This window comes from Argiope bruennichi, chromosome 1 (genome assembly GCF_947563725.1).
Source record: "Argiope bruennichi chromosome 1, qqArgBrue1.1, whole genome shotgun sequence".
Lineage (NCBI taxonomy): Eukaryota > Metazoa > Arthropoda > Arachnida > Araneae > Araneidae > Argiope > Argiope bruennichi.
Window position 1 is genome coordinate 150,896,768 of NC_079151.1, and position 72,089 is coordinate 150,968,856.

The 72,089-nt window shown below is 39.6% G+C and overlaps 3 protein-coding genes across 3 annotated transcripts; 1 reads left to right on the plus strand and 2 right to left on the minus strand.

Moving 5' to 3' along the window:
• The first annotated feature begins 15,552 nt into the window (after positions 1–15,552).
• LOC129975641 (uncharacterized) lies at positions 15,553–20,392 on the plus strand. Its single transcript, XM_056088735.1, has 3 exons — positions 15,553–15,696; positions 16,789–18,439; positions 20,298–20,392. Exons 1-3 carry the CDS (start codon positions 15,553–15,555, stop codon positions 20,390–20,392), a joined length of 1,890 nt encoding a protein of 629 aa, XP_055944710.1.
• Positions 20,393–41,923: 21,531 nt separating this feature from the next.
• LOC129975654 (uncharacterized) lies at positions 41,924–43,183 on the minus strand. The gene has a single exon (XM_056088760.1). The coding sequence runs from the start codon at positions 43,181–43,183 to the stop codon at positions 41,924–41,926; it is 1,260 nt and encodes a 419-aa protein (XP_055944735.1).
• A 12,021-nt stretch (positions 43,184–55,204) lies between these two features.
• Positions 55,205–57,455, minus strand: LOC129975668 (uncharacterized). Its single transcript, XM_056088785.1, has 2 exons — positions 57,353–57,455; positions 55,205–56,283 (listed from the first exon to the last, which is right to left on the minus strand). The coding sequence occupies exons 1-2, from the start codon at positions 57,453–57,455 to the stop codon at positions 55,205–55,207; spliced, it is 1,182 nt and encodes a 393-aa protein (XP_055944760.1).
• Between the last annotated feature and the right edge of the window lie 14,634 nt (positions 57,456–72,089).

The following is a 72,089-nucleotide window of genomic DNA, read 5'->3' on the forward strand; positions in this document are numbered from 1 at the left end:
AGCGATACAAAGATTTTGCGTCATAAAATCCCAAAATCACTAATGCTTTGAAACAGGAATTTCATAATCTCTAAAAAAAAGTATATAAAATCTTAGAATTTCAATGTGAAAAATTGCACCGTTTAAATTTATAAATGTAAACAGAGCAAAAAAGTGAAACAAGCCTTCCAGACGAAACGGGTCGATTTTCTATTAATGATTCAAAACATAAATGTTTCTAGATTTCATTCTATCTATCTTAAAACCAATGGCTCAGCATCCTTTCGTCATGTTTAAAATTAAAACAACATTCTCATAATCGAAATTATTTTACCTTAACCAACTAGAAAATATAAAGATAGGATAATAGAGCCATATTTACTATTAAATGCATATCAACATCATAGCGAAAATCCAAAAAATAGCTACGACAAAATAAAGAATCTACTTACTTCAAAACGATCAGCAAACAAGAAGTGAGCTTGAAGCAACTACCGTATTCGATATCGAATATAATGTAGTGATTATCAGCCGATATATATTTAGATTTTTCATCCGATTTCTTCAACCGTGTGCAAATTTGCACTCTCTTTCAACAGGGTACCGAGTACACAACGGCACAATCTTCAGGGATATCGTGTGCAAAATTGGAATGTGATTGGCAGAACAATAACATTAGAGAAACAAAACAGCCAATATAGAAATTTCTAGATAAATGTGGTGTACCGCGTCAAAGCAACTCTTCAATGTTATCATCACATCTTATCTCATATCTGCTCCACTCTATTTTTTATTATTATTATTATTTCAAGAGATTTAAAGGTCAATGAATGAAAAGATTGTTGTTGTTGTATGGTTTATTGGTGCAAGAGCCATTTTTGGCTATACTGCGCCAAGCTTACGGTAAAATCAAAACAGACATTTAAACCAAAACGATTTTAAAAGTTAGTGTAAGTAATTAAAACTCCATAAAAATGTCGATACAAATATTATAAAACTATTTTAACGAAAGACAATGATTAATGTATATGCAAAATAATCATGCAATGAAGACTTATTTTACAAAAAATGAAAACCAGACGAAAACGTTGTTAAATACAGTTGATGAAGCGTATAGTGCTTAAAAATTTAAAAATATTTGGATGGTATTTCTCACCCACCAGGTCTTGCAAGTTAAGAGAAGACAAGATGAAAAAATTATGACGATGAGCATTAAAATCAGGACATTCAATTAAAATATGTTTCACACTAAAAGCAATATGACAAGTGGGGCAAATTGGCACCCTTTCACCCAAGATGAGATGACGATGAGTAAAGCGGGTGTGTCCTATACGGAGGCGAGTCAATTTCACATCAACCTCTCGTATAGGGTGAACAGACCATAAACCAACTGTAGGCTTGACGGAATGAAGCTTGTTCTCGGTCTTCAAATCCCATGTTAATTGCCATGTTGAATAAATATGTTTTATGAAAAATCTCTTAATGTCGCAATATGAAAGTTTATGGGACAAAAAAGAATCTGCAGATTTTGCCGCTGAATCCGCTTCTTCAATCCCAGAAATGCCTACGTGACTCGGGATCCAACTAAAAAGGATATGAAAACCTTCATTTTGAAGGAGACGCCAAGTAAATAGGATTCTAATCGCAATCGGATGCATCCGATTGCTATAGTGCGAGAGTGTTTCCAGAGCACTCAAACTATCGGTATAAATAATGAAGTTACGCTGAGAGGAGGGCGAAATGTTTTCCAGAGCACGGAAAATTGCCATCAACTCAGCAGTAAATACAGAAAAGCAATTATGTAAACGATAGCTCAGTGTGTCAGAAGGAAGAATTATACTACATCCAACATGGCCATCTACTTTTGAGCCATCCGTAAAAATTGGTATAAAAGGGGTATACCGACAGCGATGATGCAAAAACAGGCGTTTGAAAATAATTGGATCATTTGACGATTTATTAAATCCTGAGAAGGGATTCATGTAAGAAAATTGTAGTGTATCTCAGAGGGGAAAACAAAATAAATCTACAGTCTTATTTGCAACATTTGAAAGGCCCGAATCATGCAAAAGTTCTTTTGTCCTCGCACTGAATGGAAGAATGTGAGAGGGACGCGCCTCAGATAGTCTGCTAAGACTAACTGGTAGTGTTATATTAGAAATGGGATGACTGGGCAAAGAGTTTTTAAGGAAATAATAACAGGCAGACAATTTTTTACCCCTTAAAAAAAGAAGTAAATGGTAGCAAATAGCGTGAAGGCTCTCAACGGGAGAAGAACGAAATGCTCCGGAACAAATCCTTAAGCCAGAATGGTGAATGGTATCCAAGCGTCGCAGTAAAGAAGCACCATACATCCGTAATCCATGCGATAGAGGATAATGGCTTCGTAAATATGGAGTAGAAATGTCCGATCGGCCGCCAAGATGTTTTGGAGAGGTTTGGTTTGGTTTGGTTGTTTGGTTTTTTTGGCGCAAGAGCCAATCTTGGCCATACTGCGCCAAGCATATGGTTTTACATTTGGCAAGATTAAAATGAATCAGTTATAAAATGTAAAAAAAAGAAGGATAATTAATTAAGAAAACAAGAAAATTTTTGTAGCAATGAGTATATTAAATTTTAAGTAGGAAATGGGTAATGATTCCGTAACAGAAATCAGATGTTACAATTTAAATATATACATATATATATATATATATATATATATATATATATATATATATATATATAAACAATGAACACGTATTAAATGCACGCATAAAAGCCAATAGCCTTTAAAAAGTTTAAAATATTTGGGTGGTATTTCTCACCCACCATGTCTTGCAAATCCAGAGAAGGTGAATGAAAAAAATATTGACGATGAGAATTAAACACTGGACATTCAATTAAAATGTGTTTCACACTAAAATCAATGTTACATGCAGAACAGATCGGTGCTCTCTCACCGAAAAGGAGATGACGATGCGTGAATCGAGTATGCCCTATACGAAGGCGAGTCAACTTGACATCAACCTCTCGTATAGGGATTATAGGCCAGAAATCAATTGTAGGTTTGACAAAATGTAACTTATTGTTAGTTTGCATGTCCCATGCCTTCTGCCAAGTTAAGTGGAAATAATTATTGACGGACTTTCTCGCATCATAATATGGAAGGCTATATGTCAGAAAGGATGTAGCCTGTTTAGCAGCAGAATCTGTCTCCTCATTTCCGGAAATACCCACATGACCAGGAACCCAGCAAAATATGACATTGAATCCTCTATTTTGTAAAATTTGCAACGTAGACATAATCCGAATAGCAGTTGGGTGCATCCCTTTATGACAATGTGAGAGTGCCTCCAAAGCACTCCTACTGTCAGTATAGATAATAAAATCACGCTGAGAAGAAGGCGAGATCTCCTGAAGAGCACAGAAAATTGCCACTAACTCAGCCGTGAATACAGAATGTAGGCGATAGCTCAGGTCGTGTAGGCGATAGCTCAGTGTATCAGATGGAAGTGCGATGCCACAACCGACATGTCCATCCGATTTCGAGCCATCCGTAAAAATTGGAGTGAATGAAGAATACCGACAGCGATGGTAAAGAAAGAGTTGTTGGAAAACCACAGGAGCTGTTGACGATTTGTCAAAACCTGCAAAGGGATTCAGAAAGTGAAAATGCGGGATATCCCAAGGCGTTTGAGTTTGATTGAGTTTTATGGCGCAAGAGCCATGCTTGGCCATGCTGCGCCAATCTAATGGTAGAATTATAAAAAAGTTTATAAAAGATTCATTTATTAAAAAACAAGATCAGCGGTGTAAAGATAAAAACACATGCAAAAGGAGGAAACAAATACAAATAGAGTCGAAACTATGATTCATTAGAAAGCAAAACAGAAGTAATTCATTTAATCTTTTATAGCACAAAAGGAGAAAAAAATGCTAATTACAAGTGAAAAAACTAATAGCTTTTAAAAAATTAAAAATATTTGGGTGGTATCTTTCACCCACCAGGTCTTGTAATGTCAAAGAAGCTGAAGTAAAAAAACGTGCACGATAAGAATTAAAAACAGGACATTCAATTAACACATGATGAACAGTAAAAGAAGCTTTGCAACTGTTGCACTTAGGCGCATTTTCTCCAAATATGAGATGTTTATGGGTGAAGCGCGTATGCCCTATACGGAGACGAGTCAATTTAACATCCATCTCACGTATAGGATGAACAGGCCACAAAGCAATGTCCGTTTTAACAGAATGCAATTTATTTCCGATCTGCAGATCCCATAACTTTTGCCAGGTAGAAGAGAAGTGATGAACAATGGACCTTTTGACATCACAAAAGGGAAGAGCCATGCACAAAAATGTCGATGCAGATTTAGCAGCCAAGTCTGCTCTCTCATTTCCCAAGATGCCGACATGACTCGGAATCCAACAGAAAATTATTTGAAACCCATCATTCTGCAGCAATCTCAACGTAAACAAAATTTTAATAGCAATCGGATGTGTCCGATTGTCGTAATGCGAAAGTGTCTCCAAAGCACTCATACTATCGGTGTAGATAATAAATTTACGCTGAGTAGAGGGTGAAATTTTCTGTAGAGCACAGAAAATTGCCACCAACTCAGCAGTAAAAACAGAGCAACAATTATGAAGACGGTGGCTCAGTGTATCAGATGGAAATATTATGCCACAGCCGACATGACCATCTGATTTCGAGCCATCCGTGAAAATTGGATGAAAGGAAGAATACTGATTGCGATGGTAGAAGAAAATCTGTTGGAAAACCACAGGAGCAGTTGAGAATTTATCGAATCCAATGAAAGGATTCAAGTAAAAAAACTGTGGGATATCCCAGGGTGGGATACTATAGACATCAACAGCTTTAACACGAATCGTGTTGAAGTCCGAGTCATGAAGGAGCAATTTGGCTCTCTCACAAAATGGAAGGATGTGAGAAGGGCGGGCATTATAAAGTCGACGAAGACCTACTGGCAATGACATTTCGCTCAAAGGATGTTTCGGAACAGATTTCGTTCGAAAATAAAATGTGGCAGACAATTTCTGTCGCCTTAAAGAAAGGGGTAGTTGGTGACATATAATATATAGGCTTTCAACTGGAGATGTCCGGAACGCACCAGAGCAAATGCGCAATGCTGAATGATGGACGGTATCCAATCGCCGCAAAACAGATGAGCGGGCGGAACCATATACCATACATCCATAATCTATCCGGGAGAGAATTATTGCCTGATAAATACGGAGAAGGGAGGTTCGATCGGCACCCCAAGATGTTTTTGAGAGAACTTTCAAAATATTCAATGATTTCTCACACTTCTTCCGCAAATATAATATATGCGGAAGGAAGGTGAGTTTCCGATCGAGAATCACTCCCAAAAACCGTACTTCATTCACCACAGGAATTTGAATATTCTTAACTCGAATACAAGGATCAAGGTGAATGTTTCTTTTCCGACAGAAGTGAATGCAGCTGCTTTTCTCTGGGGAGATAGTGTGGCCATTGTTATTGCACCAAACTACCACTCTATTTACTGCGTTTTGCAATTGTCGCTCTATTAGTGCCATGTTACTACCTTGGCATGAGATCTGCAGATCGTCAACATAAAGGGTTCCATTTACAGATGAAGGCAAATTATTTAAAATTTGGCTAAGATGAATATTAAAAAGTGTGCCACTGAGGACACTTCCTTGTGGAACTCCCTCAGCTTGAATAAAATTATTAGAATAAGAGTTACCGACTCGAACTCGAAAAGAACGTTGTGTTAAAAAATTTTGTAAGAATATAGGCAAGTTACCTCTAAAACCTAAATTAAAATGTGTGGAAAGTATGCCATAGCGCCAGGCACGGTCATACGCTTTCTCTATGTCAAAAAATATTGAAACATGGTGGTTCCTCCTAACAAATGCGTTGCGAATTTGGGTTTCCAATAATATGAGGTTGTCAAAAGTAGAGCGACCTCTACGGAAACCACTCTGCAACGGGGAGATGCATCCTTGTTTCTCTAATTCGAAAATTAGACGCTTGTTGACCATACGCTCGAAGGTCTTACAAAGGCAATTTGTAAGAGCAATCGGCCTGTAGTTCAGAGGGACAGATGGTTCTTTGCCAGGTTTTAAGATGGGAATCACAACAGCTTCTCGCCATTGTGAAGGGTATTTCTGCTCAGTCCATATTCTGTTAAATAATATCAACAGATTGGAAAGGGAAATGGTATTCAAATGGCGAAGCATGTTATACGTGATTCCATCTGGTCCAGGGCAGGTATCATGAACCTGAGACAAAGCCATGTTTAGTTCATACATCCTGAATTTACAGTTATAGGGAATGGCACTTCGGGCATTGAAGCGCAAAGGCAACCGTTCCTCTCGATTCTTAATTGCCAAAAAATCAGGGCTGTAAGAATCGGTTGCGGAAACTTGCGCAAACGCTTGGCCAAGTGTGTTAGCAATGTCTAATGGGCTCGAATACATCGTATTACCGGTTTTTAAAACAGGAATAGAAGTTTCTTTATAGATCCCATTAGCAGCTTTTACCTTCTTCCATAAAAGTTTACTGGAGGTAGAAGATGTAATGGTTGAAACAAATTTAGTCCATGCTTCCCTCTGACTGCGGCGCCGAATGCGGCGAGCTAGCGCTTTCTCTCTTTTAAAAGCAATCAAGTTCTCAGTCGTCGGGTACCTTCTAAATAGATTCCAGAGTTTTTTCTGTTTATTATGACTGTCGCGACAGGCTTCATTCCACCACGGTCTACGAAATTTTCTTAGACGTGGGGAAGTTTTTGGAATGGTGGCGTTAGCGGCGTTCATTATCGTATCAATGACATTTTGTAAGGCTTTCGAAATGTCTGCATTACTGACCATGGCCTCATTGATAACTGCTAGTTCGGAAAATGTATTCCAGTCTGCCCGCTGGAATAGGAAACGCGGAGGACAAATAGTCACACCGCCGCTATCAGCGTGGGAGATTATTAGGGGAAAGTGATCGCTATTGTGCAGATCATCCCCAACTGTCAAATTCAACAACGGTAGCAGTTCAGGAGTGCATATAGCTAGGTCAAGACAATGGAAGCTACGTGTGGTCGCATGGAAGCACGTTTGCTCATCATTATTGAGCAGACAGAGACAGTTATTAGCAATAAACTGTTCGATCTGCTGCCCTCGAGAGTTTGTACTATCCGAGCCCCAAAGAATACTATGTCCATTGAAATCGCCGAGTATAATAAATGGCTTAGGAAGCTGTCTCACTAAGGTATCAAGATCCAGTTGACGTATAATATCATGAGGCGGAAGATAAATACAGCAGACTGTGACCAAAGACCTGCACAGCCACAGCCTGAAGAGCGGTATGCAAATTGAGAGGTGTGCTTGGATAAAGGTTTGATGTGAAGATGCAGACACCCCCAGAACCATGAGATCCAGTGCCTGCATCTTTCCGGACACAGCTATATCAGCGTAATTTGATGGCAATGGTAGGCGTCAAGAGGGTCTCTTGAACACCAAAACCGATGGGATGAAACTGGTTAAAAAGTGACTTGATATCCTGAAGTTTGGAACGAAGGCCGCGACAATTCCACGAGAGGAAGGTACCCATTAAGATCGTTTTTTTGAAGGAGAGTAATTAAAAGCCTTAGTTGGAGTTGCCTCAGATTCGCAACTCATCTCAAGTTCATCTTCATCCTCTGAGGGGTGCAATTTAAAATCGGGGCTACTTATTTTGTCCCCAAAGATGGTCGTTAAATCTTTGTGGACAATACCTTTTGCCGCCAGTCCAAGGGCGACTGAATTTCGTGAGGAGGATTTTTTTAGTTTCAATGGGAGATCTACTTGTGATAGGCCACGTTTAGCTAGCTTTAATGTCTGCGAGTTCTTTAGTTTTTTCTTTGGACCTTTTCTTGAAATCGATGGTTCTGTTTTATGAATTTCTGGAATACTTTTAGTGGATTTATCAGTATCTGAATCCGATGTTTTTTCGGGAGGGTTAATCTTAACTGTTTGTTTCACACAATTTTGGCATTTGCAGTTTGTGCAAAAGTTTTTTTGTACAACAGAAGCATAGCTGACACCAGGAGTAGGTGTTTGAGTTAGAATCCTACGTCTGGCTTCGGGGTATGATAAATTTTCCTTTATTTTGACAGTTGTGACCTGTTTCTCCAGTTTCCAACGTGGGCAAGTTCGAGCATAAGAGGGATGGTCTCCGCCGCAGTTCACGCACTTTTCTTGTGCCGTGCACTGCTGGCTGTCATGCCCTTTTTCAGCACAGCGGGCACAAGTAAGTGTCCCGCGGCAATTAACTTTCGAATGGCCAAAGCGCTGGCACTGGAAGCATCTTAATGGGTATGGTATATAGTGGCGAACAGGTAATTTGATATAACCTGCATATATATATTCTGGTAATTTTGGATTGTGAAATGTCAGTGTATAATGCTTGGTTGGGAGGAGTTGCCCATCACGACGGATCTTTATTTGGTTGACTTGAGACACACCTTGTTTCTTTAACTCAGCAGATATTTCTTCTAAAGGAACATTAAATAGTTCTCCGCAGGTTATGACACCCTTGGAGAAGTTAAGAGACGAGTGAGAACTCACACTAACAGGCATGTGTGCAAGCGCTTTCAATTTTAGAAGGTGGTTCGATTGTTTTTTGGATTCTGTTTCTACCAATAAATCTCCAGAACGCATTTTTTAATAGATTTTACCTCACCGATGGTCGCAGATATTGCCTTTTCAACAAGAAATGGGGATACAGTATGAAAAGTTTCTTTTTCCGATAGTCGTTTTATCACAAAATATTTGTCAAAGTAATCAAGATTAAAAGAAGATTTAAGTACTTTTTGCCCACTGAAGGGAGATTTCCGGGAGGAGCCCATGCGATATTGATAACAATTCAGGTCCGACGGCACCGCCCACCACGGAGCCCAACAAGGGAAGGCAGCCACCGGCTCTGGCCATTCCCAGCCTCGGCGCTTACCTTGATGCTAGCCGGAACCTATACGCTCGGAGTTACCCCCGGGGACAGTGACCACCCTTAACGCCAAGCCCAAGGAGTAACCCCTTCGCTTGATCCCTAGCAGACTAGCCACTCAGGTGACTAGCTACCAGCCGATTGATGCACAGGGGACCACAGTGCACCACCCGTCTTTCAAGTGGGTCGCCACGCACGGCCAACACGTGGAGTCTTGGCTGTCCATGAGAAGCAAGAAGCAAACAGAGCGGCGACAGCTTCTCATGGAGAGCTCCCTCGCTTGCCGTCGAGGGAAGGAAAAAAATTAAGCAGACAGCAGTAGGCGTAGGGGAGTGGAAACATAAAGGGAGTAAAGATCCCTGGGAACCTCGGGATTGGGACACCCGTACTCACCTTTAGTAGGTGAGCCCCTGAGGGGAGGATATACCAAGGCGGAAGGCAAAATGACTCAGCTGTTTTGATTGTGACGTTTGAAAGGTCCGAGTCCTGCAAGAGTAATTTTACTCTCTCATTGAATGGTATGATATGAGAGGGACGGGCATCGTATAGTCTACGAAGGCCAAAAGGAAGATTCATATTACAAATGGGGTGATTAGGGATAGACTTTGTCCGATAATAATATAAAATAGATAAATTCTGTCGTCGTAAGTGAAGAGGTAGTTCGGGGCAAGTAACATATAGACTCTCTACTGGTGATGTACGGAAAGCTCCGGAGCAGATTCTTAGAGCAGAGTGGTGGATAGTATCCAGTTGCCTCAAAACTGTAGGGCGTGTAGAGCCATAAACCATACAACCGTAATCAATACGGGAAAGGATTACTGCCTGGTAGATACGGAGTAGGGAGGTTCGATCGGCACCCCAAGATGTTTTTGCCAGAACCTTTAAAATATTTAATGATTTTTCACACTTCTTCCGCAAATATAAGATATGCGGTAGGAAGGTAAGTTTCCGATCGAATATCACTCCTAAAATTCGTATTTCGTTTACCACAGGAATTGGAATATTCTGAATATGAATACACGGATCAAGATGAAGATTTCGTTTTCGGCAAAAATGTACACACCGGCTCTTCTCCGGAGAGATCGTATGCCCGTTTTCCTTACACCAAGAGTCCAATTTGTTTACAGCGGCTTGTAACTGCCTTTCAATTAGATTCATATTGCTGCCTTGGCACGAGACCTGCAGATCGTCAACATAAAGACTAGCATGCACAGATGAAGGTAAATGGGTTAAAATTTGACTAAGATGAATAATGAAGAGTGTGACACTGAGGACACTCCCTCAGCTTGAATAAAATGATTTGAATAAAAGTTACCTATACGAACTCTAAAAGTGCGATGTGATAAAAAGTTTTGTAAAAATATGGGTAGGTTTCCCCTAAAACCAAAATTATAAAGTGTTAAAAGTATGCCGTAGCGCCATGTGCGGTCGTATGCCTTCTCAATATCGAAGAATATGGAGACAAGGTGGTTCCTCTTAACAAAAGCATTGCGGATCTGGGTTTCCAGTAAAATGAGGTTGTCAGAAGTAGACCGACCTCTACGGAAACCACTCTGCAAAGGGGGAATACATCCTTGTTTCTCCAATTCGTATACGAGACGAGCATTAACCATTCGCTCAAAGGTTTTGCAAAGACAACTAGTCAGCGCAATTGGCCGGTAGTTCAGAGGGTTTGATGGGTCTTTGCCAGATTTTAAGACGGGAATCACAAAAGCTTCCTGCCATTGTGAAGGATACTTGTGCTCAGTCCAGATTCTGTTATATAAGAGTAATAAACTGGAAAGAGAATTTGCATTCAAATGGCGGAGCATGCTATATGTGATCCCATCTGGTCCAGGACTTGTATCATGGGCTTGAGACAAAGCCGATTCCAGTGCCGACATCTTAAATTCGCAGTTGTATGGAAATGTTTCCTGGGTATTAAAGCCTAAATGTACCCGTTCCGCGCGATTCTTAACTGATAAAAAATCAAAACTGTAAGAATCGGTTGCGGAAACTTCTGCAAAGGCTTTGCCTAAAATATTGGCAACATCTAATGGAGCGGAGTAGGACACATTCCCTGTATTTAAAATAGGGAAGGAATAATCTCTATAAATTCCATTAGCTGCTTTTACTTTTTTCCACAAACGTTTACTAGAAATATAGGATGTGATAGATGATACAAAGCTAATCCAAGATTCCCTCTGACTACGACGGCGAATACGACGAGCAAGGGCTTTGGCTCTTTTAAAAGCGACAAAGTTCTCTGACGTTGGGTAGCGTCTAAATTTGCTCCAAAGTCTCTTTTGGTTCTTGTAGCTGTCGCGGCAGGCTTCGTTCCACCACGGTCTACGAAATTTTCTTAGCCGTGGGGAAGTTTTCGGAATAGTGATATTAGCGGCATTCATTATCGTGTCAACGACACGATAATGACGGCTAATAATGTAGACATTCTGACGGATCAATAATGTAGACATTTCTGTACGGCTTCCGAAATGTCTACATTATTGATCATGGTTTCATTGATAACAGCATGATGGGAGAATGTAGTCCAGTTTGCCCGTTGGAATTGAAAACGCGGAGGACAAAAAGTCGCCCCACCGTTATCAGCATGGGAGATTATTAAGGGGAAGTGATCGCTATTGTGCAGATCATTTCCTACCGTCAAATTCAACAACGGTTGTAGTTCAGGAGAACATATGGCTAAATCGAGACAATGGAAGCTACGTGTCGGTTCATAGAAGTAAGTCTTCTCGTCATTATTGAGCAGACAGAGACAGTTATTTGTAATAAACTGTTCGATCTGCCGCCCACGAGAGTTTCCACTATTTGAACCCCACAACGTACTATGGCCGTTGAAATCAGGATAAATGGCGGATAAATGGCGGATAAGCAGGATAAATGGCGTAGGGAGCTGGTCCACTAATGTGTCTAGATCTTGCTGACGTATTATATCATGAGGCGGTAATTAAATGCAACAGACTGTGACCAAAGATCGTATATGGACCTGCACAGCCACAGCCTGAATAGACGTATGCAAATTGAGAGGTGTGCTCGGATAAAGGTTTGATGTAAAGATGCAGACACCTCCGGAACCATGAGATCCTATGCCTGCATCTTTCCGAACACAGCTATATCCGCGTAATTTGATGGGAATGTTTGGTGTCAAAAGGGTTTCTTGAACACCAATGCAAGCAGGATGAAATTTGTTAACAATGGACTGTATGTCAAGAAGTTTCGAGCGAATGCCGCCACAATTCCAAGAGATGAAAGTACCCATTAATTGATTTTTTTGAAGGGGAATGAACTGATGCAGTTGTTGGAGTTGCCAGGTCTTCGCAACTCATTTCCAGCTCCGATTCATCCTCTGAAGGATGCAATTTAATATCTGGGCTATGGCTAGCGCCACCAAAGATGGACGCCAGATCCTTATGGGCAATTCCCTTTGTCGCTAGCCCTAAAGCAACGGAGTTTTTGGATGCCGATTTTTTCAATTTCACAGGGAGATCTTTTGTTGTAAGACCACGTTTTGCAAGCTTCAATTTCAAAGTCTTATTTGATTTAGTCTTTTGTTTATTTGTTTCTGGTTTTGAAGTTTCAGGAGCACTAGCTGTAGATTGTTCTGTGTCTGAATCTAATGGTTTGTCTTGGGGTTTCATTTGTGTTTTATGTTTAACGCAATTTGAACACGAACAGTTCGTACAGAAGGGTTTTTCCAAAGCTGCGGCATACCTTAAGCTTTGAGTTGGCGTTTGAACTAAGATCTTTCGTCTTGCTTCGGGATACGGAATGCCTTCTTTTACTTTTAGTTCAGTGATCTGTTTCTCCAGAACCCACCTTTTGCATTCTCTCGAAAAGGATGAGTGTGCGCCATCGCAGTTCACGCACTTTTCCTGTGCTGTACACTGCTGGCTCTCGTGGCCTTTCTCAGCACAGCGGGCGCATGTGGCAGTCCCGCGGCAATTAGCTTTCGAGTGGCCGAAACGTTGACACTGAAAACACCTGAGTGGATTTGGAATATAGTGCCTAACTGGTAATTTAATGTACCCAGCGTAGATAAACTCCGGCAATTTAGGAGAGTGAAAAGTTAATATAAGATGCTTGGTATCAAGGAGTTGTCCATCCCGCCGGATAGTTATGCGGCGTACATGCGTTACTCCTTGACTCCGTAATTCATGTGTTATTTCCTCTAGCGGTACGTTAAACAATTCCTCACAGGTAATTACACCTTTAGAGTAATTTAACGACACATGGGGTTGAACAGTGATAGGAATTGTTGCTAGTGCTTTTAACTTGATGATTTGTTGGGCTTGTTTCTTAGAAGCAACTTCCACAAGCAAGTCTCCAGAACGCATTTTGCGAATACATAAAACTTCACCGATCGTTGCTGATATCGCCTTTTGAACGAGGAAGGGAGAAACCTAGTTAAACGATTCATTTTTTTCCGATACTCTTTTAATTATAAAATATGTGTCAAAGTTTTGCTGACTAGGTATAAATTTAATTGTTTTCTGTCGCCCACTGAAGGGAGATTTTCGTGAGGAGCCCATACGATATTAAAGATGATTCGGGCCCGACGGCACAGCCCACCATGGAGCCCAACAAGGGAAGGCAGCCACCGGCTCTGGCCATTCCCAGCCTCGGCACTTACCTTAGTGCTAGCCGGAACCTATACGCTCGGAGTTACCCCCGGGGACAGTGACCACCCTTAACGCCAAGCCCAAGGAGTAACCCCTTCGCTTGATTCCTAGCAGACTAGCCACTAAGGTGACTAGCTACAAGCCGATTGATGCACAGGGGACCACAGTGCACCACCCGTCTTTCTAGTGGGTTGCCACGCACGGCCAACACGTGGGGTTTTGGCTGTCCATGAGAAGCAAGAAGGAAACAGAGCGGCGACAGCTTCTCATGGAGAGCCCCCTCGCTTACCGTCGAGGGAAGGAAAGACACAGCAGACAGCAGAAGGTGGAGAGGAGAGCGAACTGAAAGGGAGTAAAGATCCCTGGGTACCTCGGGATTGGGACACCCGTACTCACCTAAAGAAGGTGAGCCCCTGAGGGGAGATGTTTTGGAGAGAACCTTTAAAATATTTAAAGATTTCTCGCATTTATTCCGCAGGTTTGAGATATGTGGAAGAAAGGAGAGTTTTTGATCAAACATTTCACCCAGAAATCGTATTTCATGCACAACTGAGATGGGCGTATTTCGTATTTGAATGACAGGATCTAAATGGATATTTCTTTTCCTGCAGAAATGGATTCACCGGCTCTTCTCCGGAGAGATAGTATGCCCGTTGTTATCACACCAAGCCATCACTTTATTAACGGCATTTTGCAATTTTTCTCTCGATTAAATTCCTATTGCTGCCTTGACATGAGATCTGCAAATCGTCAACATAAATTGATCCCTGAATACTTGAAGGTAAATCAGATAAAACTTGGCTAATATGAACAACAAAAAGTGTAACACTGTGGACACTTCCATGCCGATTGGATTGGATTGTGAATTTTAGTGGCGCCAAAGCCAAACCTGCCATATTGCGCCAGACATACGGTTAAAATTTAAAGACCGTGTTTTTATGTAAAATTATATAAAAGTAGAAATTGATAGATAAAATTACATGGCAATGTGTCTTAACATAGTGAACAAGATATAAAAAGTGGTAACATAATAAAATGTTAAATAATAAGATAAAAATCAATTTCTTTTAAAAATTTAAAAATATTTTTTTGGTGATGCTCCCCCACAAGCATTTGCATGTCCACTGTTGAAGCATTAAAAAATCTTAGACGATGATGTTTAAAATTAGTACACTCAACTAAAAGGTGAAGAACCGTTAAAATCATTTTGCATCTCGTGCAGAATGGAGCTCAATCGCCGAATAAAAGATGTTTATGTGTAAGACGTGTGTGGCCAATGCGGAGTCTAGATAATTTAACATCTAGCTCTCTCACTGGTAAACAAGGCCAGGATGAAATGAAAGGTTTTATATTGTGAAGTTTGTTATTTATTTGAACATTCCATGACTCCTGATAGAGTGAGTAAAAATGACGTTGAATTGCCTTTTCTGCATCACTGAATGGGGTGTCTCTCTGAAGAAGTAAAGACGCACTCTTTGCAGCATTATCCGCGAGTTCATTGCCAAAGATTCCGACATGACTCGGAATCCAACAAAATAGTATCTCAAACCCCCTGATTTGGAGAATCCTTAGAAGATCCAGAATTTCCAAGGCAACCGGATGAATCTGATTTTGAGTATTAGAAAGTACTTTCAATGAGCTCATGCTGTCAGTATACATACAAAATTTACGATCAGAAGAGAGTGAAATCCTCTTAAGAGCATAAAAAATTGCTGATAATTCAGCAGATAGAACAGAAAGCAATGTATCTAGACGATAACTGAATGTATCGGTATCAAAAACAATACCGCAACCAACATGATCGTCTATCTTTGAACCATCCGTAAAAACCTTTAGGTGATCTAGATACCGACAGCGATGAGAATTAAACAGGTTCTGGTAGATAATAGGGGCAGTATTCTGCTTCTCGAAACTAGAGAAGGGATTTAAAAAGGAAAACTGAGAAATTTTCCAAGGGGGGAAGGAAAAGAGATCAGAGGACTGTATCACCTTATCATGGAGCTTGGAATCGTGAAGGAGAGATTTAGCTCTCTCGCAAAAGGGGAAAATGTGGGAAGGTCGAGCATTATGAAGTCTCCGAAGACTCACCGGAAATGTCATAGAGGACAAGGGGTGCTTCGGAATAGACAAAGCTCGAAGGTAGTACTGGACAGACAGTTTTTTACGTCGTAAATCGGGTGGTAGTTGATGACAAAGAACATAAAGACTATGCATTGGTGAGGTTCGAAATGCTCCAGAACAAATTCTCAAAGTAGAATGGTGTGCAGTATCAAGTCTACGCAAGACAGTAGGACGCGCAGAGCCATACACCATACATCCGTACGTCGTAGTCAGAGGGAATCTTGGATAAATTTTGTGTCATCAATCACATCATGAACTTCCATTAAACTTTTGTGGAAAAAGATAAAACCCGCAAATGGGATTTACAGCGAATCTTCTATTCCAGTTTTAAAAACAGGAAACACGGTGCATTCCGCCCCCTTAGATGTAGTTAATATCCTCGGTCATGCATTTGCACAAGTTTCCGCAACAGATTCATATAATCCTAATATTATGGCAATTAAGAATCGCGCGGAACGGATGCCTTTGCGTTTTAATGACCGAAGTACCTCTCTTACAACTGTGATTTTCTTTTGTATGAATTGGAAGTGGCTTTATCTAAAACCCACAATACCAGTCCCGGTCCAGATGGAATCACATATACCATGCTTCGCCATTTGAATTCACCTTCCCTTTCCAATCTGTTATTTCTATTTAACAGAATTTGGACTGAACAAAAGTTCCCTGCACAATGGCACGAAGCTATTGTGATTCCAATCCTTAAACCTGGCAAATATCCATCCGTCCCTCTGAACTACCGACCAATTGCACTGACGAATTGTCTTTGCAAAACCTTTGAGCGAATGGTTAATACCCGGCTTGTATTTCAATTAGAAGAACAGGGTTGCATTTCCCCGTGGCAGAGTGGATTCCGTAGAGGTAGGTCAACTTTCGACAATCTAGTCTTTCTGGAAACCCAAATTCGAAATGCCTTTGTTAGAAGAAATCACCTTGTCTCTATATTTGTGCACATTGAAAAAGCTTATGATCGCACATGGAGACATGGCATACTTTCTACTTTTTTTACCTTCGGTTATAAGAAGTAATTTACCAATATTTTTAAAAAACTTTTTATCTCATAGAACGTTTTGTGTTCGCATGAGTAATTTTTATTCTGATAATTTTATCCAGGCTGAGGGTGTCCCGCAAGGAAGCGTCCTCAGTGTCACACTATTCATCCTTCATCTTAGTCAGATTTTAAATATCTTGCCACCATCTGTTCATGGAAGTTTATATGTTGATGACCTTCAAATTTCCTGTCAAGGTAAGAACATGTCGTTAGTTGAGCGACAGCTGAAAAATGCAGTTAACAAGTTGGTAACGTGGTGCGATAATAATGGACACACTATATCTGCCGATAAAAGTCGGTGCATCCATTTCTGCAGGAAAAGAAATATTCACCTTGATCCGAACATTCATATCCGAAATGTTCCTATTCCTGTTTCTAAAGAATTACGTCTTTTGGGAGTGATTTTCGATCACAAGCTCACCTTCCTCCCACATGTTTTACACTTGAAGAAGAAATGTGAACAATCTCTGAACATTTTAAAAGTGCTCTCCAAGACATCGTGGGGAGCCGATCGAACCTCCCTTCATCGTATTTATGAGATAGTCATTCTTTATCGTCTAGATTATGGATGCATGGTGTATGGATCTGCTCGCCCTAGTGTTTTATACAGGCTGGATAACATCCATCACAGCGCTGTACGAATCTCTTCAGGTGCCTTTAGAACTTCACCAGTAGAAAGTCTGTATAATATTTGTCACCAGCGACCTCTTGATTTAAGACGGAAAAAAATATCTATATTATATTTTGTCCGAGTGCAGACTGTGCCGAATCATCCTTTGTGTAAAATTGATCTTCCGGCTAGTCTTCGAAGAATTTATGAATCTCGACCCTATCATATTCTTCCATTTTGTGAGAGAGCCAAAATGCTTTTGCATGACTTGGACCTTAACAATGTTAATATCAAATCTGTTGATTACTTTTGCATTCCTGCTTGGGATGTTCCACAATTTTCATTCTTGAATCCATTTTATAAATTTGATAAATCTGTGACTTCACCTGTGGTTTTCCAACAATTATTTTCTAGCCATCGCTGTTTGTATTCTTCCCACCTACCATTTTTTACAGATGGCTCAAAATCGGAGGAATATGTTGGTTGTGGTATTGTCACTCCGTCTCATACTTTGAGCTATCGGCTTCATAAATATAACTCTGTGTATACCGCTGAGTTAGTGGCCATTTCCTGTGCTCTTCAGGAAATATCACCTGCTACTCAGCATAATGTAATTATTTATACATACAGCATGAGCGCTTTAGAAACTCTGTCACACTACAACAATCGAATGCACCCCGAGGCTTTCAAAATTTTATACTGTTTACAAAAACTTCAGAAAAAGGGTTGTAATATTACCTTTTGTTGGGTGCCGAGTCATGTAGGCATTTCTGGCAACGAAGCGGCAGACTCTGCTGCGAAATCTGCTTCTTCTTTTTTGACACAAGAACTTCCCTACTGTGATATCAAGAAAATTCTTGTTAGCTGTCTTGATACCACGTGGCAGGAAAAATGGGGTAAACAAATTCATAATAAAGTGCATACCCTTAAACCTTCCATTGATGTCTGGCCTGTTATTCCTGTACGACAGTTCGATGTGAAACTGACTCGTCTCCGTATAGGACATACTCGCTTTACTCACCGTCATCTTCTTTTTGGCGAAAGACCACCAGTCTGTCCTCGATGTCATGTTGATTTTAGCATTGCACATATTTTGGTGCAATGTAGTTCATTTAATAATCATCGTTATTATTATTTTAATTCGCTCTCTGTAAATATGCGAGACTTGGAGGACGAAAAACACCACCCGAATATTTTTAACTTTTTAAAATCCATTTCTTTTTATAATAGGATTTAGTAGTTTTCACTTTCTTTCCTTGTTTTTGAATGTTTTTATGATTTTGCATTTTATATTGTGGTATTTAAGACGTCATTTTTATCTCTGTACAATTGTTTTGTATATTTTAATAAAATATGTATCTTTTAGTTTTATAATATACCATTTGTTTGGCGCAGAATAGCCAAATATGGCTCTTGCGCCAATAAACAACCACCACCACCACAACAACCATACATCCGTAATCCATACGAGATAAAGTCATTGCTTCGTAAATTCGGAGCTAGGAAGTGCGATCTGCTCCCCAAGTGGTTTTAGAAAGTACTTTAAGAATGTTTAATGATCTGTCACACTTCTTCCGCAGATGCAAGACATGCGGAAGGAAAGTGAGCTTACGGTCAAATATTTTTCTCAGAAATTTTATTTCATTGACCACAGGTATTCCATTATTCCCAATATGGAGTGAAGGATCCAAATGAATGGCTCGTTTTCTGCAAAAGTGTATGCATTGGCTTTTCTCAGGAAAAATAGTATGTCCGTTTTCATCACACCATCCCACCAGTTTGTTAACTGCAACTGGCGCTCTATTAAGCGCATGTTGCTTCCTTGGCAGGAGATCTGAAGATCGTCAATATAAAGAGTAGCCTGAATGGATGGGGGCAAAACATTAAGAATTTGACTAAAATGACAGATAAAAAGTGTAACACTGAGGATACTTCCCTGTGGAACACCCTCAACTTGAATAAAAGGATCGGAATATGATTTACCGACCCGAACACGAAATGTGCGTAACGATAAAAAGTTTTTTAAAAACATGGGCAAATTTCCTTTTAATCCAAACTTTGCAAGCGTAGAGAGAATACCGAACCACCAGGTGAGGTCATAGGCCTTTTCTATGTCGAAGAAGATAGAGACCAGATGATTCCGACGGACAAATGCATTGCGGATTTGAGTTTCGAGTAAAACAATATTATCAAAAGTCGAGAGTCCTGGGAGAAAACCACTCTGCAGCCACGGGATGCATTCTTTCCTCTCCAGTTCAAATATAAGACGTGCGTTAACCATGCGCTCAAGTGTCTTGCATAGATAACTTGTGAGTGCAATAGGTCTATAGTGCAGGGGGTTAGAGGAGTCCTTGCCGGGTGTGAGGATTGGAATCACAATAGCTTCATGCCATTGGGATGGAAACTTCTGTTCAATCCAAATCCGATTAAATAAAATTAACAGAGTGGAAAGAAAAGTGGCAGACAAATGGCGAAGCATGTTATATGTGATTCCATCTTGACCTGGACTGGTATCATGAGTTCGACAACGCCGTTTGTAGTTCGTGCATTTTAAATTACGAATTGTACGAAAGGGATTTTCGAGTAGAAAAACACAACGGGTTTTGTTGTGCACGATTTTTAATTTCTACAAAAGAAGGCTTATATGATTTGACAGCCGAAACCTGTGCAAATGCATATCCGAGAGCATTGGCAACATCTAATGGGGAAGATACCATTCCATTTTCCGTCTCAAGAACAGGAATAGAAAATTCTTCATAAATTCTATTTGCCGCCTTAACCTTCTTCCAGAGTAGTTTCGAAGAAGTAAAGGCTGTGATGGAAGAAATGAAATTAATCCAAGCCTCTCTTTGGCTTTGCCTACGAATACGACGAGCATTAGCTCTAGCACATTTAAAAGCAATTAAATTATCTGTTGTGGTTTATCTTCGGAAGATATTCTACCGCTTTTTTTGTTCTCAGTGACTGTCGCGGCAAGCTTCATTCCACCTCGGTCTAGGGAATTTCCTCGAACGTGGGGAGTTTTTGGGGATGGTATTGTTCGCAGCATCAATTAAGCAGTAAACTACATTTTGTACTGCCTCTGTGATATCAGTCTTTTTGACCATATTCTCAGAAATTATTGCCTGTTGCGTAAACGCGGTCCAATCAGCTCGGTGGAATAGGAAACGCGGAGGACAAGAAGTGACACCGCCTCTATCAACATAGGAGACCATTAAGGGGAAGTGATCACCATCATAGAGATCATTCCCAACTGTAAAACTCAGCAACGGAAAGAGATCGGGAGAGCAAATAGCCAGATCCAGACTGTGAAATGTACTTGTCGGTTCATGGAAATAGGTTTTCTCGTCATGATTGAGCAGACAGAGAGAGTTATCAGAGATAAACTGTTCAGTCTGCCACCCACGAGAATTTGTATTTTCCGAACCTCACAAAATACTATGAGCATTAAAATCGCCAAGAATCAAGAACGGCTTGAGTAGTTGGTCCACTAAACTATTAAGTTCGTTTTGGTTAATGATAGCATGTGGTGGCAAATATAAACTACAAACTGTGACAAGGGTCTGTATATGGATTTGAACAGCCACAGCTTGTAAGGAAGTTTGTAAATTTAAATGAGAACTCGGATAGAAGTTAGAAGTTAAGATGCAAACACCACCAGAATAATTAGTTCTGGTGTTAGCATCTTTCCGAGCACAGTTATAGCCACGGATTTTCACAACAATGTCATGTTTCAGGAATGTTTCCTGAAAAGCAAAACAAGCAGGATTGAGATGATTAAGAATATGTTTTATGTCAACAACTTTGGGCCGAAGACCACAACAGTTCCAAGAAATGAAAGTTCCCTTTAAGAGACAGTTGAATTAGGTTTATTACGGCAAGTCTTATGAAGAGTTGGCGAAACATTGCAACTCATTTGTAATTCATCCTCCTCGCCAGACGGATGGATCGAAATTGAATCGGGACTTTTAGGTGAGCCAAAGATGGACGTTAAGTCCTTATGGACATTACCTTTCGTCGCAAGTCCCAAAGCGACAGAACTTTGTGTTTCAGATTTTTTTAACTTCGTTCTTAGTTCTTTTGGCGAGAGTCCCCGTTTTGACAGCTTTAGCTTTAGTGCTGTTTGAGAATTGGAGTTTGATTTCGATTTCGATGGGACTGGTTTGCTAGTTTCTGGTGCACTGGATGGTGAACTTTTAATCTCAGAGTCGGAAGAGTTTTTGACAGTTGTAGTTAGGGAGTTATATTTCACACAGTTTGTGCATTTACAGTTTGCACAGAAGGGTGTTTTTACAACGGAAGCATAACTCACACCAGGTTTGGGTGTTTGAGCTACTACTTTTTGTCTTGCTTCAGAATAAGAAATGGATTCTTTAAATTTTATTGAAGTTATTTTCTTTTCAAATTTCCTTCGTTCGCAGACTCGAGAAAACGATGCATGACAACCTGCACAGTTCACGCACCTTTCGGGGGCGTTACAATGTTGGCTATCATGGTCTTTTCCCGAACGTTAGCGTCCCGCGGCAATTAACCTTCGAGTGGCCGAAACGCTGGCATTTAAAGCATCTCAAAGGATTTGGGGTGTACTGCCGAACAGGTAGTTTAATATATCCAGCATATATGAATTCTGGAATTGTTGGTCAATGGAATGTAAGGATGTAATGCTTTGTGGGAAGGAGTTGTTCATCCCGCCTAATAGTAGTTTGGTGTACATGGGTTACTCCTTGGGGTTTCAGTTCCGCAGTGATCTCTTCAAGGGGAACCTTGAACAGTTCGCCACATGTGATTACACCTTTGGAAAAATTTAACTATGTATGAGAGATAGCGGTTACAGGGATGTTAGCTAAAGCTGTAATTTTCAATATTTGCTGTGCTTGCTTTTTACTGGAGACTTCTATCATCAAGTCACCAGAACGCATTTTACGTATGGCAGAGACATCACCAATTGTTGCAGTGATTGTCTTCTGCACTAGAAAAGGCGATACAGAATTAAAAGTTTCGTTTTTTTCAGTGATTCCTTTTAGTATAAAATAGCTGTCAAATTGTGGAAGATTAGTAATGATATTAGGTAGTTTGCGATGCCCACTGAAGGGAGATTTCTTAGGAGGAGCCATATGATATTACGAAAGATTCGGGCCCGACGGCACCGCCCACCACGGAGCCCAACAAGGAAAGGCAGCCACCGGCTCTGGCCATTCCCAGCCTCGGCACTTACCTTAGTGCTAATCGGTTACCTATAAGCTCGGTTGGTTGGTTGGTTGATTTTTCTGGCACAAAAGCCAAATCTGGCCATGCTGCGCCACGAAAATGGTAAAAATTAAATTCAATGATATTAAAAAGCTATTTAAATTAGGTAAAAGTATGATCTTAAAATTGAACCAAATATATTAAAACGACACTTTAAAAATTTAAACTACAATTGTATTAAACAAATGTTGTATCCGACAAATGTTTTAAAAATTGTAAATGAAACCTAAATAAAATTAAACAAATCAATCGTTTGTAAAAATGTAAAAATATTAGGGTGAGGTCTGCCACCCACTATCTCACGGATGTCTATGGAAAGTGAATTAAAAAACAGTAATCGTTGATTATTAAAAACAGGACAATCAATTAGAATGTGATGTACACTTAAAATTGTATGGCATGTCGTGCATTTTGGACATAGTTCTCCAAATAAAAGGTGTTTATGGCTGAAGCGTGTATGACCAATGCGGAGTCGAGTTAATTTAACATCGAGCCCATGCATTGGGATGGTAGGCCAGAAACGAATCATTGGCTCGAGCGAATGCAGCTTGTTGGAAGTCTGCTGATCCCAAGATCATTGCCATAACATGCAGACATGGCCTGCAAAAAACGTCTTTGCATCGCTACGTGGAAGCTCTTGGTAAAGAAGAGAGCTTGCCGCTTTTGCTGCAGCATCAGCCTTCTCATTTCCCGGTATTCCGATATGACTACCTATACGCTCGGAGTTACCCCCGGGGACAGTGATCACCCTTAACGCCAAGCCCAAGGAGTAACCCTTTCGCTTGATCCCTAACACACTAGCCACTAAGGTGACTAGCTACCAGCCGATTGATGCATAGGGGACCACAGTGCAGCACCCGTCTTTCAAATGGGTCGCCACGCACGCCCAACACGTGGGAATTTGGCTGTTCAAGAGAAGCAAGAAGCAAACAGAGCGGCGACAGCTTCTCATGCAGAGGTCCCTCGCTTGCCGTCGAGTTAAGGAAAAAAACAACAGAAAGCAGAAGGCGTAGGGGAGAATAAACAGAAAGGGAGTATAGATCCCTGGGACCCTCGGGATTGGGACATCCGTACTCACCTATAGTAGTTAGGCCCCTGAGGGGCAGTTTCTGCGGAAGTCCCTCAGCTTGAATAAAAGAATCAGAATAAAAGTTGCCTACACGTACTCTGAAAGTCCGATGTGATAAAAAGTTCTGCAAGAATATGGGAAGATTTCCCCTAAAACCAAATTTAAAAAGTGTCGAAAGTATGCCATAGCGCCATGCTCGGTCGTATGCCTTCTCAATATCAAAAAATATGGAGACAAGGGGATTCCTCCTAACAAATGTGTTGCGTATCTCAACATAAATAGTTCCATTAATAGATGGAGGCAAATGATTTAAAATTTGGCTCAGATGAACTATAAAAAGTGTAACGCTGAGGACACTTCGTTGCAGAACTCCCTCAGCTTGAATAAAATGATTAGAGTAAAAGTTGCCAATTCGGACATGAAAAGTACGTCTTGATAAAAAGTTTTGTAAAAATATGGGTAAGTTACCCCTAAAACCTAGATTAAAAAGTGTTGAAAGTATGCCGTAGCGCCATGTACGGTAATATGCCTTCTCAATGTCGAAAAATATGGAAACTAGGTGGTTCCTCCTCACAAAGGCATTGCGTATTTGGGTTTCCAGTAATACGAGGTTATCAAATGTAGATCTACCTCTACGGAAACCACTCTGCAACGGGGAGATGCATCCCTGTTTCTCCAGTTCATATACAAGCTGTGTATTCACCATGCGCTCAAAGGTCTTACAAAGGCAACTCGTCAGAGCAATTGGTGTGTAGTTCATAGGATTTGATGATTCCTTATCAGGTTTTAAGATTGGGATCACAATAGCTTCACGCCATTGTGAAGGATACTTCCGTTCAAGCCATATTCTGTTAAATAATACTAGCAGATTCGAAAGGGAATTTGTATTCATATGGCTGAGCATAATATATGTGATTCCATCTGGCCCTGTACTGGTATCATGGGCTTGAGATAAGGCAATTTGCAGTTTAAAAATCCGGAATTCACAGTTATAGGGGAAAGATGATCGGTCATTTAAACGCAGATGCATCGGTTCAGCGGAATTCTTAACTGCTAGAAAAGTAGGATTATACGCATCTGATGCGGAGACCTGTGCCAAAGCTTGACCGAGAGCATTGGCCACGTCAAATGGATCGGAATGTGTCTCATTTCCTGTATTTAAAACAGGAATAGAGGTTTCCTAATATATTCCACTAGCAGCCTTAACTTTCTTCCATAAATGGTTACTAGATGTGGAGGATGTGATAGATGATACGAATTTAATCCAAGATTCCCTCTGACTACGGCGACGAATTCAACGAGCAAGGACTTTGTCTCGTTTAACCATTAACTGGGGACGTGCTGTCTGTGAGACTGCTAGAGATGGATTTTCTGTCACTCCTATTCTATTTTAAGCTCAATTGAATGGATTGACCCTGTAGCTTCCTGTTTTGTGACCTACAATACACATGCACTTTTTCAACCAGTAGTAGGTTTCAGTAGATGCTTTTTAAAATAATTCAGTTATTTCTTCGAGCGCGGTCTTGAAGACCGCATCTCCCTGTTAGTGTCCCGGTGATGAACAAGGCTTAGCAGAGGGCGCTAAAACATGGGCCCCGAAATATCATCCAGTTTACTGATATTATGAAGGAGTTCTCCAGACACTTTTAAATGAAACAGAAAGTGATTTTAGTGATAAGGATAATTGTATAGAAAAGTTTATCGATGAAAGTTCGCATTCAACTGATTTGGTATGTATGTTCAAACATAATTCATTTTTCTAGTGATAATGTATTTTGAATAATTTATAAAATATATTAATATACCAAGAGATAAATATAAAGAATTTATAGATTGATTTTTGTACTAGTTCTTAACCTGTATATTTAAAATGCCCTAGGAAACCTTGCTATGAAAGTCACATAAGCTGATAAAAAAAGGGCCAATTTTATACATTGTCATATTTTTTTTACTTTTCATATAATTGTTGAATTTTACATTATATTGTCTTCTATATACCTTCATATACTGTAAAAATAAATAGGATTTAAAAAGTAAAAAGTAATATGCTTTTTCAAGAATATTATTTATTGTAACATGTAATTTGAGAAGAAAATGCATGTTCCAACGCATTTGCTTTTTTCAATGACAATATATTTTGAAAAATGTCTAAAACATATCTATATATGAAGAAAAATATCTGCAAAATATATTGGCAGTTTTTCATACTAATACATTCATTAAAAAATTTAACTTGGGTCTAAATGAAATGCGGTCTCGTAGACCACACCTCCTCAGTTAAGTCCTAAAATTTCACCTCCCCAGTTAAGGGCTAAAAGCAACAAGAATTTCTGTTGTAGGGTACCTTCGAAAGATGTTCTATAATTTTTTTGTTGTTGTTTATGACTATCACGGCAAGCCACCACGGTCTACGAAATTTTCTTAGACGTGGGGAAGTCTACGGGATAGTGGCATTTGCGGCGCTTATTATTCTGTCAATGACATGTTGTACTGCTTCTGTGATGTCACAAGTACTGGCCATAGTTTCTGGGATATCTGCTAATTGCGTGAACACATCCCAGTCTTCCCACTTGAATTAGAACCTTGGTGGACAAGTAGTCGCACCAGCTCCATCAACATGGGAGACAATAACTGGGAAGTGATCACTGCCGTAAAGATTATTGCTAACTGTTAGAGTGAGAAATGGCAACAGTTCAGGTGTGCATATGGCCAGATCAACACTATGGAAGCTACGTGGTTCTGTGGAAGTAAGTTTTCTCTTGACTGTTGAGCAGGCAAAGATAGTTGTTAGTAATAAACTGCTCAATCTGTCGTCCAGGAGAGTTTGTACTATCCGAACCCCACAAAAAACTATGTCCATTGAAGTCGCCCAATAAAATGAAAGGTGAAGGAAGCTGGTCTACTAAGTTATCTAGTTCTTGCTGACATATGACATCATGAGGCGGTAAGTAAATACAGCAGACTGTGACCAATGTTCGTATGTGAACTTGTACTTCCACAGCCTGTAAAGTAGTATGTAAAGCAAGAGGTGTGCTAGGTATGTTATGGTATGGTATAGTTAAGGTTCTCTGGCACAAGGTCCAATTTAGGACAAGCTGCGCCATCCACAAGGATATTTAAATAGTTCCATCATAAAAGTGTAAAATGTGTAAATAAAACAAGGATACATTGTAAAACGTCAAAAGTTTAGAAAGTCTATGATTTATAATGATTTGGCACAAGAATAAAAATAAAACTCAAATTTTAAATGCTATGAAAGAAACCAATGGCTTTTAAAAAGTCAAAAAGTTTTAAGTGAGGTTTCTCACCCACTAGGTCCTGTAAATTTAAAATAGGCGAATGAAAGTGAGTTAAACGATCAGAAGTAAAATTAGGACATTGAGTAAGAATATGTGCAATAGAATTGACTACTCCACAGTTCGTACAATGAGGAGCTCGTTCACCAAACAGCAAATGTCTATGCGTATACCTTGTGTGTCCGATTCGTAGACGAATTAATTTTACATCTGCGCATCGGTTTGGTAAAACTGACCACATATTTATTTTTGGTTGGATGGCATGTAGTTTGTTATCAACCTGTGTGTCCCAAACTTCTTGCCACTTTTCATCGATGTATCGTTTGATATAACTTGATACATCACAAAAGGGAACACGGAAATTGAAAGGTTCTGAAGCTCATTTTGCAGCCATCTGCAAGCTCATTGCCATGGATTCCAACGTGACTCGGTACCCAGTAGAAATTTATTTCGAAGTCTCTGTTAGCCAGTATTGATAGTTGCTAAATGATTTGTGCAACAATTGGATGACAAGAAGAATCAAAATTTTGTAATTGTTGCAAAACGCTCATGTTGTCTGTGTATAAGCAAAATTTACGACAGTCAGATGAAGAAATATTTTGCAGTGCACATAAAATAGCAGTTACTTCTGCCGTATACACTGAGCAGTAATTGGAGAAAGTATAATTATAAGGAGTGTTATCTAAAATAACACCGAAACCAACATGATTAATCGTTTTCGAACCATCCGTAAAGATTGCTTTATAGTTGTTATACTGGGCACGATGCTCAAGGAATATTCGCTGAAGCGAGTGTGCATCAATATGAGATTTTTTGAAACCAATGGGTTTATATGAGAAATGCATGGTGTATTCCAGGGAGAAAAGCAGAAACGGTCAATAGACAATATGCTCACTTCAGAAAGTTATGTGTCTGAAATGAAGGATTTCATGCGTTCATAAAATGGACAGATAGCCGTTGGACGAGCATTATATATTCGCTCTAAAATTTGACTGAGAGTGGTGTAAATTAAAGGATGCTTAGGTGTGGATGAAATTTTAAAATAATATTGCAATGACAATTTCTGGCGACACAGAGATAATGGAAGTTGATGGCACATCACATATACGCTTTGCACTGGGGATGTGCGGAAGGCTCCAGAGAAAATCCTCAGAGCAGAATGATGGATTGTATCAAGTTTCTTCAAAGCAGTATTGCTGGTAGAGCCATATACTAAACAACCGTAATCTATACGAGATAGAATCAGAGCTTCATATACTCGGAGTAATGATGTCCTATCAGCCCCCCAAGATGTGTTGGAGAGAACCTTTAGAATATTTAGCATTTTTTCACATTTCTTTCGTAGAAAGGAGATGTGAGAATGGAAAGAAAGCTTTCGGTCGAAAATTACCCCGAGAAAACGTACTTCTGGTACAACAGGAAAAACTCTATTGCGTATATAAATTTCTGGTTCAGGGAGAAGACTGCGTTTTCTGCAAAAGTGCACGCAACAATTTTTACTTGATGAAACTATGTATCCATTCTGATCACACCATTTCACAAGACTATTCACAGCAGTCTGCAACTGCCTTTCAATCAGTCTTATGTTTGATCCCTGGCAAGAAATATGCAAATCATCAACGTATAATGTGCCTAAAACTGATGAAGGAAGCATTAAAAGAATTTTAGAAATGTGGATGATAAAAAGGGTAACGCTTAATACACTACCCTGAAGAACGCCTTCCATTTGAATAAAAGAGTCAAATAATGCTGATCCAACACGGACTTTAAAAACACGACAAGATAAAAAAATTTTTAATAAAAGGTGGTAATTGACCACGAAACCCAAACTCATAGAGGGTTCGAAGTATCCCATAACGCCAAGTCTGGTCATACGCCTTTTCAATACCTATGAATATGGAAACCAAATGATTTCTCCGCACAAATGCATTACGGATTTCTGTTACCAACTGTAAAATGTTATCAAGGGTAGATCTACCTTTGCGAAATCCACTTTGATGTAATGGTATGAAGAGGTGTGCTAGGATACAAATTTGAAGTAAAGATACAAACACCACCCGAATTACGAGATCCAGTGTCTGTATCTCTCCGCACACAATTATAGCCTCCTAATTTAAATGGAATGTTAGGCTTCAAGTAGGTCTCTTGAACACTGAAGCAAACAGGATGAAATTTGTTAAAAATAGATTTGATGTCTTGAATTTTGGACCGAATGCCGAGACAATTCCAAGAAAGGAAGGTATTCATTAAGAAATTCTATTTGCAGGAGGGAAAGTATTGGCACTGCTCTGTGTTGCTGAAATATAGCAATTCATCCCAAATTCCTCCTCATCCTCAGAAGGATGGAGTTTGAGATCAGGACTGTTTTGTATGCCTCCAAAAATGGATGCCAAGTCTTTATGAGCTATCCCTTGACAAGCAAATCCCAAAGCTACACAGTTTTTAGAAGCAGTTTTCTTCAATTTCGAAGATAGGTCTGACTTTGATAGTGCGCTCTTTGCAAGCCTTAATTTTAGAGATTTGTCAGGTTTTGATTTCCTTTGCTTTATCTGGCTTTCCAGAGTCAGAAATAATGTTTATTAATTCTTCTGTGTCAAAATCCGACGATTTTTGAGGTTTCATCTGCTTTCCCTTCTTAGTACAGTTTCCACAACTGCAGTTTTCACAAAAACTTTTCTGGACCACGGATGCGTAGCTTACACCAGGTAACGGTGTCTGTGCAAGTACTTTCTTTCGTGCTTCGGGATATGAGATTTCCTCTTTAATTTTTGTAGTGGTGATTTGTTTTTCAAGTTTCCAGAGTGGACATAACCGAGAGAAAGAAGTATGCTCACCTTTGCAGTTTAAGCACGTCTCTGGTGCAGAACATTGTTGGCTTTCATGCCCTTTTACAGAGCAACGGGCGCAAGTAACAGTTCCGCGGCAATTAGCTTTAGAGTGCCCAACACGCTGGCACTTGAAACATCTAAGTGGGTGTGTGATATATGGGTGCACAGGTAGCTTGATATAACCTGCATATATGAAATCTAGCAGTTTTGGCGACTTAAAAGTGAGGATGTGAGGCTTAGTTTCAAGTATTTGTCCTTCTCGCCGGGTGGTAATGCGGCGAACTTTTATTACACCTTGTGGTTTTAACTCCTCTTGAATGTAGTCTAAATGGAGGTTAAATATTTCACCGCAAGTAATGACGCCTTGAGATGTGTTTAATGATGTGTGGGGGCTGATATTAACAGGAATCGTGAAAAGGGCTTTCACTTTTTGAATATTCTGGGCTTGCTTTCGAGTACTGACCTCAACAAGTAAGTAACCATGTCTCATTATTTTAACAGATGCAACTTCCCCAACTGTTGCAGAGATATATTTCTGCACTAGAAAAGGAGATACTGTATCAAATAATTCGTTTTCATTAGATATACGTTTAATTATAAAATATCAGTCGAAATGTTGTTCAGAATTGGCAGTAATATGTACATTATGACACCCACTAAAGGGACCACGTTTGGAAGAGCCCACACGATATGACAAATGATTCGGGTCCGACGGCACCGCCCACTACGGAGCCCATCAAGGGAAGGCAATTACCGGCTCTGGTCATACCCAGCCTCGGCATCCACCCTAGTGCTAATCGGTACCTATACGCTGGGAGCTACCCCAGGGACAGTGACCACCCTTAACGCCAAGCTCAAGGAGTAGCCCCTTCGCTTGATCCCTAGCAGACTAGCCACTCAGGTGACTAGGTACCAGCCGATTGAGACACCGGGGACCACAGTGCACCATCCGTCTAATGGGTCGCCACGCACGGCAAATACGTGGGGTTTTGGAGCTGTCCATGAGAAGCAAGAAGCAAACAGAGCGGCGGCAGGTTCTCATGGAAAGCTCCCTCGTCTACCCTCGAGGGAAAGAAGAAAAAAGGCGACAGCAGAAGGTGCAGAGGAGAATAAATTAAAAGGGAGTAAAGATTCCTGGGTACCTCGGGATTGGGACACCCGTACTCACCTATAGTAGGTGAGCCCCTGAGGTAGCGAATAAACTGGAATGCTTTCTCGCAACTTGCAAATATTACAGAGACAATGGTCAGAACTGTGGACATCTCGGATTTGATGTTGTCGTTGTTGTTTTGGCTTTTTTTGGGACAAGGGCCATATCTGGTCATGCTGCGCCAAGCATATGGTTTAAAATCATACTACATAAAAAATTGCTTCATCAGTTAAAATATAAAACAGTTTAGCCTCGGTAAAAGAAGGTAAAAATTGGAAAATTGAATAGATTAGAATGAATATCTAAAATTTAGTACTTTAAAATGAGCAATGATGGTTTAAAAGGTGAAATAAAAAGTGAAAGTCACAAACTTATTTTTAGTTGTCAAACAAATTGAAAAGACAAAAAATGAATTAAATGTACGTGAAAAGGCGAATAACCTTTAAGAATTGGAAAATATTTTGGTGGTACGTCTCCCCCACCAACTCTGTTAAAGTTAAAGATGACGATTTAAAAAAACGAATTCTATGTGAGCTAAATGAGCAATATTCTATTAAAATGTGTTTAATACTAAAAGCGACCCGACATGTGGGACATATCGGTGCACTGTCTCCAAAAATAAGATACTTATGCGTAAAACGTGAGTGCCCTATACCGAGACGAGTCAACTTAACATCGAGCTCTGGTATAGGAATCGTGGGCCATAAACCAATGGATGGTTTGACTGAATGCACCTTATTCTCAGTCTTCAGATCCCATTTTCCTTGCAATATTGATAGCAGGCGGGAAAAAATGGCTGTTTTAAAGTCACTATATAGGATGCTTTGACACAGCGAATTGGAAGCATGTTTTGCAACGACATCTGCTGCTTCATTTCCAACAATGCCCACGTGACTTGGTACCCAGCTAAATATAATATTAAATCCCTTTTCCTTAAGAGATCGTAAAAGAGATAATACCTCAATGGCAATCGGATGCATTCGAATATGGTAGTTGGATAATGTCTCCAATGCACTCATGTTATCAGTATAGATTATGAAATTACCCTGAGTTTTTGGCCATATCTTCTCAAGAGCACAGAAAATTGCAGTCAACTCAGTAGTAAACACTGAGCAACAATTGTGCAAACGATAGCTCAGTGTCTCAGATGGAAGTATTATGCCACTACTGACATGTCCATCCGATTTCGAACCATCTGTAAAAATTGGTGCAAAAGAAGAACATTGACAGCGATGATAGTGGAAAAGCTGCTGTAAAACAATTGGTGCAGTTATGTCTTTATTGAAACCAGAAAACGGGTTCAAAACGGTAAATTTTGGAACATTCCAAGGAGAGAATTGGAGAGAAGGAACTGAATTAATAGTAATATCATTAAGTTCCAAATCATTCAGAAGCATTTTCATTCTCTCACAAAAAGGGCGTATGTGAAAGGGACGCGCATCATAGAGTCTCCACAGTCCAGCCGATAGTGTCATTTCACCCAGTGGATTATTCAAGTTAGTTTGTGCTTGTGGGAAATATAAAGTAGATATTTTTTTACGCCTTAAGTCCAGTGGTAACTAGTGGCAGATATTATAGAGGCTTTCTATGGGTGATGTTCAAAAGGCACCCGAGCAAATTCTCAAAGCCGAATGGTAGATGGTGTCTAGACGTCGTGAAATGCTAGAGCGAGCAGATTCATACAATATACATCCATAGTCAATGCGAGAAAGGATAACAGCCTGGTAAACACAGAGGAGGGAGGTTCTATCTGCACCCCAAGTTGTTTTGGAGAGAACCTTCAGAATGTTTAAGGTTTTCTCACATTTCTTTCTCAAAAACTGAATATGTGGAAGGAAAGTTAGTTTACGATCAAAGAAAATCCGTAACCCCTCAGGGGCTCACCTACTATAGGTGAGTACGGGTGTCCCAATCCCGAGGTTCCCAGGGATCTTTACTCCCTTTAAATTTATTCTCCTCTGCGCATTCTGCTGTCGCCTTTTTTTTTTCTTTCCCTCGACGGCAAGCGAGGGAGCTCTCCATGAGAAGCTGTCGCCGCTCTGTTTGCTTCTTGCTTCTCATGGATAGCCATAAACCCCACGTGTTTGCCGTGCGTGGCGACCCATTAGACGGGTGGTACATTTCGGTCCCCGGTGTATCAATCGGCTGGTATCCCAGTCATTTGTTTGGTCTGCTCAAGGGGATCAAGCGAAGGGGTCATCTTCTGGGGCTCTGCGTTAAGGGTGGTAGACGTTCCTGGAAGTGGCTCTTAGCGTATAGGTCCTAGCTAGCACCAAGGTAAGCGCCGAGGCTGGAAAGATCTAGAGCCGGTGGCTGCCTTCCCTTGTTGGGCTCTGTGGTGGGCGGTGCCGTTGAGACCCGACTTTCTTTCCCTCTTGTATGGGTCCTTCTAACTGCACCATAGTCACTACTGATACAAAATTTTTCATCATGTCAACAATGGATACGTTTCATAAAATCTCACCTTTTATAGTTCACAAGCTCATTTTATCTCGTATTGGAGAAGTAAAGAATGTAAAAAAACTGAAATCTTGGGACTTACTCATTGAAGTATCTAATCCTACCGAAGCAGCAACTCTAAGCAAATTAACAGCTTTAGGAAATATTAAAGTCAACGTTTCTGTACATAGGAATCTGAACTTTTCACTCGGAGTAATTTCCGAACGCGGTCTCAAAAACCATACAGAATCTGAACTTGTAAATGAATTGTCTGATCAAAAAGTTTGTGGAGCTCGTCGTATTCACATCAAACGTGATGGTAAATTAATTCCTACACAACATGTCGTTCTAACTTTTTCCACTACAGAATTACCAAAGTCAATAAAGACAGGTTATTTAAGATGCCCTATCAAACCCTATATTCCTAATCCGGTCAGATGCTTTAAGTGTCAAAGATTCGGACACTCGCAACAAGCTTGCAGAGGTACAAAAATATGTGCCAAATGCTCCGTTCCTGGACATGATTCTTCAGAATGTATCTCAGAAGAAATTAAATGTAGGAATTGTGAAGGTGCTCACCCAACCTTTTCAAGATCTTGTCCTAAATGGGCCTTGGAAAAAGAAATTCTAACTCTTAAAATGAAGAGAAATATTTCGCTTGCAGAAGCCAGAAAAATAATTACCGAACGTACTCCCAAACCAGGAATTACATATTCATTGGTTATTAAACAATGTACACATTGAGGACATATTCCAAACCCAAATAATACAGAAACCGGAATTTCATTCCATTCAAATGCATCAAGGACACCTGTACCGTCTAACTCATCACAATCCATAAAAGCGCCACCTATCCCAATGAAAATTCCTTCCGATACTTCTCCTTTAAAACATGCGTCATCCTCTCCAACACAAAAACAAGCAAATAAAGCAAAAGGTAGGTAGGTAGGTATGGTTTATTGGCACAAGAGCCATGTGAGGCCATACTGCGCCAGTCATATGGTTTAATTTAAGAGAACATTAATATGAACTGAATCAATCAATTATAAATTAATACCAACTAAGATAAACTGTATATAGTATAAGCGATGTAGCAATCAACTAATAAAATTTTAAAATTTATGAATCGCAGGAAGAAAATAATTATGAAACTGTAAAAGTGTGATACTAATGATACGACTAAATAAAAATGCAGTAACAGACGATAAAAGGTTGAAAGGCAATTAGATGCAAGTAAAAAGGTGAATTGCTTTTAAAAATGTAAAAATATTTGGGTGGTATTTCTCACCCACCAAGTCGGTTAGAGTTACAGATGATGTATTGAAAAAGCTGACACGATGGGAATGGTAGGCAGGACATTCAATTAAAACATGCTTAATACTTAAATCAACATGACACGTCTGACACATTGGTGCCCTTTCGCCAAAGATCAGATGTTTGTGAGTATAGCGCGTATGTCCTATACGGAGGCGTGTTAGCTTGACATCTACTTCACGGATAGGAAGAGGTGGCCACATAGCAATGGACGGCACAAGAGAGTGCAATTTATTGTGGGTCAATAAATCCCACGTTTCTTGCCAAGTAATCAAACCACGACACGCCAATAGTCTCTTGATATCACAGTATGGGAGTTCTTGGTTTAGGAAGAAGGATGCAGATTTAGCTAAAGAATCCGCCATCTCATTCCCAGAGATACCAACATGACTTGGCACCCAGCTGAAAAGGACATTAAAACCATCGATCTTCAAATGACTCAAAGTAAACAGAATGCTATTAGCAATCGGGTGCATCTTATTGTGGTAGTGAGAAAGAGTTTCTAATCCACTCATGCTATCGGTATAAATAATAAAATTCCGTTGAGCCAAGGAGGAAATTTCCTGGAGAGCATAAAAAATAGCTACTAGCTCAGCAGTGAATACAGAACAGTACTCATGTATACGATAGCTCAGAACACCAGATGGGAGAACAATGCCACAACCAACATGATCAACTGATTTGGAACCGTCAGTGAATATTGGTGTAAATGAAGAATAGCGACAGCGATGATAGTTAAATAGCTGTTGAAAAACAACTGGAGCAGTTGAATTTTTGTCGAATTCTGAGACGGGATTCAGAAAGGAAAATTTTGGGATTTCCCAGGGTGGAAAGGAAGAGAAATCATGCGGTTTTATGGAAACATCATTAATATCTAAATCATGGATAATTGCTTTGATCCTCTCAGTGAATGGGAGAATGTGAGAGGATCGGGCATCATAGAGTCTTCGAAGACCAACTGGTAAAGTTGTTTGGGAAATGGGATGATTTGACAGAGACTTTGTTCGAAAATGATAAAGGGCAGATAGCTTCTTTCGTCTTAGATAAAGAGGTAGTTGGTAACAAATAGCATACAGGCTCTCTACTGGGGAACTTCGAAATGCCCCTGAGCAGATCCTTAAAGCAGAATGGTGAATGGTATCCAAATGCCGTAAAACAGACGCACGGGCTGAACCGTATATCATACCAGCGTAGTCTAATCGAGAGAGAATTAATGCTTGGTAAATACGGAGTAGGGAGGTTCGATCAGCTCCCCAAGATGTTCTGGATAGTACCTTCAAAATATTCAAGGACTTCTCGCACTTCTTCCTCAGGTATAAGATATGAGGAAGGAAAGTCAGTTTATGATCGAAAACCACTCCCAAAAATCGTATCTCGTTCACAACAGGAATAGAAACATTCTCAATGCAAATATTCGGATCTGGATGAATCCCTCTCTTCCTGCAAAAATGTAAACAGTGACTCTTCTCAGGAGAGATAGCATATCCATTGCCCTTGCACCATGCCACTACTTTATTCACTGCATTTTGTAATTGCCTCTCAATTAGGCTCATGTTACTACCTTAATAAGAAATCTGCAGATCATCCACGTACAGACTACAAGATACAGAAGAAGGCAAATGACTAAGGATTTGGCTGAGATGAAGGATAAAAAGTGTAACACTTAGGACACTTCCCTGTGGGACTCCCTCAGTTTCAATAAAATGATCAGAATAAAAGTTTCCTAAACGAACTCTAAAAGTACGATGCGATAAAAAATTCTGTAAAACAATTGGCAGGTTGCCCCTAAAACCAAAGTTGAAAAGTGTTGAAAGTATGCTATAGCGCCACACACGGTCATATGCTTTCTCAATATCAAAGAAAATGGAGACAAGGTGGTTTCTCCTGACAAATGCGTTCCGAATTTGGGTTTCCAATAAAATGAGATTATCAAAAGTTGATCTGCCTCTACGGGAACCACTCTGCAACGGAGAGAAGCATACTTTTTTTTCCAATTCGTATACGAGTCGAACATTGACCATGCGCTCAAAAGTCTTGCAAAGGCAGCTCGTCAGAGCAATTGGCCTGTAATGCAGAGGGTTGGAGGAATCCTTACCGGGTTTTAGGATTGGAATCACAATAGCTTCGCGCCATTGTGAAGGGAACTTCTTCTCAGTCCAAATTCTGTTGAATAACTCTAACAGATTAGAAAGGGAAGTGATATTCAAATGGCGAAGCATTTTATAGGTGATTCCATCTGGCCCTGGGCTAGTATCATTGGCTTGACACAAAGCCATTTCCAGTTCCGACATCTTAAATTCACAATTATTGCTAGGTTTCTTCAAGCATTAAAACGCAAATGCAACTGTTCCGCGCGATTCTTAATTACCAGGAAATCAGGACTATAAGAATCTATTGCTGACACTTGTGCGAATGCTTGGCCGAGAGCATTGACAACTTCTAATGGGGCAGAATACATCACATTTCAGGTTTTTAAAACAGGAATGGAAGATTGGTTATAAATCCCATTAGCAGCTTTTACCTTCCTCCACAAAGTTTTACTGGGAGTATAATATTTCAGAGAAGAAACAAAGGATATCCAGGATTCCCTCTGGCTTTGACGGCGTATGCGACGAGCAAGGGCTTTGGCACGTTTAAAAGCAGCGAGATTTTCCGTTGTTGGATACCTTCTAAATATGTTCCAAAACTTTTTCTGATTTTTATAACTGTCACGGCAAGTTTCATTCCGCCACGGTCTACGAAATTTCCTTAGACGTGGGGAAGATTTTGGTATAGTTACATTTGCGGCGTTCATTATAATATCAACGACATGTTGCACTGCTTCCGAAATGTCAGGAGTTTTGACCATAGTCTCTGTGATATCTGCTCGTTTCGAGAAAGCAGTCCAATCTGCCCGCTGGAATAGGAAACGTGGAGGACATAAAGTCGCACCACCGCTATCAGCTTGGGAGACTATTATAGGATAATGATCACTATTATAGGGATCATTCCCGACTGTAAAATTAAAGAATGGAAGAAGCTCAGGAGAACAAATGGCCAAGTCCAGACTATGGAAAGTGCGTGTTGGTTCGTAGAAGTATGTTTCCTCATCCTTATTGAGCAGACAGAGACAGTTATTAGAAATAAACTGTTCGATTTGTCGCCCTTGAGAGTTCGTTCTGTCCGAACCCCACAAAGTACTATGCCCGTTGAAATCGCCAAGTATGATAAATGGCTTAGGAAGTTTATTCACTAAGTTGTCAAGATCTTGGAGACGTATGATATCATGAGGTGGTAAATATATACAGCAGACTGTGACCAAAGTTCGAGTGTGAACTTGCACAGCCACAGCCTGTAGTGAAGTGTGTAGAATAAGTGGTGTTGATGTTGATTGAAATTTATTGACGCAAGAGCCATGTTTTGGCTAAAACTGCGCCAGACATACGATTAAAATATTTTCCATAACAATTTAAAAGCGTTATAAGAATTAAGTTGATCTGACCAATGTTTTTAAATTCCACATGTAAATTTAAAAAGTAAAACAAAAACTGGAGCAGAGACGATTTAAAAGGCAATAAAAACTAAATAGAATTATAAAAACCAATGGTTTTTAAGAAGCGAAAAATATTTTTGTGGGGATATTCACCCACTAAGTCTAGAAGTGTTAATGATAATGACGAAGAAAACAAATGATTGCGATGATGATTAAAGGAGGGACATTGTATTAAAATGTGTAAAACAGTGAAGTCTACACGGCATGTCGGACATTTCGGTGCTTCATCTCCAAACAACAAATGTTTATGGGTAAAACGGGTGTGCCCTATGCGAAGACGAGTCAGTTTTACATCAATCTCTCGCATAGGTAGAGCAGGCCACAAATTAACAGAAGTTTTTATTGAATGAAGCTTATTATGGACCTGTGTATCCCAGTCATTCTGCCATAACTGATTAATAAAATAAGAGAATGCTCTCTTCGCATCCGTATATACAAGAGATTGTTGCAGAAACAAAGAAGCTTCTTTTGCAGTTTTATCCGCCAACTCATTTCCAAAGACACCAACATGGCTAGAAACCCAACAGAAAATTATATTAAAACCATTATTATTAAGCGCATGTAGAGAGGATAAAATATCAACAGCAACCGGGTGAATTCGGTTGCTAAAATTAGAAAGGGTTTTCAAGGCACTCATGCTATCAGAGTATATACAAAATTTACGCTGGGTAGAAACTCTAATCTGCTGAAGTGCACAAAAAATGGCTGTTAATTCAGCAGTAAAGACTGAACAAGAGTTATGCAGGCGATGACTGTGAATAGTAGATCCAAAAACTATTCCACAGCCAACATGTTCATCTGCTTTTGAACCATCGGTGTAAATAGGTGTGTAGGAATGATAATGGTTGCGATGAGAATTAAAAATTTGCTGAAAAACAATCGGAGCTGTTGTGGATTTGTCAAAGCCAGAAAAAGGATTCAAGAAGGAAAAAACTGGTATATCCCAAGGTGGAAAAACCGAAGGGTCAGAAGTTTGTAAAGTAACGTTGCTCAGGTTCGATTCGTGTACAATGCCTTTGATTCTCTCACTGAAAGGTAGTATGTGAGAAGGGCGAGCTTCATAAAGTCTGCGGAGGGAAGCAGGAAATTGAATATGAGAACTCGGATGTTGTGGGACACAAAGTGTTCGAAAATAGTATTGAATAGAGATTTTCTTTCTGCGTAATTCGAGCGGTAACTGATGGCATAAAACATAAAGGCTCTTCACAGGTGAAGTGCGGAAAGCACCAGAGCAAATTCTTAGAGCTGCATGATGAATAGTATCTAACCTGTGTAAAACAGAAGATCTGGCAGAACCATAAACCATACATGCATAATCCATCCGAGATAAAATAACAGCATTGTAGATACGAAGAAGGGATGCGCGATCAGCACCCCAAGATGTACAGGAAAGCACCTTAAGGATATTTAATGACTTTTCACACTTCTTCCGTAATTGCAAGATATGCGGGAGGAAAGTGAGTTTCCTGTCGAAAACCACTCCCAAAAACCGCACTTCGTCAACAACAGGAATAATAATATTTCTTATTGACAGGATAGGGTCAAGATGAATGCTCCTTTTTCTACAGAAATGGACACACTTGCTCTCTTCAGCTGAAAGTTTATGTCCATTGTCATCGCACCAACTCAACAATTTGTTGATAGCATTTTGTAATTGCCGTTCAATTAAGTGCATGTTACTCCCTTGACAAGATATCTGCAAATCATCGACATATAAAGTTCCGTTGACAGATGGTGGCAAAATATTTAAAATTTCACTAAAATGCAGGATAAAAAGTGTTACGCTGAGGACACTTCCTTGCGGAACACCCTCAGCCTGAATAAAAGCATCAGAATAAAAATTTCCCAATCGTACTCGAAACGTACGAGTCGACAAGAAACGTTCAATAAAAATTGGGAGGTTTCCTTTAAAACCCAAGTCGAAAAGTGTTTTTAAAATTCCATAACGCCAAGTACGGTCATATGCCTTTTTTATGTCAAAGAAAATGGAGACAAGGTGATTTCTACGGACAAACGCGTTACGAATTTGGGTTTCTATTTGAACAATGTTATCAATAGTTGAACGTCCTTTACGAAAACCACTTTGTTGGGGCGGAATGCAAGCTTTCTTCTCCAATTCAAAGACAAGTCGGGCATTGACCATACGCTCAAGTGTCTTACAAAGGACACTAGTTAGAGCAATCGGTCTGTAATTCAGAGGGTTAGCAGGGTCTTTGCCCGGTTTCAGGATGGGAATCACAAAAGCTTCTTGCCACTGGTATGGGAAATTTTGCTCACTCCAAACTCTGTTAAACAGATATAGGAGATTGGAGAGCGATACCTCATCTAAGTGTACGAAGCATATTATAAGTGATACCATCTGGGCCAGGGCTAGTATCATGAGCTTGAGATAAAGCTGAAATTAATTCAATCATCTTGAACTCACAGTTGTACGGAACAGGTTTTCGAGTATGAAATTTCAAAGACTGTTTTTCCGCGCGATTCTTAGTTGCTATGAATGAAGAACTATAGCAATCAATAGAGGAATTTTGTGCAAATGTCTGCCCAAAAATATTAACGATATCCAATGGAGCAGAGTGAGTCGTACTTCCAGTTTTAAGAACAGGAAAAGAAAATTCCTGATAGACTCCATTTGCTGCCTTTACCTTCTTCCACAACTGTTTACTTGTAGTACAAGATGTAATCGAAGATACATATTTTCTCCAGGAATCCCTCTGACTTTGACGACGAATGCGACGAGCAATGGCTTTGGCACGTTTGAATGCGACGAGATTTTCTGTGGTGGGGTACCTTCGGAAGATGTTCCACAGCTTTTTCTGCTGTTTGTGGCTGTCACGACAGGCTTCGTTCCACCAGGGTTTTCGGAATTTCCGTAAGCGTGGTGAAGTTTTAGGAATTGTTTTTTCAGCGGCACTAATTAAACATTTAATGACGTTTCGTACTGCTTCCGTGACGCATGTAGTATTGACCATAGACTTTGTAATTTTTGCCAATTGTCTGAAAGTCTCCCAATCCGCTCGCTGGAATAGATAACGCTGTGGCAGACAGGTTCCACAGCCTCTATCAGCATGAGAGACAATTACAGGAAAATGATCACTATTATGAAGATCATCCCCAACTTTCAAATTCAAAAATGGTAATAGCTCGGGGGAACATATGGCCAAATCGAGATTATGGAAGGTACGTGTGGGTTCATGGAAATACGTTTTATCATCCTTATTGAGCAGACAGAGACAGTTATCAGTTAAAAACTCTTCAATCTGTCGCCCACGAATGTTTGTATTTCCTGAACCCCACAAGGAACTATGTGCATTGAAATCTCCAATGATCAAAAATGGTGTTGGAAGCTGGTCCACCAAGTTGTTAAGTGCTTGTAAGTTAATGACATCATGAGGTGGTAAGTAGATACTACAGACTGTAACCAGTGTTCTGATATGAACTTGTACAGCCACAGCCTGTAGAGGTGTATGTAAATTTAACGGTGTGCTTGGGTATAGATTTGATGTCAAAATACAGACACCTCCAGAATTGTGCACTCCGGTGCCTGCATCTTTCCGAACACAATTATAGCCTCGTAGTTTTAATGGAATGTTGGGTGTCAAGAAGGTCTCTTGAACACCAAAACAAACAGGATGAAAGGTGTTGATAATGGTCTTCATGTCCTGAAGTTTGGACCGAATGCCGCGACAATTCCACGAAAGGAAGGTACCCATTAAGAGAGATGTGTCACAGAATTATAAGGAGCAACAGTAGGAGTTGCAGAAACGTCGCAACTCATATCAAAATCATCCTCATCTTCCGATGGGTGCAGTTTAAGGTCGGGACTATTACGTTTACCACCGAATACGGACGTCAAGTCCTTATGTGCTAAACCTTGTGCCGCTAGTCCCAAAGCGACAGAATTTTTTCTAATAGATTTCTTCAGTTTCGCAGATAGATCTTTCTGCGTTTGGCCAAGCTTTGCAAGTTTTAATTTCATTGACTTTTGAGGTCTAGATTTGGTTTGAGGTTTTACTTGTTTGTCAGTGTCAGAAGCACTGTTTATGGATTGTTCTGTATCCGATTCAGAGGTTTTCTTTCCTGCTTTGACAGATTTCGTACAACTGGGACATGTACAATTTGCACAAAAAGATTTTTGGACAGCAGACGCATAACTTACACCAGGCGTAGGCGTTTGTATTGCGTTTTTCCGCCTAGCCTCAGGATATGAGATGTTTTCCTTGATTTTAATTGTTGTTATTTTCTTTTCTAAAATCCAACGTTCACACGATCGAGAGAAGGATGTATGATTTCCCCCGCAGTTCACGCACTTTTCTTGTGCGGTACACTGCTGGCTATCATGTTCTTTTCCTGCACAGAGGGCGCAAGTGAGGGTCCCGCGGCAGTTCGCCTTCGAGTGGCCAAAACGCTGGCAATTAAAACACCTCAGGGGATTAGGTATGTATGGTCTGACAGGTCGCCTTATATATCCCACATATATAAATTCAGGTAATTTTGGCGACTTAAAAGTTAAGATATGGTGTTTTGTCTCAATTATATTGCCGTCTCTCCGGATGGTAATGCGGCGGACATCTGTGACACCTTGAGACTTCAATTCCTTTGTAATTAGGTCTACAGGAAGATTCAGTATTTCACCACAAGTTATGACACCCTTAGATATATTTAGCGAGTGGTGAGGGCTGACACTGACAGGTATTGTAGATAACGCTTTCAATTTTTGAATTTGCTGGGCTTGCTTTCGGGAATTTACCTCGACAAGCAAGTCACCAGAACGCATCTTGCGAATAGATGTAATGTCACCAACAGTTGCAGCGATAGCCTTTTGCACTAAAAATGGCGAAACGGTTTCAAACGTTTCATTATTTTCGGAAATACGTTTGATGACGAAAAACTTATCAAAATGGTTTTCAAAATTGACTTGTTGAGGAATAATGTGACGCCCACTAAAGGGACCTTTCTTGGGAGGAGCCATATGATATTGAAGGAGATTCGGGCCCGACGGCACCGCCCACCACGGAGCCCTACAAGGGAAGGCAATTACCGGCTCTGGTCTTTTCCAGCCTCGGCATACACCTCAGTGCTAGCCGGAACCTATACGCTGGGAGTTACCCCCGGGGACAGTGACCACCCTTAACGCCAAGCCCAAGGAGTAACCCCTTCGCTTGATCCCTAGCAGACTAGCCACTCGGGTGACCATCTACCAGCCGATTGATGCACAGGGGACCACAGTGCATCACCCGTCTTTCAAATGGGTCGCCACGCACGGCCAACACGTGGGACATTAGCTGTCCATGAGAAGCAAGAAGCAAACAGAGTGGCGACAGCTTCTCATGGAGAGCTCCCTCGCTTGCCGTCGAGGGAAAGAAAAAACAAAGGTGACAGCAGAAGGCGCAGAGGAGAGTAAACCTAAAGGGAGTAAAGATCCCTGGGTACCTCGGGATTGGGACACCCGTACTCACCTATAGTAGGTGAGCCCCTGAGGGGGTAGAATAAGTGGTGTGCTTGGGTGCAAATTCGAAGTAAAGATACAGACGCCTCCCGAACTATGATGTCCAGTGTCTGCATCTTTTCGCACACAGTTAAAAACAAGCTATTTTATGGGAATGCTGGGCGTCAAGAAAGTTTCTTGAACACCGAAACAGATTGGATGAAATTTGTTAATAATGAACTTGATATCATAAAGTTTAGATCTTATGCCGCGACAATTCCATGAAAGGAAGGTGCCCATTAAGAAAGTGTTTTAATTTTTGAAATAGTAGGGTCAGTGGCCTGAATAGGAGTGACTTCGCAAGTCATTGAAAAGTCATTATCATCCTCATCAGATGGATGTAGGGCGATGAGATCGGGACTTCTAGGTAAGCCACCAAAGATGCTTAGTAAGTCCTTTTGGACTATGCCATTTCTTGCCAGTCCCAGAACTACAGAACTCTTAACATGAGATTTTTTAAGGGTCGATGTCAGTTGTTTTGCTGATAGACCACGTTTAGAAAGCTTTAGCTGGAGTGATTTCTGCATTTTTGATATTAATTTGGGCTTTTGGGATACATGTGTTTCAGTTGGATTGTTTATTGATGGTTCGGTGTCGGAGTCGCATGACTTTTCACTGTGAGTTGCTTGGGAAGTAAATTTAGAACAGTTTGTACATGTACAGTTTTTGCAAAATGTATTCTGAACAACTGAGGCATAGCTTTTCCCAGGTGACGGTGTTATAGCGAGAATTTTCCGTCTCGCTTCAAAGTACGAAATTTGCTCTTCCGTTTTGAGCGTTATTATTTCTTTTTCCATTTGCCAACGTGGACATGATCGTGAAAAGGAGGTGTGGGCGCCGTCGCAGTTAACACACTTTTCCTGTGCGCTACACTGCTGGCTGTCATGTCCCTTCTCTGCACAACGGGAGCAAGTGAGTGTCCCGCGGCAGGCCATTTTAGAGTGCCCAAAACGTTGGCACTGGAAACAACGCAAAGGATTCGGAATGAAAGGTCGGACCGCCAATTTCAAGTAACCCACTTTAACCGATTCCGGTAAAGATGGGATTTTAAATGTAAGAACAAGGTGTTTCGTGGGGAGGAGCTGCCCATCTTGTCGTATTGAAATACGACGTACATGTATAACTCCTTCAGGCTGAAAATCTTTCACAATTTCTTCAATTGTTGAATTGAATAACTCTCCACATGTTATTACACCTTTCGAGTTATTAAGTGAGTTATGGGCACTTACAGTGATTGGTATTGTGGCTAAAGCTTTCAGTTTTATGATTTTATTAGCTTGCTGTTTAGATGAAACTTCAACGAGCAAGTCTCCAGAGCGGAGTTTCCGAATTGAAGCGGCTTCACCAAGTGTACTATTGATGGCTTTTTCAACCAAAAACGGTGAAACAGAATGAAATGTTTCTTTGTCTTCCTATATTCTTTTAATGACAAAAAAATGATCAAAGTATTTGTCTTTGTTGAAATGAAAAATTTGTTTTGTTTCTTTTTGTTGCCCACTGAAGGGAGATTTCCGGGAGGAGCCCATACGATATTGATGGTGATTCGGGCCCGACGGCACCGCCCACCATGGAGCCCAACAAGTTAAGGCAATTACCGGCTCTGGTCGTTTCCAGCCTCGGCATACACCTTAGTGCTAGCCGGAACCTATACGCTGGGAGTCACCCCCGGGGACAGTGACCACCCTTAACGCCAAGCCCAAGGAGTGACCCCTTCGCTTGATCCCTAGCAGACTAACAACTTAGGTTGATAGCTACCGGCCGATTGATACACCGGGGACCACAGTACACCACCCGTCTAATGGGTCGCCAAGCACGGCAAACTCGTGGGGGTATTTGCTGTCCATGAGAAGCAGGAAGCAAACAGAGCGGCGACAGCTTCTCATGGAGAGCTCCCTCGCCTACCCTCGAGGGAAAGAAAAAAAAGGAGACAGCAGAAGGCGCAGTGGAGAGTAAACATAAAGTTAGTAAAGATCCCTGAGTTTTGAGTTTGAGTTTGAGTTTGATGTTTATGGCACAAGAGCCAGGTTTGGCTATACTATGCCAAGCATATGGTAAAATGATATAAAAAGCTTTAAAAATTTTAATCTAGATGTTAAAATTTTTGTCAAAAGAAATATCAATTATAAAAATATAAATCTTCAGAAAGTATACTAAAGAACTATAAAATTAGATAAGATGTAAGAACCCAATTTCTTTTAAAAATTTAAAAATGTTCTTGTGTGGATATTCTCCTACCAAGTCCCCCTCAGGGGCTCACCTTCTATAGGTGAGTACGGGTGTCCCAATCCCGAGGTACCCAGGGATCTTTTACTCCCTTTAGGTTTACTCTCCTCTGCGCCTTCTGCTGTCGCCTTTTTTTATCTTTCCCTCGACGGCAAGCGAGGGAGCTCTCCATGAGAAGCTGTCGCCGCTCTGTTTGCTTCTTGCTTCTCATGGACAGCCAAAACCCTACGCGTTGGCCGTGCGTGGCGACCCATTTGAAAGACGGGTGGTGCACTGTGGTCCCCTGAGCATCAATCGGCTGGTACCTAGTCACCTGAGTGGCTAGTCTGCTAGGGATCAAGCGAAGGGGTTACTCCTTGGGCTTGGCGTTAAGGGTGGTCACTGTCCCCGGGGGTAACTCCTAGCGTATAGGTAACCGATTAGCACTGAGGTAAGTGCCGAGGCTGGGAATGGCCAGAGCCGGTGGCTGCCTTCCCTTGTTGGGCTCCGTGGTGGGCGGTACCGTCGGACCTGAATCTTATTCGATATCGCATGTTCTCCTCCCGGAAATCTCCCTTCAGTGGGCATCGTAAACTACCTAATATCACTACTAACCTTCTACAATTTGACCGATATTTTATAATAAAACGAATCAGTGATAAAAACGAAAATTTTAATTCTGTATCACCTTTTCTAGTGCAGAAAGCAATCACTGCAACAATTGGTGAAGTCGCTGCAATACGGAAAATGCGTTCTGGTGACTTGCTGATCGAAGTTTCTACGAAAAAACAAGCACAGCAAGTAATGAAAATGAAAGCTATAGCTCACATCCCTGTAACCGCTGCCTCTCACACATCTTTAAATTTTCCAAGGGTGTAATAACATGTGGTGAATTGTTGAATGTTCCCCTTGAAGAAATCACTGCGGAATTGAAACCCCAAGGAGTGACTCACGTACGCCAAATTTCCATTAGGCGGGATGAACAACTCCTTCCCACAAAGCATTATATCCTTACATTTCATAGACCAACAATCCCAGAATTCATATATGCTGGATACATTAAACTACAGGTCCGACAGTACATCCCAAACCCCTTGAGATGTTTTAAATGCCAGCGTGTCGGCCATTCGAAGATTAATTGCCGCGGGACTCTAACATGCGCCCGCTGTGCAGGAAAAGACCACGATAGTGAACAGTGTAACGCCCCCGAAAAATGCGTGAACTGTGGAGGCTGTCATACATCGTTTTCTCGAGTCTGCGAACGCTGGAAAGTTGAAAAACAAATAACCTCCATTAAATTTAAAGAATCTATTTCGTATCCTGAAGCAAGAAAAAAAGTATTAGCTCAAACACCCAAACCTGGTGTGAGTTATGCTACCGTTGCCAAAACACCTTTCTGTGTCAACTGTAAATGTACAAATTGTGTAAAATACAACCCTCAAACTACAACTATTGAAAAATCTTCCGATTCTGAGGTAGAAAATACAGCATCCAGTACACCTGAAACTAACAAACCATTTCGATCTAAACCAAACTCTAATTCGCAAAGATCACTTAAGCTAAAGCTTTCAAAACGGGGACTCTCGCCAAAAGATTTAAGATCAAAGCTAAAAAATCTACAGCACAAAATTCCGTCGCTTTGGGACTTGCGACGAAAGGTAATGTCCATAAGGACTTAACGTCCATTTTTGGCGCACCTAAAAGTCCCGATTCCATTTCCCTCCATCCGTCAGGACGAGGAGGATGAATTACAAATGAGTTGCGATGTTTCGCCAACTCTTCATAACACTTGCCATTATAAACTTGATACTTCTGTTACTTGATGGGAACTTTCATCACTTGGAACTGTCGTGGTCTTCGGTCCAAAGTTCTTGGAATCAAGCATATTATTAATCGGCTCCATCCTGCTTGTTTTGCTTTTCAAGAAACATTCCTGAAACATGACATTGCTGTGAAAATCCGTGGCTACAACTGTGCTCGGAAAGATGCTAACACTGGAAATAATACTTCCGGGGGTGTTTGCATCTTAACGTCCAACCTGTACCCGAGCTCTCATTTAAATTTACACACCTCTCTACAAGCTGTGGCTGTTCAAGTCCATATACGAACCCTTGTCACAGTTTGTAGCATTTATTTGCCGCCACACACTGTCATCAATCAACATGAACTTAATAGTTTAGTGGACCAATTACCCAAACCTTTCTTGCTTCTTGGCGATTTTAATGCTCATAGTACTTTGTGGGGTTCGGAAAGCACAAATTCTCGTGGGCGACAGATTGAACAGTTTATCACTGATAACTCTCTCTGTCTGCTCAATAATGACGAGAAAACCTATTTCCACGAACCCACACGTACATTTCACAGTCTAGATCTGGCTATTTGCTCTCCCGATCTCTTTCCGTTACTCAACTTTATGGTTGGAAGTGATCTCTATGATAGTGATCACTTCCCCTTAATGGTCTCCTATGCTGATAGAGGTGGAGCGACTTCTTGTCCCCCACGTTTCCTATTCAAGCGGGCAGACTGGACTGCTTTCATGCACCTGGCAAGAATTTCGGAAGATATGATCAGAACGACTGATATTTCAGAGGCAGTACAAAATGTAGTTGACTGCTTAATTGATGCTGCGAACAATTCCATTCCCAAAAGCTCCCCACGTTCGAGGAAATTCCCGAGACCGTGGTGGAATGAAGCTTGCCGCGACAGTCACCGCGAACAAAAAAAGCGGTGGAATATCTTCAGAAGATATCCCACAACAGATAATTTAATTGCTTTTAAACGTGCTAGAGCTAATGCTCGTCGTATCCGTAGAAAAACCCAGAGAGAATCTTGGATTCATTTCATCTCTTCCATCACAACCTTTACTTCTTCGAAACTACTCTGGAAGAAGGTTAAAGCGGCTAATGGTATTTACAAAGAGTTTTCTATTCCTGTGCTGGAGACAGAAAATGGAAGTGTATCTTCCCCATTAGATGTCGCCAATGCTCTTGGATATGCATTTGAACAGGTTTCTTCTGATAATTCATATAAGCCTTCATTTGTAGAAATTAAGAATCGCGCACAACAGAAAAAGTTGTGTTTTTCTACTCGAAAATCCTTTCCATACAATTCGGAATTTAAATTGCACGAATTGCTAACGGCTTTATCGAAGACTCATGATACCAGTCCTGGTCCAGATGGAATCACATATAACATGCTTCGCCATTTGTCTGCCACTTCTCTTTCCAATCTGTTAATTTTATTTAATCGTATTTGGATTGAACAGAAGTTCCCATCACAATGGCATGAAGCTATTGTGATTCCAATACTGAAACCCGGTAAGGACTCCTCTAACCCTCTGCACTATAGGCCTATCGCACTCACAAGTTGTCTATGCAAGACACTTGAGCGCATGGTTAATGCCCGTCTTGTATTTGAACTGGAAAGGAAAGAATGCATCCCGTTGCTTCAAAGTGGTTTTCGCAGAGGAAAGTCGACATTTGATAATATTGTGTTACTTGAAACTCAAATTCGCAATGCATTTGTCCGTCGAAATCATCTGGTCTCTGTCTTCTTCGACATTGAAAAGGCCTATGACCGTACCTGGCGGTTTGGTATTCTCTCTGCACTTGCGAAATTTGGATTTAAGGGAAATTTGCCCATGTTTTTAAAACATTTTTTATCGTTGCGCACATTTCGTGTTCGGGTCGGTAAATCATATTCCGATCCTTTTATTCAAGCTGAGGGTGTTCCACAAGGAAGTATCCTCAGTGTTACACTTTTTATCAGTTTATTTCAGTCAAATTCTTAATGTTTTACCCTCATCTATTCAAGATACGTTACATGTTGACGATCTTCAGATCTCCTGCAAAGGAAGCAACATGCGCTTAATAGAGCGCCAATTGCAGTTAACAAACTGGTAGGATGGTGCGGTAAATACCATTTCTCCTGAAAAAAGTCAATGCAGTCACTTTTGTAGAAGACAGGCCATTCATTTGGATCCTTCAATCCATATTGGGAATGTTGAAATACCTGTGGTCAATGAAATAAAATTTCTAGGAATAATATTTGACCGTATGCTCACTTTCCTTCCGCATATTCTACATCTGCGGAAGAAGTGTGACAGGTCATTAAATATTCTTAAAGTTCTTTCCAGAACCACTTGGGGAGCAGATCGCACTTCCTTGCTCCGAATTTACGAATCATTGACTTTATCCCGTATTGATTACGGATGTATGGTGTATGGCTCTGCGCGTTCTACGGTCCTACGTAGACTAGACACTGTACACCATTCAGCTTTGCGAATTTGCTCTGGTGCATTTCGAACCTCACCAATGCAAAGTCTTTATGCTCTCTGCCATCAGTTACCACTTGGTTTAAGACGAAAAAAAGTATCTGCCCAGTACTACCTTCGAGCTTTATCTATTCCGAAGCACCCCTTGTCCTCTATGACATTTCCGGTTAGTCTTCGAAGACTTCATAATGCTCGTCCTTCCCACATTCTCCCATTTTTCGAGAGAGCTAAATCTCTTCTTCGTGATTCCGAGCTCCATGATAAGATGATACAGACTGCTGATCTCTTTTCCTTTCCCCCATGGAATATGCCTCAGTTTTCCTTTCTAAATCCCTTCTCTAATTTTGAGAAGCAGAATACTGCCCCTATTGTCTACCAGAATCTCTTTAATTCTCATCACTGTCAGTATCTAGATTACTTAAAAGTTTTTACGGATGGTTCAAAGTCAGATGGTCATGTTGGTTGCGGAATTGTTTTCGATACTGATATATTCAGTTACCGCCTAGACACATCTCTTTCAGTTCTATCTGCTGAATTATTGGCAATTTTTTATGCTCTTCAGAGGATTTCACTCTCTTCTGAGCGAAAATTTTGTATCTATACCGACAGTATGAGCTCATTGAAAATACTTTCCAGTATACAAAATCGGATTCATCCAGTTGCCGTGGAAATCCTAGATCTTCTAAGGATTCTCGAAAACAGGGGGTTTGAGATACTATTTTGCTGGATTCCGAGTCATGTCGGAATCACTGGTAATGAGCTCGCGGATAATGCTGCAAAGAGTTCGTCTTTGCTTATACAGAGAGACATCCCATTTAATGATGCGAAAAATGCAATCCAACGTCATTTTTACTCACTCTGGCAGGATTCATGGAACAATCAAATTAATAACAAACTTCACACGATAAAACCTTTTATTTCTTTCTGGCCTTGTTTACCAGTGCGAGAGCTAGACGTTAAATTATCTAGACTCCGCATTGGCCACACACGTCTTACACATAAACATCTTTTATTCGGCGATAGAGCCCCATTTTGCACGAGATGCAAAGTAATTTTAACGGTTCATCACCTTTTGGTTGAATGTCCTGATTTTAAACATCACCGTCTAAGATTTTTTCATGCTTCAACAGTGGACATGCAAATGCTAGTGGGGGAACGTCCCCATAAAAATCTTTTTAAATTTTTAAAAGCAGTTGGTTTTTATCATCTTATTTAATATTTCTTCTTACTGTCATTTTTTACACCTTGTTGATAATGTTACGAGACATTGCAATGTAATTTTGTCAATTAGTTTCCACTTTTACATATTTTTATATAAGACAAGTATTTAATATTTTAACCATAGGTCTGGCGCAGTATGGCCAGATATGGCTCTTGCGCCATAAAACACCACAAAACCAAACCAAACCATCTCCTACCAAGTCACGGATGTTCAAGTGCAATGTTCCGAAATGATGCAGCCGGTGGCTATTAAAAACAGGACATTCGGTTAAAATGTGAACGATGGTAAAATCGACTTGATATGATGTCCAAGTTGGACATCGTTCACCTAACAAAAGGTGTTTATGGGTGAAACGGGTGTGCCCAATGCGAAGTCGTGTCAGTTTGACATCAAGTTCACTCACTGGGACAATTGGCCATAATGTAATGCGTGATTTAATGAAATGCAATTTATTAGATATTTGGAGGTCCTACGATTCTTGAAATAATGAATGAATATGATGAGAAAGATACTTCTTCGCATCAAGATAGGGAAGCGGTCGTTGTATATATAATGATGCTTCCTTAGCTGCAACATCTGCTTTCTCATTTCCATTTATGCCAACGTGGCTAGGTAGCCAGCAAAATATTATGTCAAAGCTTTTAGATTGTAGAGTTCGTAGAAGACATAAACTATGAATAACTATTGGATGCGTTATATTATGATGATGACCAAGAGCTTCAAGAGCGCTCATACTATCGGAATAAATACAAAATTTTTGTTCCTGAAGAGTGGAAATTTTTTCTAGGGCAAACAAAATTGCCATCAATTTGGCCGTTAAAACAGAGTGAGTGTTGTCCAATCGTATACTTAAAATATTTTCAGAAAATACGATACCACATCCCACATAATGAGCAGTTTTTGATCCATCCGTAAAGACAGCGGTGTAATCTGAAAACTTATATCGGTGATAATTAAAAATCTGTTGGAAAATGGAAGGTGAAACTGTAGATTTATCAAAAGTAGAAAATGGATTATGAAATGAAATTTGTGGAATATCCCAAGGTGGGAGGGATATAAAATTTATCGGATGGATTTGGACATTACAAAGATCTGAGTTGGCAAGTAATTGTTTCATCCTCTCGCAAAAAAGAGGGATATTAGAGGGACGAGCATTGTATAATCGACCAATGCCAACAGGAATATTCATGTCCCGCATAGGATGAGTAGTATGACATTGCAGTCTCAAAAAAATATTGGACGCACAACTTTTTGCGACGTAGATTTAGCGGCAGTTGGTGACAAACTACATATAAGCTGTGCACAGGCGAAGTTCGAAACGCTCCAGAACAGATCCTGAGAGCAGTATGGTGCACAGTATCTAATTGCTTTAGAACACTAGTGCGTGCAGAACCATACACTTCGCACCCATAGTCAATACGGGAGAGTACCACAGATTGATAGATGCGAAGTAAAGATGTTCGGTCTGCTCCCCATGACGTAGTTGAAAGAACCTTCAAAATATTCAGCGATTTCTCAAACTTCTTCCGTAGATAACGGATATGAGGAAGGAAAGTGAGTTTACGATAAAATATCAATCCTAAAAAGCGAACCTCATCAACAACTGCTATTCTGATTCCCCGGATGTTAATTACAGGGTCTAGATGAAGGTTTCGTTTCCTACAGAAATGGATACAACAGCTCTTTTCAGGGGAGAGTGTGTGCCCATTTTCATCGCACTAGTCTATTAGCTTGTCAACAGCTTTCTGAAGTTGTCGTTCTATTAAGGCCATACTAGATCCCTGACAAGAGATCTGTAGGTCATCAACATACAATGTGCCAGAGACAGATGATGGTATGACTTGGAGAATTTGACTCAAATGAAGGATAAAAAGGGTGACACTCAATACACTTCCCTGAGGAACACCCTCCTGTTGGATAAAAGAATTAGATAACGTTTGGTTTATGCGAACACGAAAATTACGAGTTTGTAAGACATTTTGAGTAAAAAGAGGTAGGTTACCCCTAAACCCCATATCAAATAAAATTTTAAGAATACCATAGCGCCAAGTACGGTCATAAGCCTTTTTAATGTCAAAAAATATCGAAACAAGATGGTTTCGGCGGACAAATGCATTGCGTATTTCAGATTCAAGGTGAATAAGATTATCAACTGTGGATCGACCTCGACGAAATCCGCTTTGAAAGGGTGAAATACAACCATTTTTCTCTATTTCATACATGAGCCGTGAATTGACCATACGCTCGAATGTTTTGCATAAGCAACTAGTCAAAGCGATCGGTGTATAGCTCAGAGGATCTACTGGATCTTTCCCTGGCTTAAGGATCGGAATCACAATCGCCTCTCGCCACTGATCTGGAAACACTTGCTCACTCCAGATTCTGTTAAAGAGATGAAGGAGATAAAAGAGAGAGGATTCATCCAGATGGCGGAGCATGCTGTATGTTATTCCATCAACACCTGGGCTAGTATCACGTGTCCGGGAGAGAGAATTCTTTAGTTCATACATCCGGAACTTGCAGTTGTATAAAAAGCAACCGCGAGTTTCAAATTTTAATTTTAATTGTTCTGCCTGTCTCTTTTTTGTGAGAAAAACTGGATTACAGAAAGCAGAACTGGAAATATCAGCAAACGTTTGACCCATTATATTCGCAATTTCCAATGGAGAAGAGTAAGAAAGCGACCCAACGCTTAATACAGGAAAAGTAAAATCCTTATATATGCCATTGGCCGCCCGGACTTTCCGCCACACTTGGGCGCTGGATGTAGTAGAAGTAATTGAGGAAACGTATCTTATCCATGAAGCTCTCTGGCTGAGACGTCGGATGCGACGCGCATTTGCTCTTGCCTTTTTAAATGCAATGAGGTTTTCAGTTGTAGGGTATCTACGAAAGATCCCCCATAATCTCTTTTGGTCCCTATAAGCTTCACGACAAGCGTCGTTCCACCACGGTTTGTGATATTTTTGTGGAAAAGACGAGCGTTTAGGAATTGTAGCATTCGCTGCACCAATGATACAGTCAATAACATTTTGGACCGAATTAGTAATACTATTGGGAGTGACCATTTCCTCGGTAATCTCCGCTTTCCTAGTAAATGTACCCCAGTCTGCCCTCTGGAATATGTAAGTCTGTGGATATTGTTGTGTCCCATTATTCTCATCAGCGTGGGAAACGATCAAGGGAGAATGATCGCTATTATACAGATCACTTGCTACTATAACGTTCAGCAAAGGAAAAAGTGCTGGAGTGCAAAGGGCTAAATCAACAGAATGAAATGTACCTGTGGGTTCATGGAAATAGGTTTTCTCATTATTATTGAGCAGACAGAGACAGTTATCAGAAATTAATTGTTCTATCTGTCGCCCACGAGACTTTGTTCTATCAGAACCCCACAAGGTACTGTGTCCATTGAAGTCGCCAAGCAGTATGAAAGGCACTGGAAGTTGATCTATCAGAACATTAAGATCGTTTTGAGAGATGACATCGTTTGGTGGTAGATAAATACAGCAGACTGTAACTACGGTTTTGACGTGCACCTGTACAGCCACAGCCTGCAAGGGAGTGTGTAGGTTTAGGATAGTACTGGGATAACTGTTGGATGTCAAAATGCATACCCCGCCAGAAGATAAGCCAGTAACGTTATCCTTTCTGACACAATTATATCCACGTATTTTCAAGTGAACATTTGACTAAAAGAACGTTTCTTGAAGCGCTATGCAAACAGGGTGTGTGGAATTCACGAGAGCTTTTAGGTCTTCAAGTTTTGTCCTAATTCAACGACAATTCCAGGAAATAAAAGAGGCCATTAAATTGTGGGAGGGGGACTGTTATCAACGCCAGTGAGTCGAGTTGCTGACTGTTCGCAACCCATCTGGAAATCCTCATCATCCTCTGAAGGGTGGATTTTTAACAGCTCAGAATTAGCTGGATTCCCAAATAAAGAAGGCAAGTCCTTCGTGGCAATACCAGCTTTGCCTATCTCAAGAGCAATTGATCTTCGAGATTTCAACTCTTTTAGAGAAGCACCTGTCCTTGAAAATTTCAAAGTCAAGGACTTTTGGGCTTTTGATATGCCTTTCTTTTTCTTAAAGTTAGACTGTTTTGCTTTTTTTGGACTTATAATTAAGTCTGAATAGGAATCGGATGATAAAATGGTGACAGGCTGTGTTTGCACCTCAGAGTTTCTGAGAGACTTTTTTACGGAGGCGTAGCTACGACCTTCTGTTGGAGTCTGCGCTAACACCAGTTTTCTGGCTTCCTTAAATGATATATCATTTTTTACCTTCGTGGTTACAATCTCTTTCTCGAGCTTCCATTTGGGACAGGCTCGTGAGTAAGAGGTATGCTCTCCCTTGCAATTTGTGCATTTTTCTTTTAATGTGCAATCAGTGCTCTCATGACCAACTTGTGCACAACGAGCACATGCAAGAGTGCTGCGACAATTAGCCTTTGAATGGCCAAAACGCTGGCACTTAAAGCATCTCAAGGGATTGGGAATAAATGCCTTCACAGGTAATTTGAGATATCCTGCTTTTATCGATTCTGGTGCTTTATGGGAATTAAATGTCAGAACTAGATGCCTCGTGTCAAGAAGTTTTTCGTCACGTCGAATAGTAATACGACGGACATGCGTCACTCCTTGCGAGCTCAGTTTCTGAGATATTTCCTCCAGTGAAACATTAAACAATTCACCACAGGTTATAATACCTTTGGATGAATTTAGCGTTCGATGCGCACTTACGTTTACTGGTATAGTAGCTAGCGCTTTCAATTTCAGCAGTTGTTGAGCTTGCTTGCGGGAATTCACTTCTACAAGCAATTCCCCTGAACGCAATTTTCGAATTGAAGAAACTTCTCCAACCGTACTTGAAATAGCTTTTTCCACTAAAAATGGTGAAACTGTATGAAAATTTTCCTTTTCTTTGACTCTTTTAATTACAAAAAATTTTTCAAATTGTTTTTCAAATGAATTTGTTACAATTGGATGCCCACTGAAGGGAGCACGTTTGGATTTGCCCATACGATATTAGAGGTGTTTCAGGCCCGACGGCACCACCCACCACGGAGCCCAACAAGGGATGGCAGCCACCGGCTCTAGATGTCTAGCCTCGGCACTTACCATAGTGCTAATCGGTTACCTATACGCTAGGAGTTACCCCCGGGGACAGTGACCACCCTTAACGCCAAGCCCAAGAAGTAACCCCTTCGCTTGATCCCTAGCAGACAAGCCACTCAGGTGACTAGCTACCAGCCGATTGATGCACAGGGGACCACAGTGCACCACCCGTCTTTCAAATGGGTCGCCACGTACGGCAAACACGTGGGGTTTTGGCTGTCCATGAGAAACAAGAAGCAAACAGAGCGGCGACAGCTTCTCATGGAGAGCTCCCTCGCTTGCCATCGAGGGAAAGAAAAAACAAGGCAGAAAGCAGAAGGCGAAGAGGAGTATAAACATAAAGGGAGTATAGATCCCTGGGAACCTCGGGATTGGGACACCCGTACTCACCTATAGTAGGTGAGCCCCTGAGGGGAAATAAAGGAAAAAACAACAAAAAACCTTACCGAGTAAAGGAAACCAAAGCAACTAAAAAAGCCCGTCTTGCCGCTTTAAAAAAAGATAAACTTTTACAAAATCAGACAAAAATTAAAGATCATTTTTTGAAAAAAATGGGAAAAAAAGAAGACGCAAAAAATGCTGATTCAATTATCAACATCCATCCATCAGATGACGACATTCTGTCCTCAGCTAGTGAAACTGATAGTTCATTACGGTCTCCTTAAAAACTCATTTGCTTTAATTTTTTTTTTTTTTTTTTTTTTTTTTTTTTGCATGGCCAGTATCGTCTCTTGAAACTGCCGAGGAATTAAAAATAAGATTTCAGACCTTAAGGACATCATCAATGTACACCAACCTTCCATTATTGATCTCCAGGAAACCTATTTAAAGCCTTACAACCCAATTCCAATAAAGCATTATGAACTCGAACAAAAAAATGGTACAGGCGATAGAGCTTCGGGTGGGGTAGCTTTGCTGATATCGAGCTCTTTTCCTCCATCTCCACTAGCATTAAATACCCCTTTGCAGGCAATAGCAGTTCAAATCCATACCCATTCCTTATTTACAGTCTGCAGTTTATATCTTCCACCAAATACTCCTGTTGAACAAAATAAGCTGAATAATCTCATTTCCCAGCTACCGGAACCATTCATCATCCTTGGTGATATGAATGGACACAGCCAACGTTTGGGTAATACTGATGCAAATACAAGGGGCAAACAAATTGAAAAATTACTAGATGATTACAGTCTTTGTCTGCTTAATAATGACGAACATACTTATTTTCACGAGCCAACTAGAACTTTTGACTCTGTAGACCTTGCAATATGTTCTCCAACCCTTCTGCCTCATCTTACACTCCATGTTGCCAAGAACCTTCACAATAGCGATCACTTTCCTTTAATTATTTCCGATAACAGACAAACACCTTTAACTCATCGCACACTGAAATATAATTTTAAAGCAGCCAATTGGGTAGAATTTCAATTAAGGGCAAATATAACTAAAGAAATGATCACTAACAATAGTATAGATACTGCTATCAAAAATGTCACTGAAGTGTTAATTGCTGCAGCCGATAATTCAATTCCTAAAAGCTCCAATAATTTAAAAAGACAAAGGAAGGTATGGTGGAATGAGGATTGCCGCGAGGCATACAAGAGGCAAAGAAAGGCCTGGAGTCGATTCCGAAGAAACCCAACCACTGCGAACTTAATTAGTTACAAGCAAGCAAAGGCCAACTCGAGAAGAATACAACGACGAAGTAAACGGGAGTCATGGGAAAGATACATTAGCAGTATTAATTCCAACATATCTAGCAAAAAACTATGGGAGAGAGTAAAGAAAACCTGCGGCATATACAAATCTAACAATATAAGAATTCTCTATACTAATGGGATCTCTGTTTGATCTCTAAAAGACGTTGCTAATTGCATTGCTTCAGAATTAGCTAAAACATCAAATAGTAAAAATTATTCAACTCCGTTTGCTTGCCATAAATTTACAGCTGAAAAGCAAAAAATTAACTTTCATTCCTCTCCATTTGCTCCTTACAATACAGATTTCACTTTTCCTGAATTAAAAAGATGTCTCTCTGAAATTCGTAAATCATCTCCAGGTCCCGACAATATCAGTTACCCTATGATACAACATCTGTCTAATATATCTTTACGCAATCTACTATTTCTCTATAACAGAATTTGGCATGAGCAATCTGTCCCATCATCCTGGCAACAGGCTATCATAATACCTATTCTTAAACCTGGAAAAGAAAAATCAAACCCATGCAACTACCGTCCGATTGCACTTACTAACTGTCTATGTAAGGTCCTCGAGAAGATGGTCAACAAGCGGTTAATATATTACTTGGAAACTTATTTTTTAGTCCCTTCCAAAGCGTTCAACAATCGATAACTTGCTCGCCTTGGAAACAGAAATTCGAAATTCGTTTGTTCGCAGACAGCATACCGCTATTTTTTTCGACATAGAGAAAGCTTACGATCGTGCTTGGAGATTTGGTATTCTTCGTGGTAATCTACCCATATTCATTCAGAATTTTTTAAAACTCTGAAAATTTAGAGTAAGAAATGGAGATCAACTGTCAGACTATTTTATTCAAGAACAAGGCGTGCCTCAGGGTAGTGTACTTAGTGTAACGCTTTTTGCTTTAAAGATCAATGACATTTTAAAACAACTTCCACTCTGTGTCAAAGGTTTCCTTTACGTTGATGATCTTTACATATCTTGTTCAGAGGATGATATTGCGTTTATGGAACGACAACTTCAACTGGCCGTAAATAAAATCCAACAATGGTCTACTCTTAATGGATTCTCTTTCTCCTCAACGAAAACAAAATGTGTGCACTTTTGTCGTAAACGCCGCCTGAATCCAGATCCTGAGATCATACTCGACGGTCAACCCATCAATGTTGTCAATGAAATTAAATTTTTAGGACTAATTTTTGACAAAAAACTCACTTTTGGCCCACATGTTTTATATTTACGAAAGAAACTCGAAAAGGCTTTAAACATCTTGAAAGTTCTTTCAAATACATCTAGGGGAGCTTCCAGAACATCCTTGCTTCGAGTCTACAGAGAAGTTGTGCTCTCCAGGATGGATTACGGATGTGTAATGGAGTTCGCATGGATTGAAATACTTAAATCCATTTAAAACATTCGACAAGTCTAACACAGCTCCCGCAGTTTACCAGCAGCTTTTTGCACATCATCGAAAAATATACAAAAATTTCATTCCAGTGTTCACAGATGGTTCAAAATGCTCTTCCCATACTTCATTTGCTTGCGTTTTTGTCAATTCCATAATCTCATTCGAACTTCATCCATCATGTTCGGTTTTTACAGCAGAAATGTTTACTATCCTTTATGCATTATCACAAATTTCTAATGGTCCCCCCGACAATTATATTATTTATTCAGACTGGCTGAGTGTTTTGGAATCCTTAAAATCACTTCATCGATTCAGCCATGTATTAACCTTTAAAATTCGTGAATTGCACAATAGCCTTACATGTAAAGGCTATTCACTCCTATTTTGCTGGGTTCCTTCACATGTAGGTATACCGGGCAACGAATTGGCTGATGAGGCAGCGAAATCGGCTACCAGCCTTTTAAATGACCCTGTTCCTTTTAACGACATCAAGAGATACATAAAAACCATTCTAAATCTGGAATGGCAATCAGAAGGGGACAGAAAAGAGGTAAATAAGCTTCATTCTATTAAATATTCCATCGAATTTTGGCCCAGTTAACCTAGCAGAAAATTGGATACAATTATAACTCGCTTAAGAATTGGCCATACGAGAATTACACATAAACATTTGTTGTTCGGGGAGCCCGCCCCTCGATGTACAATATGCCAATGCACTTTGACAGTTCGACACATTCTTTTAGAGTGTCCACGTTTTAATTCTCAACGAGTTCAATGTTTTCATTCGTCTCACCTTGTTTTAAAAGACATTATTAACAAAGTTCCTCATCCTCATCTTTTTACCTTTTTAAAAATGATAGGTTTCTTCTATTTTATATTTTCTATATTATATATTTATTATTCATTCCCTTTTAATGCTTCAAATCTTTATTCTAGAGGAAAAAAAATAAAAATAAAACTGTTGTAAAGTATTTGTGAAAGTGAGCAGAGGTTTTGAATAACCTTTTAGAATGTGACTATGCACCTTTTTAAATAACCATATGTTTGCATATACCTTATGGTTGGCGCTGCATAATCAGAAATGGTTTTAGCGAGAGTAAACTCCATCAAACTCCAAACTCCACTCGCCCCTCAGGGGCTCACCTACTATAGGTGAGTACGGGTGTCCCAATCAAGAGGTACCCAGGGATCTTCACTCCCTTCATACTTACTCTCCTCTACGCCTTCTGCTATTTGCTTGATCCTTCCATCCCTCGACGGCAAGCGAGGGAGCTCTCCATGAGAAGCTGGCGCCGCTCTGTTTGCTTCTTGCTTCTCATGGACAGACAAAAACCCCACGTGTTGACCGTGCGTGGCAACCCATTAGACGGGTGGTGCACTGCTGGTCCCCAGTGTATCAATTCGGTCGGTAGCTAACCACCAGATTGGTTAGTCTGCTAGCGATCAAGCGAAGGGGTCACCTTCGGGACTCTGCGTTAAGGGTGGTAGACGTTCCTGGAAGTGGTGCTTAGCGTATAGGTTCCGATTAGCATCAAGGTAAACGCCGAGACTGGGGATGCCTAGAGCCGGTGGCTACCTTCCCTTGTTGGGCTCCGTGGTGGGCGGTGCCGTCGAAACTAGAATATGAATTACACTTTGCATGGGTCTTTTCAAAACGTCTTTGTCCAGATATTCTATTACTGAAAATACTCCTTTTATCATCTTACACACTGACAAAACATTCCATAAAGTCTCGCCTTTTCTAATTCAGAAACTTATTGCCTCAACCATTGGAGAAGTCAAGGATACTAAGAAACTTAAATCTGGAGATTTATTAATTGAAGCAGTCACAAAATCACAAATATCTGTACTTAAAAGTTTGAAACATTTAGGAGAATTTCCTGTGGAAACATATGCTCATAAATCATTAAACTATTGCCGTGGTGTTATTTCCGAACTTGACCTCGAATCTGTTTCAGAGTCTGAACTTGTGGGTGAACTAAAAAGCCAAAAAGTTTGTGAAGCCCGTCGAATAAAAATAAAGCGTAACGGTCAACTAATTCCAACGCAGCATATAATCTTAACTTTTTGTACACCTCAGCTTCCGAAAACTATTCTTGCTGGTTATGCACGATATAAGGTTCGCCCCTATATTCCTACTCCTTTGCGATGTTTTAACTGTCAGAAGTTCGGCCATTCGAAAAACGCTTGTCGAGGTAAACAGAATTGTTCCCGCTGTGCATCAGTTGGACATTCGAGTACAGAATGCAATGCAGATCCTAGATGTGTTAATTGTGATAAACCACACACCTCAGATTCCAAGGAGTGCATTAAGTGGAAAATGGAAAAGAAAATTCAAGAATTCAAAGTAACTAAAAATTTATCATATTCTGAGGCAAGGAAACTTGTGTATCCCCAACCTTCTAATACATCAGCTTCATTATCATACTCACAAGTAGTCAAAAATACTATTTCTGGTTGTACCCAGACACATGAAAAATTAACGCGAGTTGTTTGTCCTCCACTTACAAAGTTACAATCTTTAACGACTAATAAATCACAGCCAGATACTAATCCCTTTACTCCTGTCATTACTCAAAACCTTCCTTCACGAACTGCAAAGGATCTTAAGAAAAAAGAAAAATCAAAATATAAAGAGAGAACTAAAAAAACGGAAAATCAAATGTCTCCAGTTTGTGAAGAAACGAACTTTTCGAGACTTACAATCGATCCAGCATTTGGTGAAACTTATATTCCTCAGCCAACTGGTAATGAATATGAAACTACTAATGTCTCATCCAATGAAATACCACAGGACCTGCATACATTTAAAACTGTTACTTATAAGAAGAAACATAAAAAAGATAAAAATTCTGAAAATATATCGAATTCTAAATTCTGGAAGACTTCACCTCGACAAGTTTCCCAATCTATGCTAGTCTCTAATTTTAGCTCTCCGCAGATCATAAATTCCAAACCAGCTAATAAAATGGATGAAACTAACTCTGAGCTCGAAACTATGTCCACAGATAAACCCAATTAAAATACTGACACCGAAATAGAATCGGATAATGCTATTGAATATAACCCTTACGAAACAATTGATGAAACCCCACCTGCTCCGGAACCTTCTACCGATTTCACCGCAGTTGATAAAACTGTTTTTGGACAAAGTCCCCAAAAATGTACTGTTCAATGGGTTGATCTTAAAAAATTTTACAATGAATCTTCAAATACACCTATTCATAAAAAATACATTAAAAAACATCGAATAAAAAGATTACAATGAATTTTTTAACTTGATTTTGTAATATATTGTGTCTGTTTTATTATTATGAGATTTGCATTTTCACGTTTTCATGAATATTTTAATCTTTTAACATTTTTGGAAAATTTTCCTTTCTGGGATATAACTTCCCTTTTTAAGAATACACGCATAATGTTTTTATATATATTTTAACCATACGTTTGGAGCAGTAAGGTCAGAATTGGCTCTTGCGCCATTAAAACCCACAAATCCAATCCAATCCAAACTCCACTCGTCACTTAACACGCAAGACTTGGTGGGTAAAACAAGCCATCCAAATATTTTTTTTTTTTAATTTTTAAAATCTATTCGGTTTTTTTTTTTTTTTTTTTTTTTTACTTGTATCTGACATTTTTTATCATTCAACTCTGTATATTACTGAGCTTTGAAGACAGCATTATTTCATTTTTCTCCTCTTTTAGAGTAATTTTTTTGTCTCTACTCAATGTTAAATTTCAATTGAATGAATTATTTTTTACTTTTAAGAAAATGCTCAATTTTTATCAGAACCATCTATTTTCAATTTTAGCAACATATCTTATAATATGGGATGAAGCTAAAACTCATACGCTTGGCCCAATATGGCCAAGAATGGCTCTTGCGCCAATAACACCCAACAACAACGCAGCTGTCCGCTCTATAAAAGGTGGTTATTTTGGATTTTGACAAATGGTCACATTAATGTGACTGGACCATGCAATTTCTCAAATATATCATTCTGCTTTCTTTCAGAATCATTAATCATAAATAAACAAAAAGCAGGTTCTATTTTCAGTTCGATTTAATATAAAATAAATATGTGGAATAATATGATAAATACTAAAATATTAGTTTACTCGTTGAGATTTTGAAATTCTAAAATATGCAAACTTAATTTGTTGTTGTTGCGTAGACTCGGGAAAGGCAGCATAATATAATGCAACTAAATAATACTATATATATATATATATCAGTTCAGGACAGTAAGTAATTGAGAGATATGCTGGATATATAGAGCTAGTACAGTTTGTACTAGCTCTGAACTAGTCTCTGTACTAATTTCATAGTACAGTTTGTTTCCATAACTTAATTGTTTTGTTATCATAAATTCGATGTTCTTACAGTTGAGAAAGATTCAGAATTCGGAAGTAAATGGAGCGCCAGTATAAAAATTCTATTAATTTCAAATCTTTTGTCGTAAAACTAATGAAATGTAAAAATTGTAGGCTTTGAAATTTTTTTAATTAGTTTAGAAAAGAAGAATTCAAATTCAAAAGATAAAAACTTTCTCTTCTAACTATTGCATTTCCTTATAGTTATCTAATTTATCGCTGCTTTACATTCAGCACTTATTTATTAGTATTTATGGAACAGTGATGTCAAATTTTTCTATTTTAAAAAAATTCGATATTTATGATAATTATTATGAGAAATTATTGCTATATACTAATTTTGTTATAAAATATTAACCTTTATTAATATTTCATCCAAAACACAGACTGGTTACGAATCATTGTTACCGTCCCATATCACAGATGCTCACATCAATTTAATTAAATATAAAGCATTCTAGTGCTATAAAATTAAAATTTCTAAGAAATAAAATGTAGAATTACCTATAAGATATCTGAGTTAATTTCTTTTTATAAAAATTGATAATTCTGAATAGAAATAATGTAACGAATATTTTCAGATACCTTTTGTTTTAATTTGATGTGGTCATGCTGCGATTCTGTACTATAATGTGCTCTGAATTCCCCGAAATCCTAATCCTGAATTTTTATGGGCTTATATAATAATCTTCTAGAAAATGATCAAACATTCTTATCTTCATCATATATCTTCCTTCCACGAGATATTTCGTTATATCTTGTTCCATAAAACAGACATTCTTCGGGCAACATTATCGGACGTGAAAGCAATTTCTCAAGAAAGAAAAGAACCTTTCACAGAGATTATGAAATGTTGAGCTGAGCTACAAATTGAAAAGTTGTTATTGTTTATTTCTTTCAGTTCTTACTAATCTTTAGTAAAGAAAAAAAAATGTTAAAGCAAAGAGGAAAAAATACAACATTTTTGTTTGTTTTTACCATCAGTGAAGACGATAAACATTTTCTTTTAATAAAAGTCAGCTTTACCTCCACAAGAGACTTACAAAAAATACTTGAGACCATTTTATATGTTGTAACTTGCAATAAAAGTATAAATTGCAACCAAATGAAAAAATGAAAATTGTTATTTTTTGTCTCCCTTTGAACTTGTTGTAATTACAATTTCCAACCATTGGATAAAGAGTTGTCATTCTGCGTTAAAGGATGGTAAACAAAAGATCCTAAAAATAAATTACGGTACAAAAGTAAATCGTCCTAGAACAGAGTTTCAGGATTAGATGTAATGGCTCACTAGGGACTTAAGATGGATCAAGTAAACAAAGGTTTCCAAGATTTTTTTTTTATTTGGAAAAGATTGCTTTCGAATTGGGTTTCGAAAAGTCTCTTTTTTTATTTAGTATCTGTAAGTACTGTAATAAAATTTGATAAATTTTATTTCATTTAGGTTTTGTGTTATTTTTTCACGAGAATAAAATGCTTCCATGTTGTTTTCTTTAATGTCATGATGTTAACTTTTTGGAGAGAAGCAAAAGTAATTTAAATTTAAATTAAAATGAATTGCCATCATATAGCATAACTCATTTTATTTCGTTCGTTTAATCATTAAAGAATTTTGACTTTGACTTATAACAAATAAGTCTTAGAAATATAAACAAACAAGTGTTACGAAAAAGGACAATTTTCTATTTGCCTATTCGTTTCTTTCTATCAAACAGTGTTTGAAATTTGTGATATTTACAAAATATCATTTATATCAAGAACGATTTTAACAGATGTTTAAATAATTATGAATATAAAAAATATTTATATAGATTCAAAATTAAATAAATAAGGTGTACGACTGGATAGAATATGTCCAGTACTTCATTTTGATTTTTAAATAAAGATAACCAATTCATTTCCTGATTAAAACATTGCAATTGTACCTAAAAATAACACAACCATTAGGAAATTCGTCAATACCCTTTCAGGAATTAACGAAACTGACCCAAGCAGAGTGACAAACATGCTAATTTAACAGAATGAAGAACAGTCATTTGTCCACTTTCATATCCTGTCTCTGTAGGATGAATGGCTGTTTTGATCTAGTGACATTATTTTAGGAAAATTAAATAATTATAAGAGCTATCTCTTGAAAAACGGTTTGAAATACAGAATAAGTTTCAAGAATTATTTGATAATTTAAAATTTCTGATAAGCGAAATTATGTAAGAATTAGGAATAAGAAAAATGATTTCGATTAACGCATTAAAAATTTCTTAAGCAACAGAACGTATTCCCAAGTGATCAGAATTTACTAATTATATTGGCAATATATGTCTCGAAATTTTATACATGATTAAATATTTAAATGTGATATCTTATAAAATTGGAAAAATATTATTTGAAAACAATTCAAGGTATAGAAAACTTTAGCACTTCTCGTTTACTTCGACGCGAACATAAGCTTGCACGCGTACTTTATCTTAAAATGTATATTTTATTCAAACAGTATTGACAAACATTTACTCAGGTCCCAATAAATAATTCTAATCAGGGTACTTTGATTTTTAAGGAATTTAATCAGCGAATGAGAACAACCAAGCGTTAAGTATCTAATTAGTTTTTGAAAGGCAATAGATATTTCATTCCGAGGGGGGGGGAAGCAATTTTTGTATTAAATTGAAAATCGATTGAAATTTGTTTCAGAGTTATTTATTTAAAAAGTATATGTCCAGTACGTCAAATATGCTACTTCTGTGTTACAACCCTTTTTAATATTACCTTAATTTTATCGACATTCTTCTCATTTAAAATAAAAAACCTGTTTTCAGATTTCCTGTATTCCGACAGGTTCCAAAAAGGTGAATAACTCAATAACTTTGTGAATAGGGGAGACATGTACATGAGGGTGGAACGAAAATGGCCTTAACTTTTTTTTTAGTTTGGTAATAGTGCGGAAAACTTGACTTTTAGGGTCAAAAATAATATTAAAAAAATTGATTTCAATAGTACATTATTTTGAGGTGCCGCAAAAAGCTTAAAATTTGTAAAAAAATGAAAAAATGGAAATTTTTAAAAAAGGCCTTTAAAATTTTTTCTTAGATTTTAGTTTGGCAATAGTGATAAAAAATTAGCTTTTAGGTTCAAAAAGAATTTGAAAAAATTCTGGTTACAATACAATAGTATTTGGAGGTGCCGAAAAAAGCTTAAAGTATACAAAAAAATTGAAAAATTATAAACTTTGATCAAATATTTTTATGAATTTTTCGTTCATATAATGTTACAAAAGATGATTTTAAATACATATAAAAGCATTACAAATGGAAAAAAAATTATTAATTACAAAGTATAATAATAAAAAAAATATTTTTATGTCCAATATTGCGTTTCTTACTTCTGTATGATTACAAATGTTACAGCTGCGGAATGTTTGTTTCTACTTCATTACTATATTAAACAGTTTTTTTAAATTAAATTTTGGCAAATTCACATGTGAGTCAATTTTTGCTCTTATGTATTCTTCTCTTGCGATTGAACTCCCCTCAGGGGCTCACGTACTATAGGTGAGTACGGGTGTCCCAATCCCGAGGTACCCAGGGATCTTTACTCCCTCCCCACGTGTTGGCCGTGCGTGGCAACCCACTAGAAAGACGGATGGTGCACTGTGGTCCCCTGTGCATCAATCGGCTTGTACCTAGTCACCTTAGTGGCTAGTCTGCTAAGGATCAAGCGAAGGGGTTACTCCTTGGGGTTGGCGTTAATGGTGGTCACTGTCCCCGGGGGTAACTCCGAGCGTATAGGTTCCGGCTAGCACCAAGGTAAGCGCCGAGTATGGGAATGGCCAGAGCCGGTGGCTGCCTTCCCTTGTTGGGCTCCGTGGTGGGCGGTGCCGTCGGGCTCGAACCTTACACAATGTCGTATGGCTCCTCCCAAAAAGGGTCCCTTCAGTGGGCATCGTTACAAAGTTCAAATTGAATCAACAGAAAAATATTTCGATCATTTTTTTATTGTACACCGTATTTCTGATGAAAATGAAACTTTTAACACAATGTCACCATTTTTGGTAGACAAAGCATTTCTTAGTACAGTTGGTGAAGTTAGTAATATTCGCAAACTTCGATCTGGTGATTTGCTGGTTGAGGTAAGCTCCTGTCAGCAATCCCAGAAAATTATGAAATTGAAAGCCTTGACAACAATTCCGATAAGCGTTAGTCCTCATAAGTCTTTGAACTCTTCAAAAGGAGTAATAACTTGTGGGGAATTATTCAATGTCCCTGTCGAAATTATAACCAAAGAATTAAAATTCCAAGGGGTGACTCATGTACGCCAGATTACCATTCGGCGGGATGGACAACTCCTTAATACATAGCACTACGTTCTTACTTTCAATAGTCCCCAATTACCTGAATCAATTAAAGCAGGATATATAAATTTGCCTGTACGACCATATATTCCTAACCCTCTACGCTGTTTCCAATGTCAGCGCTATGGTCATTCTAAAATGAACTGCCGCGGGACTCTGACTTGCGCCCGCTGTGCAGAAAAGGATCATGATGGTCAGCAGTGTTCTGTACCTGAAAAGTGCATTAACTGCAATGGAGACCACACTGCTTATTCCCGACTTTGTCCGCGTTGGCAACTAGAGAAGAAAATAGTTGCAGTCAAATTTAAAGAGAACATCTCGTATCCTGGAGCAAGACGCAAGATTATAGCTCAAACTCCTACAGAAGGTTCAAGTTATGCATCAGCTGTAGTTAATCAAAACGTTCAAATCGAAAAAACAAAACTTTTCATTCAAGCACAATCCTCGAATTCTGAATGTGACTCAAATGATATTCCTGAGCCATCTAACGCCCGTAGGCGTAAATCTAAATCTAAATCACAGACTTCTTTGGCATTTAGACTTTCAAAGCGAGGTCTAACAAAACATGATTTACCGGCAAAATTTAAAAAATCTACTGTTAAAAACTCTGTCGCTCTAGGTTTAGCAAATAAGGGTGTTGTCCAACAGGACTTAACGTCAATTTTTGGGGCTCCCTTAAAAAGTCCTGAACTTATTTCCCTTCACCCATCGGAGGAAGAGGATGAGTTAAAAATGAGTTGCGATGCTCCGGCAACTCCATCAACTTCTATTTATCCCCTTACTAAAACATTATCTTAATGGGTACGTTCCTTTCATGGAATTGTCGCGGCCTTCGTTCTAAACTACAAGACATTAAAGATATCATCAATAAATTTCATCCAATTTGTATTGGACTCCAAGAAACCTTCTTGTCGTCCAACATTCCTCTCAAACTTCGTGGTTACAACAGTGTTCGGAAGGATACAATCCATGGAACTGGTGGCGTTTGTATCCTTACATCTAACTTATACCCGAGCACCGCTCTCACTTTGCACACTACATTGCAGGCTGTGGCTGTGCAAGTTCATGCTCGAAAATTAGGCACAGTTTGTAGCACTTATTTACCATCACACGATTTGATTAATCAACATGATCTTGATAATCTCATGGACCAGCTTCCGGCGCCCTTTCTGTTATTTGGCGATTTTAATGGCCACAGTATCTTGTGAGGCTCTGATAGTACAAATTCTAGTGGGCGACAGATTGAACGGTTCAAATCTGATAACTGTCGCTGTCTCCTTAACAGTGACGAGAAAACCTACATTCATGAGCCCACACATACCTTCCACAGCTTAGACTTGCCCATATGCTCTCCTGATATCCTACCTTTGCTTAATTTTATAGTCGGAAGTGATCTCCATGATAGTGATCACTTCCCTTTAATAGTCTCCTATACTGAAACTGATTTCAAGCAATGTCCATCACGTTATGTCTTTCAGAGGGCTGATTGGGCTGCTTTCATGCAACAAGCAGTGATTTCTGAGAATATGGTCAGCATGGCCGACATTACACACGCAATACAAAGTGTCGTCGACTGTTTACTTAAATCCGCCAATAATACCATACCTAGAAGTTCCCCACGTATGCAAAAATTTCGAAGACCGTGGTGGAACGAAGCCTGTTACAAGGAACATTTTCCGCAGGTTACAAGGAACAAAAGCGATAGTTACAAGGAACGCGATACAAGGAACGCGATAGTTACAAGGAACAAAAGAAACGGTGGAACATTTTCCGCAGGTACCCTACATCGGAGAATCTTATTGCCTTCAAACTTGCTAGAGCGAATGCTCGTCGAATTCGTCGGCGTAGCCAGTGGGAGTCCTGGTGTCGCTTTATTTCCTCAATCACATCCTTTACTTCCAGCAAATTGTTATGGAAAAAAGTCAAAGCTGCTAATGGAGTATATAAAGATTTCTCCTTCCCAGTTTTGAATACTGGAAATGGGGTGATGTCTTCTCCATTAGACGTTGCCAATACTCTCGGAGACGCCTTTGCAAAGGTTTCCGCAGCTGATGATTACATGCTTGCTTTTATAATGACTAAGAATTGCGCGGAACGGAAGTCTTTGCGTTTCACTACCCGAAACTCCTACTCTTACAATTCAGAATTTAGGATGAATTAATTATTAACGGCCTAGTCTAAAGCACGTGATACCAGTCCTGGTCCTGACGGAATCACATATAACATGCTTCGCCATTTATCTACCACTTCTCTTTCCAACCTGTTATTTCTATTTAACCGTATTTGGAATGAACAGAAGTTCCCATCACAATGGCATGAAGCTATTGTGATTCCAATCCTGAAACCCGGCGAAGACGCCTCTAACCCTCTGCACTATAGGCCAATTGCTCTCACAAGTTGTCTATGTAAAACACTAGAGCGCATGGTTAATGCCCGTCTTGTATTTGAGTTGGAGAAAAAAGCATGTATTCCGCCATTACAGAGTGGCTTCCGCAGGGGACGCTCGACATTGGATAATATCGTCCTTCTCGAGACCCAAATTTGAAACGCATTCGTCCGGCGGAATCATCTGGTCTCCATATTCTTCGACATAGAAAAGGCCTATGACCGTGCTTGACGTTTTGGCATTCTTGATACTCTTTCAAACTTCGGATTGAAAGGAAATTTACCTGTGTTTTTAAAGAACTTTTTATCATTAAGAACATTTCGTGTACGCATTGGAAATTTTTATTCTGATCGTTTTATTCAAGCTGAGGGGGTTCCACAAGGAAGTATCGCTTTTCGTAACTCATTTTAGCCAGATTCTTAATGTGTTACCACCATCTGTTAAAGGCACATTATATGTGGATGATCTTCAGATCTCTTCCCAAGGGAGCAATATGCACGTAATCGAGCGCCAACTGCAGGTTGCAGTTAACAAGCTAGTAGACTGGTGTGATGAAAATGGGCATACGATTTCTCCCGAGAAAAGTCGATGTGATCACTTTTGCAGGAAGCGTGGCATCCATTTGGATCCTTTAATCCATATCCGTAATGCTAACATTCCTGTAGTAAACGAAGTAAAATTTTTGGGAATAATATTTGACCGTAAGCTCACTTTCCTGCCGCATGTCTTACATCTGCGGAAGAAGTGTGACAGGGCTTTAAACATTCTCAAAGTACTTTCTAGGACATCTTGGGGTGCTTATAGCATTTCATTACTCCGCATTTATCAAGCAGTGACGCTATCACGTATTGATTATGGATGCGTGGTGTATGGCTCTGTGCGACCTGCCATTTTACGTAGATTAGACACTACACACCATTCTGCTTTAAGGATTTGTTCGGGTGCATTTCGGACTTCGCCAGTGGAGAGCCTTTATGTAACCTGCCATCAGTTACCACTAAGTTTACGAAGCCAAAAATTATCTGCCCAGTACTATCTTCGAGCTCTGTCTATTCCGAAGCACCCCTTGTGTTCTATAGCTGTTTCAGCGAGTCTTCGGAGACTCTATACTGCACGACCCTATCATATTCTACCATTCTGCGAAAGACTTAAAATAATACTTCATGATGTAGCGATTCAGACTGCAGATCTTTTTCCGTTTTCTCCATGGGATATTCCTCAATTTCGTTTTCTAAATCCATTCTCAGGTTTCGAGAAAACGACAACTGCTCCTGTAATTTTTCAGAAACTTTTTGATTCTCATCGTAGTCAATATTAGGACTATTTGAAAATCTTCACAGATGGGTCAAAGTCAGAC

Coding starts and splice junctions, on each gene's coding strand:
- LOC129975654 (XM_056088760.1), bottom strand. CDS start 43,183: ATGGCTCCTCCCAAGAAAGGTCCCTTTAGTGGGCGTCACATTATTCCT.
- LOC129975668 (XM_056088785.1), bottom strand. CDS start 57,455: ATGGAGGAAAAGAGCTCGATATCAGCAAAGCTACCCCACCCGAAGCTC. Junction 56,284..57,352: donor TGCTTTATTGGAATTGGGTT/GTAAGGCTTTAA, acceptor CACCATTTTTAG/TGGAAAAAGCTATTTCAAGT.
- LOC129975641 (XM_056088735.1), top strand. CDS start 15,553: ATGGAGCTTGGAATCGTGAAGGAGAGATTTAGCTCTCTCGCAAAAGGG. Junction 15,697..16,788: donor GGAATAGACAAAGCTCGAAG/GTAGTACTGGAC, acceptor AATTTTATCCAG/GCTGAGGGTGTCCCGCAAGG. Junction 18,440..20,297: donor TGCACATATTTTGGTGCAAT/GTAGTTCATTTA, acceptor TTTTGTTCTCAG/TGACTGTCGCGGCAAGCTTC.